Here is a 70533-nt window from a genome sequence, read left to right as displayed (position 1 = left end):
GACCGCCTGTGTGAAATCGAGGCGGATTGGAAAAAGGTCGGAAAACAAACGCACGTTCAAAGACACATTGAGGTGAAGTCGTGCGTTTGAATCCGAGATGAGTTCAGGTGCTTCAGCCGCTCCCAGTCTGGATGTCGGTGACCTTTTCACCTGCAAAATGACCCCCCTGTCGGCCTTGACCCGCGCCAGGCTCGGGGGGGGGCAGAGGCCTTTGGCTCGGACACCAGCCTTCCCCTTCCAGTGTCTCCAAGCCTCACCCTCTCCCTTTCCCCTTCATGCCTGTTAAACCTATAGGGCTTTTTTTTTGTTTTTTACCCTCCTGATCCACCGAGCGACACAATGCCCATTGAGAGGGAGAGGTCAGAGGCTCTTCTGCGCGGAGGCCGGCTTGTGTCCCATTCTCCACCCTCGCCAGGAAGACACACTCCTCTGCTCACCACTAAATCAGCTCCATAAAGGGGGGGGCGTGCGACAATGGAAGACGCGGCTAATCACCCGGCTGCTGTTTTCCACCTTTGTCTTCCCCTCCCACACGCTTGTGTTGTGGTGTGAACTGGGATGGATCACACTTACAGCCATATTAGCGGCGTAAACCAGCGCCAAGGGACCGGGGCTGACGCTGACAAATCTACTAATACAGCAACGGTGTCACACACACTTCCAGGCTATCTCCCTGTCACAGGGAGGTGAGGCTGCCTGATAACCTGGATATTACCCTCCTTCTGCCATGCGGCCTGGTGGTGTTGGTACAGGTCAGGGAGGGTAAGAGCAGCCACCCCAGAGTCCAGATGATGATTTACCTGGTCTAGACTGGAATGAACGCCCTCGAATAAGGCGTTGGCCTACCTAACTGTGAGCTAATTGAGACTTTCAACGCGTTTTATTCAAACCGGAGCACCAGCAGAGAGATGCTTGATTTCTTTTTTTTTTTGCCTTGTTTCTTTTCTTTGTGCCAGCCTAATTTCATAATAACATCAGTTTGAAGGAAAGCTAATTGGCGAGGGGGGTCAGGAGGAAGGGGCAGGTGCTATTTTCGGCATCGCTTTCCTGCGTGTGTTCTTTTCTAATTTCTTCATGAAGCAGCCCCGCTTCTTGAGTTTGGAAAACGCTTTGACAGCAAAAAGCAAAAAAAAACCACAAAAAAAAAACAAGAGCGTCTATCTCTAACTGAGAAATGATGATGGTCTATAAAGGAGCAGAACAGAACAGCTCCCCTCTTTTTATGCCAGTAATTAAAGCAGCAGTGGGTGGGAGTGTGGGAAACAGCCACAGCTGTGGTAGAGGGCTGGTTCACTCTGCCACCTAGTGGAGAAACAAGCAAAGTGCAGGAGGGGGGAAAAAAACCTCTGCAAGGTGCTTTGTTTTGGGGTTTTTGAATAGGATTGTGCATTAATATCACCCTTCAATGAGGTAAAACACTGTGCATGGTGACCACTTTGTCAAAAATCAAACTTTATTATTATTATAACCTTAATCGAACGCTACAAAGCTCCCTCTCCCCTCAGTTTGAGGAAGTGTAGACTGGCAGGATCTTCTGGATCTATCATCTCTTGTGCCACGAATGGCAAAAAAAAAAAAAAGTAAATACAAATTTGAATGGGGTGACCCACACTTGGCAGCCGAAGTGGAGGATGGATCCTGATCCCGCAATAAGTATAGGGCCCGATAAGCGCTTGCAGGAAGCCCCGGCTCAGCTCCGGCAGAAGAATGACTGGGTCAGATTAAGGTTGAGGAGTTTAATTATGAACAAGGAAATGAAGTTCTCCAAATCTCTGGCTCGTGGGATAAATTTAGCTGAGAGAGAAAGAGAGAGAGGGAGAGAGAGAGAGAGAGAGACGGCAGTGTGTGTGTGTGTCTCTCTCTCTCTGTACCGCTGAAGCATCTTCTACCACTTCACAATCAGAAGCCTCCAGTGGGATGGGGGTGGGTGGGGGGGGGGGGGAGGGATGCGGTGGTGGTGGTGGTGGGGGGGTGATGGTGGTAGAAGGAGGCAAGAATGAAGTGCCACTTAGGATATTGCTTCAAGGACTGCTCTCCTTGTTAAAACTCATTGCTGTGGGCATAAATATAGCCGGGCGTCAGATGATTTATTGACACGCGCTCCCTCTCCTCCTTCTTCCTGCTAACAAGCCTGTGGACAAATGAATTGTCGAACTGGAGGAATTTTTGCCTTGATTTAAGAGTCGGCTCCCAGTGGCCGTGGGAAATGGTGTAAGGGAAAGGAGCTTGGGCGTGTGTGTGTGTGTGTATGTGTGTGTGTAAGCGTGTGTAAGTGCGTTTGGATTTGTCAGAATGGGAAAGTGAGAGGCGATGGTAAACTTGGGATAAGAACAGAGAGACAGAAAATAGAAGTTGTTTTTTTTTGTTGTACACCAGGACCCAGATGCACAAAACCATAGGAGAAAAAATCTTAAGTATTGTTTTTATCTTAAGAGAAGAAGTTAAGAGAAGTTGGTATTCATCAAAATAGTTCTTAAGTATTTTCTTCTTCAATTTACGGATAATCTTAAAATTGTTGCAGCAAGAAGGCAAGCCTCTGAATTTATTCATTTAAACACACATATGAGACAATTAAGTAGTTATTTCAAAGTCTTAACTTGCTATACGCTCAACATTTTAATGTTAAGCTTAGCCTGGCACTGTATATTTTTGGTGTGTCTCATATATCATGAAAAGTCAGCAAGTGACAGTTTCACTTAAAGCCCCTGGCAAGGCAATTCCGTGATTTTCTTGCAAATATGTAATTTGTGGTCGTGAATGCATATAAAAACTGTATACAAAATATGAAAATTCAATTATACTCCGATTGTTCAAAAAATCGATTTGGCATTTTTCTGATACTTGACGTAAAGTGGGCGGAGTTATCTCAGGAGGCAGCCGACGTCGGCAATCTCCAACCAATCAGGAGAAAGCTGGCGTCATATACCGCGTTCCGCTTTGGCCTTCAGCCAAAATGACTCTTTTCCTATACTGAACTATTTTGAGTAAACCATAAATAAAGCCACTGTAAATAATTGTCCTATATTCTTTTCTAGATGGGTTGCAGGCAGCAGAGGGGAAAAATCCTCCTTTTATGTTTGTTTACATCAGGGTTGCCAGGTCAGCCCTATTCGAGAAGTTCATAAGAGATGAGACTAATCTCAAGCAAAATATTGGTGAATTGCACTTTAAATCCTTCTGAAGAACTTCCTCAACATGTCCTCTTAAGGAAACTTCTTAAGGGCTTTTGTGCATCCGGGTCCTGGAGGGTCTGGGCCCGCTCCGCGTCCCACTGGGCTGGAGGACTTTCACGCAAAATGAACTCTAGGAGCAGATGAGGAGAGATGACTGGCGGCTGCTCTTTGTCACGACGACGTGCTCCGGCAGTTGGAAATAATAATTGTACATCTCAGAGGCTGCCAGCGCCACGTGCTCGCATGTCTTTGTCTCTCTCTCTCTTTCTCTCTCTCTCTCTCTCCCTGATCCTCCCTTCATCACAGTGTCATCCCCCTACTACGGGTCGGAGGGCGACGCGTCAAGACTGATTCACTCTGACAATGAGCTACTCACACTAATTTACTCATTTATGCTAATATGATTGACATTTCATTTCGCCGCCGCTCCCCTCCTCCTGCCTCTGATAGGGTTGGTGGAGGCAGCCAGTAATCACTGACAGGCCCATTAAAGGGAGATTGCATACAATTATCTCGCTAATTCAGAGGGTTCTTTTAATTTGACAGCATAAAATTGTCAATCTTGGAAGTGTAATCGGCCTCATTCCCATTTGAGCCCGGGGACTAAAAATAAATAAGAGCGGGGTATGTTTCCTTTTTCCGCGGTGTAATGACAAAAGAGATGCACAGGAGACGAATGGGAGCGAGAGAAGCCCTCATCTGTTGTCCATTCACACTGATGGGATGGAGGTTGGAGTGGCAGCGCATGAATAGTCATGTTTTAACTATCACATCGCTCCCCTTGTCGTGAAGCTATCCGGCTAATAAGGCTTTCACTTATCTGGTTTTGCAGCGTATATGGAGCATCATAAAGTGGTCTTGATATACTGTGGCATAAGATCAGGTGAAACTTTAATGATGCCTGGGGGGGGGGGGGGGGGAATCGGGACACTGCAGCAGCAAATAGTAATAGGATACAGCAAAGAAATATAGAGTATCAAATACAATAGAGCAAGTGGGAGGTATAGAAACAGCCACAAGTGACAATTTCAACACTCAATCATGTTAAGTAGAAATGTTTGCATGAAAGGTATGAAAACAAGTGGAATGGAGAATATGCATGACATGAAAATATACCAAAAGATGGAATGTATGCAGTATGGCATAAGTGGCGAAACTATGAAAATATCAAGATATATGCAATATATACAGATGAGAGGGATATGGGGATATGAAGAAAGGCATATATACAGTGCAAAGTGCAAAAAAAAGTGTCATATTCACTGTGGCCAGTCTGCAGAAGGCCATACTTATGTATACAAAGTGTCTAGGTGTATACACATGCATGGTTTAAGACTATTCACTGTATCAATTCATTCAATTTACACTACTCCTTTCATGAAGTGCACTGATGAGGTGAATCCAGGTAAAAGCCATTATCCCTTATTGATTTCCCTTATTAAATCTAGACCAATCACAGAATAGGAGCTGTAGATAAAGCGAAGCAGGCGAGTTAGAGGAGGATTCTGAAGCTTGGAGTCAACTGAGATGTGGATTGCGCACAAGGGGCCGCAGCTCAATATCAGGCAGATGTAATATTTTGTACCGGGCGTACATCTCACCACCCGCCCCGCTGCTTTTTTTTTTTTTTTTTTTTTCGTCAAATCAACCCGAAGAGAAACCGCACAGCAACACGGTTCACCTGTCACTTCTCCCTCCTCCCCTGATTGTTCTCAGGGTTTCCTAAATGATGGAAGTGATTGGTCATTTCCCCGTAAGTGCGCGGGGCCCCCCGAACGCAGCCCCCCCCCCCCCCCCATTCACCAGCACATCAGCCAGCCCCGGGGAAGGAACGGGAAGAGTGGATGGGAACGGCGGAGAGAAGTGGACTCTACATGAATGAGAGAGCAAACCCTTGGCATTCAGCGCTCGGGAAAATGGCTTTTCATGCCACACTCTCAGAGAAGCCAATTGGCTGTAATGCGTGGCACGTCCCCCCTCTCTCCCTCACTGCGGGCGATTCAATTACCTCCCATGCAAATTGGCCGGGCTTTCATTTAGAGGAGGCAACCCCGGTAACTCATAAGGCATCTCATTGGTAATCTCGGCAATTAGGCCCGCTAATGCATCTGTTTGTCATGGTTTGGAGGGAGAAGGCAAAAGACTGGCAGAAATGAAAGTGGCCGACTCCGAAAAAAAGACTGAAAGAGGTCTAAACATGAATGCAAACCCGCTTATATAAATCCAATCGAGCTTGATTTTGTCTCTAAACTCAAGTCAGTCAAAATCTTAAACGCAGCTGCTGACATCAGAATTCAAATTGCATGTTTAGATATAGGGGATTTATGCATTTTCAACCAAATGAACGATTATACAACCGCCTAATGTGTTTGCTATTCTCACGCAGCCATTGTCCTGTGAGTGTTCATGTTTCGGCTTGAGAGTTTATTGTTTATCTAACCCCTCATGAATAAAACATCCTATAGTCATTTTCACCGCATGCCGTTGCATTAAATCAATCATTCACAAATCCCGCGCCTATAATTTGATTCCCCGGTGTAATATTCATGACAACAAAGCAGCCCCGGAAAAGTGAAACTGTGGAGACATATGCATTTTTTTTTTTTTTTGGTCGCCTCTCAATATGATTTGCGTGTTTATTCATCATCAATCTTGCGCGGGCTGTTGGATTGGTGGAAAAAAAATAAAATAAAATCAGCTTGTACATTGTTTGGGGTTCACATTCGGAGCAGATTCAATTATTGTATCCCCACATAATGCGCTGTAATATGGGAAGCTGATGCCTGAGAATACATGGCAACCCTATGAGGGGGCATAGTGGTATCTGTTCTGGCCACCAGAGGGTGACCATACATTATTTAAAGAGCAGGGAGTGCTGACTTGTGCAGAAAGGCAGAAATTCTCATAGATAGGCCAAAGCAAATTCCAAAAGAGCATAATATGACCTGTGTTATCTTATTTGACACTGCCTTTATTATAGATGCAGCTGAAACTTTGGGTTCTTTGTATACACACACACACACACACACACACACACACACCTCTGACAGATGTAGTGGAGTTCCTATCCAAGGCCCTTCATCTCCACCTCATTTGTACAGATGCTCTCTCCTCTCCGTCCTTTTCTGTCATAAACACCGGGGGGCAGTTCAGACAGGGATCACTGCGAGGATCAATGAAAGTGTCACCAAACCTTGAAAGAGTGTCAGCAGCTGTGTTTCCCCAGGAGTAGTGATGTCACACCCGCATCCAGAGCAGTTACAAGGCCTGGTTATCAATATTCATCAGCTGGCTCTTATGAATGACATCGTTTTTCCTATGCTGATGTCTACCTGCTGGGAATTCTGACATGTTTCTCCCAGCTTTTTAATTCTAAACAAACCAACCAAACCAAATGTGTGTATATGTAATATATATGGAGGATTTCATTCCAAATAGAGACAGCCACCATCTGAAAAATATGGCATCTCCTCTGACTAAATTGTTGCTTGCATCATAGTAAAAATCATTATTGAATATTGTTATATATTCAGATAGTTATCAGCTATATTGAGCAGTTTACGATACGATAAAATGGGTTATTGCGGCAGCAAATGTAGGGAAAAAGACTATTAGATCATAAGCACATAAACAGAACATAGGACTGTAAGTATAACAAAAACAAAACAAAGCAATAAAATAGATACCATTAGATAGATATAGACTATATAAACCATTGTGGGGTTATGTAAACATATGCTGCTGACAGTTTCAATTCAGGGAAAGAGTATGGATTAGTAGCATATTAGTTGCTTATAGTTATTTACAGATGTTACTAGCAGTCATGATTGCTTACTTATATATGGATTACTACATTTGAAATGTGTGCTATAAATAAATATAAGTATACAGTACTGTGCAAAAGGTTTAGGCACCCTAGACTTTTTATATAAATTTTGTCTTAGATGTTTATTTGTTTTCTGCATAAGTGTGTCAGTAGACTGCTTTTTATAGTCAGTTTTTGTTTTTGTTTTATTTAATTATTTTTGAAAGCATCTTCGCTTTATGGATTTTTTTTAACATGTGCTGAAGACTTTTATATATAAACAATGTTATACAAATGCGTATGTCTACAGTATGAAATACTTAAAATAGTAACATTTTACATGATGTATTCCTCTACCAGGATGTAATCAGGAGACATCCCCCCCCCCCCCAAAAAAAAAAAAAAAATCATATAAAGTGTTATGGAATGAGAGCCTGTGGCAGACATGGGGCATGTTGGATGAGTGTGTCCCGCGGTGGCTCTGCTGACAGCAGTTACTGGCCGAGCGGTGGAAATGATTACAGTGCAATACATCATCCTGGGAGGCCGCTGCCTCCGCTGTCACCTGGGACGAGGCAATCTCCAAAGCAAATAAACGGGGAGGCCTGCTGTGGACCGAACCTCCGGCCCTGTCCCGGCCTCGGTGGCTCCCCCCCGCAACAAAGGGGCAGACGGTGATTCCGACCTGGCTCTTTTGTCAGGAGGTCCGCATGGGGCCCCCGTGATTAAAACAGTTCAGCTCACTCGAGGGGGTCCGCCGGCCCTCCCCCTCTTTTCCCCCTCGACAGGAGCACAACCTCCAACGCCCCAGGAAACACAGGAGCCGCTGCAGAGGAGGCCTGTGGGTCTGTAACGTCCCGCACGGCCTGTCTGACAGGAGACATTCTCATGCCAACTCTCAATATCTCATCATGTCCAGATGAATACACCTCACCTCCAGTAATTCAGGTGTAATGAAATAAGGGTTTGGCTGATATGGGTTTTTGAGGACCTGTATCTTCAAATTTTTCCATTTTCATGTCAAAAAGTTACAAGTATTCAGTGTTTCCTCCAGTATTACATTCTTATCAGTGTGGAAAAGCCTCTGAAACAGCATTTAGACCATCATGAGACACTAGAACTCCCCACTGAAACCCAGGATAATGAAAGTCTTTTAGTGTTAGCAGCTCTTTAGGGCAGTTTGGGTGGGTGTAAGGGGTACATTCCGCCTTTAAAAGAAGAATTAATTTATAAAAACATAATTGAGCAATTTTTTTTGCAGGTTTTCCAGACTTTTTCTGTATCTGTGGTCAGGGAGGAACCTCCATCATATCAGAGGTGAAACGACACCGACGGGCCCATATCTGATATTTAATAAAAGGCCAATAGCATACATATATATCACTCTAACCTTAAAAGTGAACTAAGTGGGAGTGCGTGACCCTGTGATTTTGGAGGAGCAGCTCTTCCTCCAGGTGTCCCGCCCAGCGTGTGTGAGCTGTTTGCATGTGTCCACGCCGCTGCTGATGGGATTACAGAGGTGGGGAGGCTGTGGATCGTTCGCTCCGCATAGATTCATCCTGCTTTGTCGCTGCATCTCTCTCTCTCTCTCTCTCTCTCTCTCTCTCTCTCTCTCTCTCTCTCTCTCTCTCTCTCTCTTGTCACCTTGGGAAGTTCAAAGTGAGGCAGGGGAAGGGTGGAGGGGGTGGGGGGGTAGAGGTGGCTTCCTCTCTGGCCTTGTTGCTTCACTGTGTATTAGATGCAATCTTTTGACATGTTCCCACTTCATATTCTACTGCACTTTCTAGATGTGTAATTATTTTAAAATCTTATTTTGTTGTGTTAGTGTCTTATAACAGGCCAGTTCATGTAAATAGGATGCACATATTTGCATATCATATATTTGTCCTTCTCATTGTTATATATTGCATATATATTGAAATTGTTATCATTTTTACACTTATTTCACATGGTATATATTCCAAATTTTTTGTATATTGGACATATTCTGCACTCATTTCTTTCTTTGCCTCAATAAATTCTACTGCTGCTAATTTTCACACCTTCATAACATTATAATCCATACTTTTTCCTCATGCTTTTCACTCATACATTTCTACTTAACACTTAACACACAACGTATAAAGGACATAAATAAGAATAGAGCAAATGGGGCCTATATACACATACACAACACAATTTCAACACTAGAACATGTTAAGTAGAATGTGAATGAATTGTATGAGAAAAAGCATATGACTTGTTATGTGCAAAATAACAGCAGAAAATAACCTACTGGGACAAAGAAGAAATAAATGCAGAATATGTACAATATGAAAATGTGCCAAATATATGACATATATCCAGCATGAAATAAGTGGGAAATAAAATACCAATGTGTATACACTATATAACTTGTGAATATGTGAATTTTTAGCTTATTTCCATGAAGTGCATGCGCTGAATGACACTCCATTTTGTCTCTCAGTCACTTTTTATACATTTGGAGGTGACTCTGTACTCTGCACTGATCAGTGTGTCCTCTGTCTGAGGTCAGGTCAAAGGTCAGGAGAGTCTCAGGACCCTCCATATAGACACACTCTGTTGCTCTGACAGGCTTTGGTTTGGCTTTTGGGTATTTTTTAGAGTAGTGCAATACTGAAAATGGCATTATTGTAAGTAAGGGTGATTCATAAAGACTTGTTTCCAACTATTCAATCCTTTTCAACTTATGGTTATTGATGGGAAAAGTATCAAGGAAAGGAGGAAGGGAAGGAAAGGCTTATGGTATGATTTGTACACCTTAAAAAAATCAACATAGAAATATCAAATATTAGTATATGGAAGTATGGGAATTTCCCGTCCATGAAAGAGCGGCCAGTTTGCAGTATAGAGCCATCAGATAGAGAGAGAGAGGAGAAGGAAGGGGGGGTAAAAAAAAAAGAGGAGAGACGCTCCAAGATGAAGGGGCAACAGAAGAAAAGGGGCAATTACTGTTCCTTTCTTATGGAAATGGTAATGAAGTGGGACATGGGGCCCGGGACAATAGAGGGCCACAGGCAGGTTGAGCGTCACCGTGTAAACTGCTTCCTGTTAGGGAGCCATTTAGCCCTCACTTTTACTGACTAACAAGCCATCTCCACGCCAACTACAAAGAGGCTTCCCCATCAAAGCTGGAGGCTGCTGCTGTCTGCTGCGTCCAGATAGGCCTTTTTCCCAGGCCGCTCACATCTAACGGGCCTCCAGGGCTGCAGCTTTTAAAACTGTTTTTTTTTTTTTTTTTCTCCTTTTTGCAGGGATGAGTGATGACGTTTCACATCTTCTGACTAAGGCTGAGCCACTTGTGCAAGTTGTCCAAGACGTTCTCCCAGTGGTTCTGACGCTATTGCCCATGTTTTTATATGTGGAATAGAGTTTATGGATCTTTTTAGGCTGAAATGAATCTTTCAGAGACAATGTCATAGTTTATGTCATAGTAAGTAGCCTCAAACTGATGTATAGGAGGATATGGAAAAAGCAGAAATTCATGTTTTGATTTCTTTTCATATTAGAGGTTGTTTGCCTTATGCTGATCACTGACTGGACAGAAGGAAATTCTTATGATAACATTATCTATATGGCAAAGGGAAAAACCTTATGTATCATTACCATCAACTGCATATCTATCTGTTCCCTACCCTGACATCTGAGAGTGATACTCAAGGGATAACATATTCCATATAAGATAAATATTCTAATCTAGTCTAGTTTATTTCTATAGCCCTTTATCACAGTCAAGTCTCAAAGGGCTTTAAATACCATCATATACATTTCATATGCCATACTATATCATACATATACAAATATATACACCTTATACTAGGTAATATACATACATATACATATTTTACTACATCATATACATACTATACATCATATACTACATCATTCTACTAATAAGATAGACAGGCCAAAGCTCTACTGTCAGGTTATTTTATCCTTTATTTAATCAGTCTCAATCAGATAGAGAAATCTTTATGACAAGAGACTGGAGGACAAAATCATTCAGAAAATGGATAAACAAAAAAAGGCAAAAGGAAATACAGAATACAGTTCCCAGCAACATACAAGAACATGCATTATCAAAAGCTACAACACTGAAACATCATTGAAAATGTGAAACGTCAACGCTTTAAAATCACCGAGGACGAGGTGAGAACTTCTAATATCAAAGTGCAGGTGCAGGCTATGAGCAACGATAAACCACAGAAGAAGAAATAGTCGCACTCTCCTCCTTTACATTTGCTGTGACTTTTATTTACGTTTTCGTCGGGGGTGTCATTTCATTTTTTTATAGTTCATACAGATATTCTCCTGCCTTTTTTTTCTTCTTTTCCATAAAGGGGAATGGAAACCCACATCTGGGGCGTTTTAACCCCCTCCCTGCTCAACACAACTTGGGGAGAGCGTGGACAGAAGGGGGCAGTCTACCGGTACTTGGGGGGTTGAAGTGGAGCTGAGGGGGGCGGGGGGGGCTCTCTGCTGTGGTAAAAGCCCTGGATTAGGTGGGAGGGGGTGGGGGGTGGGGGGTCTGTATCTATTGTCTTTTAATGAGATCCTTTGATCTGGCCCCACTGTTTGCTGTTTGTACACCTGGGCCGCTGTGCCTGCCTTCAGATTGGCTGTCTGCTGCTGCAGCATATTCCAGGTAACACTTTTTTTTTTCTTTTTTTTTCAGTCGAGCTGCTGGTGCCTGGCGTGGGAAGGCAGTAAAAAAAAAAAAAAAGCAGCCCGGCCCCCTTTGTTTACCCCCCCCCCCTCCACGCAAGTTTACGGTGCACTCCCCCATCTCTACTCCTGCCTGGGCCCCTCCAGGACTCTCCAGGCCAGACGCTGGGCTGCATCTCCAGCCCCCCCCCCCCCATTAGCAGCAAAGCTGCCTGCCGAGGCTCAGAGGCAACGATACTTCCTTACAGTAGCGGCAGGAAAGGGCCAGGGCCAACACACATGAGAGCGAGAGAGAGAGAGAGAGAGGGAGAGAGAGAGAGAGAGGTCCAATATGAAAGCAAAGCCTGAATACAGCAGACATGAGCAACAGCAGGAGAGGGAGAGGAAGCCTGCGGCAGAACTGAGATCAGAGTTTCCCCTACTATTGGATCAGTGGGGTGGGTCACCGCTAACCCTAAAAGAATTTCATTATCCTGGGTTTCAGTGGAGAGTTTTAGCGTCCCATGATGGTCTAAATGTTGTTTTCAGAGGCTTTTCCACCCTCACAAGAATACAAATCCTGGGGAAACTGCTGTATAAGTACGAAGCAATCAGACTTGTTTCCAAAATTCATTAACCTTCCAGCACCTTCAGCACCTAAACTCCCAATTGAGTGTCTCTATTCTTTGTTTTTCTCTCCATTTTTGTGTTTTAAAGCGTGTTTTTTTTTTTTTACCGTGAACGCTGAATTTCCCTCACCGGGTCGCCCCCAGAGGCATAAAAACACTATTATTAGTTATTACGAGGGCGTCATCGGCCAGGTGATGAACGAGAAAACCCTAACGGCTCGTTTGGGCATGCGTGAGGAGGCGACGCCGAGCTGCATCTCATTTTAATTGTGCATTTATAGAGAGGGGAAGTGATGGAGGAGGAAGAGTCTGAAGTCACACGTCGCCCGACTCTGGGTAAATAATGTTCCTGGCTGCAGCTATCATTAATCCCCCTGGTTTTTAACACTTACTGTTTGTCAGTGGAAAGCCGCCCTCGCTCCTTTTGATCCCCCCCCCCCCCCACTTGCCCATTCGACCCTCCCACTAACTCACCCACCAGGTTACAAAAAGAGACCAGCAAGCCCAAATTAATGATTGATATCTGTTCATATTTGCTAGTGTCTTTCGCAGCGTCCCAGCACAGCCGAAAGTCCATCCTTCTTCATGTCAAAATATGAGGTAAACCCAAGTGTGATCCTCACTCCACAGGGTCTGCTGTTAGTGTGTGTGTGTGTGTGTGCGTGTGTGTGTGTGTGTGTGTGTGTGAGCGTGTGCACACAGCTGGGGGCGGGAGCGAGGAGATTTAACTGTGTTTTCTCACACACTAGTGTCTGCTGACCTCAGCTGCTCATATTTACATCAGGCAACACCGATCTGAGTGGAAAGAAAAAAAAAAAAGAAAAAAATAGGAAATGGGCAAAAACAAACCTGCAAAGAAGACAATCTGTGCAGGCTCAGGACATCAGCTGCTGTTCCACTGGACTAGAAAATCATGAATAAATGAAAATGTTTTTTTTTTGTATGTCTGTATCTAATATAGTATTGATGATAATCTGCATAAACCAAAGTGTATGAGCAGCGCTGAGCAGTTTCAGCATAGATATGTCTGTAAATACAACCTGGGATAAGACAGATATCATATTGCATTATTGAGAACCAGCGGAGAGGACAATAAAAAGCAAATCAAATTGAGGAAAACCTGCAGTGAAATATATTGCTGGCATTGGCTGTCAAGCTGTTTTTATCTATTTGAATGAAGTATCAATATAAATGGAGTGCCTTTCCTAAATGAGATATCATTTATCATACAAAAACTATTGAATAATGATAGAATATTACTGAAGTCATTAGTAATCGAACGCTTTTATCTGATTTTAGGATTATTTGTGTTTTCTTGAATGTAAATCAATGATCAGGGTGTTCCCCCCAAAATGGATATATATATTGTTTTGAAATAGAAGCCCTTCATATTACTCATAATATGGGTCAAAATGTTTCTGAAAAAGGGAATATTTCCACCAGGTGTTGGGCTTTTGAGTTAAAACACGTTGTAAATCAGCTGGGTGTCACTCTGGCTACCTGACCTGCTGCTGCTGACGCCTTCAGAGAAAGATAAGGGACAACCTGGGATCACAGTCATCCATCCCATAATAGCAAGTCAGTCTGATTTCAGCACAAACTGATTACGACAGTCGCCAAACAGATCATCGTCAAATCCACTCTGCATTTCCATCAAGAAATAGTAGGTGTCTGTTATTTTAAAAGAGAGCACACAGTCATATTATTCTATATTCTTGCAATACTTGTAATATCTTAAATCTGCTGTATATGGATATCTATTCTTATCTATATCCTGCTGCAAAAACCCTATTTTGCCCCTGGGGATCAGTAAAGTTTCATCTAATCTATTCTAATCTGGTCTAATCTAATCTAACGTATCCTAAATCCCCCCTACTTGTCTACTTTCTCTTTATTTAGACAGAGGGGAAGCCAAGAGGGTTACAGACATATAGAGGGATTGTAATAGGCAACATAAAGCACCATAAAGATGAGAATATTAGTTCATATACAGGCCTGATATTGACAGCACCACTTAATCTGACCTGTGTAGATCTTTTGATGAAGCCATTTTCATTCGAGTCAAATTGGCTCCTATTTATTATTCTTGTAGTCTTAAATTTCATATTTTTATTTATTTATTTCATCCGTTTTAAGGGTTTTGAAGTTGGTCTTGCAATCCTGCCATTTAAAAAATTCCTTTATAACCTTTATTTATCCAGATAAGGCCCTGCTTCAGATAATACAATCTCCAATAAAACATATTGATTCCGATGTAGCAAACTGTCCTGCCTCAGTAGTCCTCCCTCTCCAGGATTAGGTTGATCAGTCCCGAGTGTCAAAGCCGAGCCTCCTATCATTAGCATGCCAAAGGTCCCAAGGTCCACTGTAGGGCACCTAGATGAGGGCGGGGGACGGGACGGCGGGGGGGCCGGGGGGCAATTACTGTCCCCACTAATTCTTTTTATCCCTTTCAAAGGGACGGGTGATTAGAAGAGGAAAGTTTAGATTTCCTGAACTTGAAGTGGAAACGCAAAAGTGACAGACGAAGCTCAGGGCTCAATCCACATCAGAGCGAGGGGCTGGGGCTGAGAGTGTGTGTGTGTGTGTGTGTGTGTGTGTGGGGAGGGGGTTGTCTTTACTGGTAGGGTTACTATGGGATGCGGGGAAGTGGTGACTGGTGGCTGTTTCACTTGTCTTCCTATGCAACACCTCTACACGCACACAGAGCCGCAGTTACAGCCATAAAGTGACATTAAAATACAGTACAGGGACTGACTGCTTATTCTGTCCGTCCCTATTCACATGGGTGGACACAGACAGAGACACTGACAGCATGAAGGACATGCAGATGAGGAGTCTGTGGTCTGTCTTGCACTTGCAGTTACATTTTTACTCTTTTGGATGATGCTTTTATCCAGAGCAAATTACAACAAACATGCTTCAATTCCTACATCACCAACATTACAGAGGTCAAAGGTCAGAGCCATAACACCTTCATATTAGATGCAACTATAATGATCATATATGACAGAATAGTGTTAGGAATAAGAGCTGAGGGTTTATTTTTACCTCAAGGGAAAAGATTAAAAGTCACTCACATATATATACCATATGTAAATATACAGTAATATCCATATATAGACCATATTTAGCTTCTGCACACTATTCCAACATTTGCATTTCTCATATATCACATTTCTGATATCTGCTCCACCATCGACCTGAATTATCTTTCATATCAGACACATTATTAGACGTATTATATCACTTTATACCATACCAGATAACACTGATTCATCTACAACCTCTCCCAGATAGTGCAGGCTGATTAAAATTCATACTTTTTGCTCGTCAAGATTCATAAAATCAGAGCTTGAGTGATGAATTACTACTCTGTTTTGTCCGGTAACCAACTCAGGTCATAAGTCACAAACAAATGAATTGTCAAGGCCTTTGTGTGTGTGTGTTTCTGTGTGTGTGTGACTGTTTTTTCTTCCCAGGGCTGACTCATCCGCCTCGCTGTGTTTACTTATTTAGGCCAGCGCAGTCCTCTGGAAAATATGCATCGTTATAACTGTCCCTTTGTGAAGCACCAGACCTCTGCAATATTTCTCACCTAGGTGAGTGTGTGCCGATGCCAGAGGAGGACTGCATCGGTTAACCCTCACCTCACCGGGCTGCGGCGTGTGTGTGTGTGTGTGTGTGTGAGTGTGTGTCTGAAAACAGTGGGAAACCTCCGGTGGATTTTTCAAGCAAACTTCATATTTCGGAGCAGACGTTCGCTCACAGTGTGGGCCCGATCTGCTCCGCCTCTTCTCCCGGTATTAACTTCATCCGCAAGTCAAACTAGCTGAAGACATTGTGTGCTGTTTTGTGCTTTAATCGGTTCACACAAGAACCTGGCAACCGCAGCCACACACACACACACACACACACACACACACACACAACCGAGTTCCAGCCGAGAAACTGTTTTGATTCAGCCAGAGACACGATTACTGTATTAAATCTTAGCTTGGAAGTATGATCCAGCTTTCTGTATGTGTGTGTGTGTGTGTGTGTGTGTGTGTGTGAGTCTGTCTATCTCTAAGGGGGGAGGTTATTCAGAGGGGGGTACGTCCTGTCCTGTCCTGTCCTGTCCTGTATGTAGCCAGTTTAACACTCTCTCTCTCTCTCTCGCTCTCCTTCTCTCTCAGGCTCCAAAATAAAAAAAAAAAACACAAGGGGGAAAAGGAAGAGGCCGCTGAATGATACGGGATGGAAAGGTGTGAGAGAACCCCTTTACATTTATGGCCTCTGTAGAAGTGGAGGAAGTGGTGTAGTAAAGTGGAGTCGCGCTCCAAAGCCCTCACTCAATTCCAAGTACATCACAGACGCTGGAATAAGAGGCGACGGGAAAAAAAAAAAAAAAAAACACACAGAGGGCTCAGATCTAAAAACATAAAAAAAAAAAACAAGCTTTCCCCCCGGGATCAATGGGGCAATTTAACCGCTGAATACTGTAAAGCATGGGAGGATCTGATGGTAGAGAAGTTGGTTTTATATGGGCTTTACCCTCCGACAGTCAACAATCACCTCAATATGGAGGCCTATGTGTGGTGTTTATTTGCCATATCTTATCCTAAGTGTCATCCCAAGAGTCCACATCTGATCTTGTCGTTTTTTATTATTATAATGAACAGCAAACACCAAGGAAAAATGGACAGAAATGTATTTGGAAGCGAAAAAAAATCCCATCAAAGAGGAATTCAGGACCAATGTCCCCTCTAAGCTGATAGTTTGGTGCTCTAATAATTTATCACACTGACCAAATAATAGCATAGTGTCAGCCACCGGTCCTTGCTCCACTTTCTCCCCAGAAATTGAGGCTATAAATGGAAGCAGGGTTGGAAGTTCGGTGGTAAATGAGACTAGATGCAGGGACTTTGCCGTATGGAGTTTAGTGAATCGATGCCTCTATTTTAATGGTAGAAATATGCAGAGTGCCCGGCTGAAATATTTAATATGGGTGTTTGGCAGTGGAGTCACGCAGGCCCAGTACACAAACCCAGGCATCGCTCGTGGGCCGTCCACACTTCCCTTCCTAATGGCCCTGTCCCCAGTCAACACAAGGCCTCTCCCATGTGGATTTGAGACAACAAAAGATTAGCATTATTTGCAAATATACAACTGAGTTCAAAGGCGCTCCTCTCTCCCCTCTCTTCCCTTCTTTTGTTTCAACGCACCGCTTCCAATGTAAAAGGCATGGGCTGCTTTTCTGGAGCCATAGGCCGTAATAAATTTGCCCTATCAGATAACTTCTGTAAACTCCACACTTTATCCTAACAGCATCCTTTGATGTTTTCCGGATTTTCTGGAATGTATTAATCTGGGAGAAAACTTGCCAAGGACTTTTGAAAGAATTTGTTGTGAACCGTTCATGTTTAAGCAACCAAATTCCAACCTATAAGACCAGAGGAGTCTTAGCAAAAGCTGAGAAACTTTTGGAGGATCTGTTAAACTTGTAGAGAGAGAAGTCCAGCCTGGTATGGGGGGCGGGGTTTGGAGACCCGGTCGAAGGGGGCGTGGATTATGCGCACAAACCCCGCCCCCTTAGCCCCATGAGGTCCCTGGGGGCCCTTAAATGATAAGGCCTCGGGGTTTGGAAGCCGGTATCACTTGGGCCTTATCTCGCTGTCAGTGAAACCAGCACACAAGCGTCTTTTGGAAGGGATCTGGATCGCTACCCTGCTCGGAAATATGAGTTCTTCCAACCCCGACCAGCGCCTGGAGCATCTGCTCAGCGCCGTGGAGAGCGAGTTCCAGAAGGGCAGCGAGAAGGGAGACGCGTCCGAGAGGGATATTAAACTGGCACTGGAGGACGCAGAGCTATGGACCAAGTTCAAAGAGTTGACCAACGAGATGATTGTCACCAAAACTGGAAGGTAGGTGTTGATAACAGTACTGGAGGCCGCGGCGGTGTCCTTTGCGCACAGGCCTGCTGCCACTTACGCACTTTTTACGCACTGCTTTTTATCTAAAGACACAGTCTGGGGTTGTGCATTGGTTTCTTAAAATGTTCTAAACTTAAAAAATTGCAAAGCAAGTTTTAAGGGGATACCTGACTGGCTCCCAGTGTCAAAAGGGTAGACTTTTAAGGCCTTTAATGGGGTTTACAATGACTAAATAAATGAGAATAATGTTCTTCAGTGTTTAAAAATCCGCACAAATTGGGAAAGCGCAGCACCAACAGATCAACAAAACCTTCTAATTCGTCTGTTCTTTCCGTCTCCAGGAGGATGTTTCCAGTGCTGAGGGCCAGTGTCACCGGGTTGGACCCAAACGCCATGTACTCGGTGCTGCTGGATTTCGTGGCGGCGGACAACAACCGGTGGAAATACGTGAACGGGGAGTGGGTTCCCGGAGGCAAGCCGGAGCCCCAGAGCCCCAGCTGCGTCTACATCCACCCGGACTCCCCCAACTTCGGAGCGCACTGGATGAAAGCGCCCGTTTCCTTCAGCAAAGTCAAACTCTCCAATAAACTCAACGGGGGCGGACAGGTGAGGAGCCGGTCGCACTTCTCGTTTGCAATTTAAATAAGCGCGATTCATCTGCGGGAGAATATCAGTAATCATGGCAACGTGAAAATATCTTTGCTGACAGTTGATATATTCTTTCAGATTATTTATTGGAATTTGGACTGCAAAGAAATATCCATCTGAACAAGTCACTTTTATATTCAGTCTTAAAATCTTTATTTTTCTTTATACATTAAATATGCGCCAGTGGTGTGAGAAATTTCCACTTGTTTCCAATGCAGTTTCAACCACAATATTTCATGAATTTTATAGAAACAATTGGCAACATCTTGAAATAAGGCAGAATCAGACAGTTGACACTTGATTCAAGAGAATACTTGGATTGCATTGCATTGGAAACAAGTTAACACCATTGGCAGATATTTTCACTTGTTTTAAGGAGATAATAATTAATACTGGATTTAATGACTTGTCAAAATGGATATTTTGCTCAAAATGTGGCACCATCCATGGACATATTTCCATCTACTTAATAAAAACATGTATTCTATTGTTTTTGGAATGTTATTACAATTTGATGAATTAATATTCTATTTAATATGTCAATTCTCTATAGATCATGCTGAACTCCTTGCACAAATACGAGCCAAGGATACACATCGTGAAGGTGGGAGGGATCCAGAAAATGATCAGCAGCCAATCCTTCCCCGAGACACAGTTCATTGCTGTCACAGCCTACCAGAATGAAGAGGTCAGTTGTGCCACATACAGCATATCCTCCACACAAAGCCCTAATAACACCAACGTTACATTAATGGTTGATCAATGCTAACAACTGTCATATCTTCCTCTCTCACAGATCACTGCTCTGAAGATTAAGCACAATCCCTTCGCTAAAGCGTTCCTGGATGCCAAAGAAAGGTACGTGGCTAAATCTCAAACTATTGATACTCTTCATATGTTAAGAGTTACCAAGTTACTGCATTTCAAGGGCTAAATCATCTAATGTTAATTGTTTCTACTTGCAGGAGCGACCATAAAGATGTCCCTGACCACAGTGCAGACAGTCAGCAGTCTGGCTACTCTCAACGTGAGTACTGTGTTACCTTTCTGAACGACTTGATAGCAGCCTGGATGCGTCTTTTCAAATGTTAAGCATTCAAAAAAAGCGCTCCATAGAAGATTGAGAGCGCCTCTATTGGGTTTGGGTGCATGGGGACATTTGTTGTTTAGTGGAAAAGAAAGAATGTGTTTTAGGCCTTCAAGCATGCATGAAGAACAAAACAAATTCAAAAACAAAAAAGCTTTATGTACCACCATATAGAGAACAATTCAACAATTCCTAATTTGTATTCGTATGTTTCCACAGTTGGAGGTTGGTTCCTCCCAGGCCAGAGTCCCATCTGCCCCAGCAGCAGCCCTCCTCAGTTCAGCGGGACTGCAGGTCATTCCTCCGGCTCCTACTGCGAGCGATACTCCAGCCTGAGAAGCCACAGAGCGGCCCCGTACCCCAGCCACTACCCCCACCGCAGCTCCAGCACAAGTAAAGACCTACTCCTACCTTATACACATCAAGGGTCATTGTGTTCAAGATCCCCTAAAGCAATTCATTGGGAGAATGGTCATTAACGATCGCTCTGTATGTTCTTATTCTCAGACAACTACATGGACAACACTTCGGGCAGCCTGCCTACTCATGACAGCTGGTCCGCTCTTCAGATCCCCAACTCGACAGGCATGGGCACTCTGTCCCACACCACCAACTCCACATCCAACTCCAGGTGAGCCTCAAAAGCAAGGGTCTAATCTACAGTTAGGAACATTTTAACGAAATTCAAAGTAAGTCCGCGCAGCATTCTCGCTCCTTTCATCTTGATAGAGGCAAGCGACGTTTCAAGCAAGCGGGTCTTCGTCCGGTGGCGGAGCAAAGAACGTTGTGCGGACCTAATTTGGATTTTGTAGTTTAGCATCAGTCTAGCACCAGTGGAAAGGGGGGGTTGTGCATATTACAAGCCAGTGTAAAAGATGGTGGCCTCCTGGTTTGATGTCAGAACTTTTTCATACCCTACCCGGATGTCCCACATCACAAAGTGTCCAAAAGTCAACGTCTTCTCTTGCCAGCGTGGACAGAGACATTGTTGGGTACGCATTGCACTGTGGGATGGGCTGGGAGGACCAAACGTCGATCCAGGAGGTCGCCATCTTTGCGCACCCAGTTTTTAGCGGACCGCATTGAATATATCACAATGTTACAATGTACCAATCAAGTGGGATAATGTCTAAGTGCTGACGCCTCTCTTGTCTTTCTCGTCTACAGCCAGTACCCCAGCCTATGGTCAGTAGCTGGAACCACCCTCACCCCCTCGGGCTCGGCCTCAGGCTCCATAGCCGGGGGTTTGACCTCCCAGTTCCTGAGGGGCTCCTCCTACACGGGCCTGACCTCCTCGCTGCCCGTCTCCTCGCCCTCCTCCATGTACGATCCCAGCCTGACCGAGGTCGGCGTCGGGGAAGCCCAGTTCGAGAGCTCCATCGCCAGGCTGACTGCATCCTGGGCGCCTGTAGCTCAGAGCTACTGAGCAGCTTCCGAGCGCTGTGCTTCCTCTCAACCTCCCTCTCCTCCTCCTCCTCCTCTTGTGCCCCGACAGTCATCTCTGCAGCCTGGAGGCATTGGGAGCAGGAAAGCGACAAGACACATGAATCGATAGCCTGGGGATGACGTGGAAATGCCACAAGACTTGCAAGGATCCCCTTTGGCTTTTGTGTGTGAACAAGCTTAGATTATCCATTCCAGACTCTCTAAATCAAAAGTGCGTAAACTGTAAAGTTAGGCTGGTGTCATACATGGGGTATGCTGTACTGAAGGAAGTTGATTGCAATGTGCAAAGAGCGTGAAAGACAATCCAGAGGCTCTCTTGCTCCCCTTTCCAATGAACCATATTATATTGCCATAATAAACCTTAGAATAGCTGTACGGTAAACTGGTCCCTAAACAGTAAGATCTCCCACAGATACTTTGCTCTGAGTAATCCCCAACCTGCATAGATACATGTTTATTACACGTTTATAACACATTTATTACATGTTTATACCCGTATGGCTCCACACAACCAGACTGAAGTGAACAATCATGACATTTGACTTATTTGTTAGGACATTTTGTTATTATTCTAAAATATATAAGATGAAAGAATTGGTTGTGCTAACATATGAATGTGTATATGTGTGTATATAGAATAAATTAACGTCCATGTTCATTGTTTTCCATATAAATGTGCCTTTTTTTGATTGCAATACAAATGCGTGCCTTCCACGATCGGATTGAACGACACAAGTGCCTTTGAATCCTGGCAGGGCTGTCAGGCAGGAAGACACCCTCGCAAAACACATGTACATACCTATCTATTTGTATTTGAACTCATTGTGAGTTTTATTTATGTCATTTAATAATAAATTAAAATTTTCTTTGTTTTTCTCAAATTTTGTTTTGTATCCTTTGTCTCATTCACACTCCATAGCTGTTGATTTCAACTTCAGAAATGAACCATTTCTCAGCTTTATGTGATTCAACACGTACAATTTTTCATTGGGGGAGGTTAAAAAGTATGCAAATTCACGGGTAAAACACCATGTACGTTGACAATTAAATCCTTATAGGCTGAGGGGTCAAAGGGTAAGACATGAGTGACAGAGTATCATGGAGTGTCACTGGTTAAATCGCTAAAGAAACCATCTTGCATAAAACAGAGTTATGCAACAGACACCTGAAAGTCATATTTCATAGGGTTCCATTTTGAAACCCCTAGATCTGGTCTCTAGGTGTAATTCTCACTTTGCCCTTATGTACCAAACCTCAATCCAACTTTTGGCCCCGCAATATGAGCTTTCTTAAAATAACAATGTCAGCACACCTACGCTAAGTGAATCTGGCTTCTTTGACATGTAATTGAAATGACAAGTCGATGGAGAAATGTCCAGTTTAAGGAATCCATCTGAGTTCTTTCCATCGCTGGCACCCTTTTGTTACAATCTGCGTTATGGTGCGACGTACGGCTAACACATCCAGCACTCCAGGTCATGAAATTCAAAGGTATATGGACCCAAAATTCTGGTAACACCAGGGATTGAATTAAAATGGCTGAGGCCTCTATCCAACATATTCACTGACATCGCTGTTGTTGCCGCAGGGATAGGAGGGAGGATAACTTCCAAGCTTTCCATTTGCAGAATAGAGTTTACCACCTTTTAATTCAATTTGTTTATTTTATTTCTCCTTTATTTAACCAGGTGAGTCCCATTGAGATGTCTATCTCGTTTGCATGGACCTCTGGCCAAGAGAGCAACAAGCAGATATTACAACATATTATACAATGCAAAACCACAATACAGCAAATTACACATTATACATTCTCAAGTAAAACAGCTGCAAACTTCAGTATTTAAGGTCTGCATTTTTTAGGCTGACATAAATCTTAATGCATGAATTTACACCATAGTAAGCATAAATTACTGCTTTTTTCTGATTTTTGTTTGTAAAGTTGGGTGGTTGTTTGCCTTTTGATGATCACCGACTGGAAAGCATAGTTTACCATGTTCAGCTTTATAATTATTACTACATCATTGGTTAGAATATCATTTCTCCAAAGAAAACTACTAGTTTTATTTGGGGAAGAAAATATGTATATACAGTATAAATAAATATAAAAAATATATAAATACATATATATTTTTTATATATTTAGATACTAATGAAGCAGCAATATATATATTTATTATATATAATTATACTGGTTTGTTTTTAAATCATGAAAATATATCTACAATATATACTGTATATATGTATCTTTCTTTTCAAATAAACATAGTATAATATATATATATATATGTATGTAATATTGAAAAATACAAGTAATATTGGAAATTGACCAGCAGTTTTCATACATCAAAACTATGAGAGAATTTGGAGGCAAAGAAACTAGTTTAAAACACACTACAAAAACAGCACTTGCATTATCAAGACACACAGGGAGAGAGAAAAAAGAAAGAGATAAAAATAGATATATAATATAAATGAATTCTACGGTTGAGTCAGCTCCATCGCCAGCTCATGCTTCAGACCGGTGGGCTGGCTGTGCGCTCATGATGTCAGTGGTGTGATGTATCTGTCAGGTCCAGAGAGCGCTGGTCCCAGACCAGTGATGGACTGGTCCACACCGAGGTGCAAATGAAGGCTGGAGGGTCACGGGGCCACAGGCAAACAGTAATGAAGCAGCAATGTGACCTGCAGCTGGCAGGGCCGATGACAGCGGAGCAAAGGTTCCCTCATGAAACGGCCAGATCTCAGAAAACCTCCACTTTACTGCCTCTCCACATTTAGGAATTTATCTCAGTGAGGCTGAACTAAATACAGTAGCTGCCTTTGTTCAAACTGTCTCTACTGATGCCTTTGGGAAGAGATCACAGTAGCTAACCATGAAGCAGCTTAACTAAATTGTACAATGTTAGTGTCAGCTTTAGTGATATACAGTTCCACTTGAGACTATTCAGAACAAATTAATGCTGAGTATATATCGGTTTCTTCACACAAATAACATTGGTGTATCTACACATATAGTACAATAGTAGGGTATAGTTCTAAGATACTTTTTATTAGTCAAAATTCATTGAATTAGAGCTTGAGCTTTGAATTACGCCATTGTTTTCCACAGTAACCATTGCATTTTACACTGAAGGCATTTAGCTGACAACCTTAAAACCTCTGTTTATTCTTACCATTTCTATTCATATGGTTGAAAAAAACAAAACAAAAACACAACATAGACATGGAGATGGGGATAGTAGTAAGATATCTATTCTCAGTCTTGCACTTACACTTTTATCCAGAGCAACTTACAATGAATCAATTCCTAGATCACCAACATTACAGAGGTCAAAGGTCAGACCCACAGCATGCTATTAGATTTAACAAAATATTCATGTGATCCTATAATGATTATATATGACAGAATATTGGTTGGAAAGGAAATAAGAGCTGATTAGGATTTATTAAGGATTTATTTACTTCAGCAGAAGAGCATATTAAAGAAAGTAGAGGAAGATGATATGGGATATTTATTCTGATATTTACATAAAAGGTTAAAAGTTGCCCACATACAGTATTTATGTATATTAACATAAATACATTCATATAGAGAGACCACATTGAATTTCTGCACACTATTCCAACTTCTTTATGTTATTCGTCTTGTCATATATCACATTTCTGATATTTTACTCACCATCGACCTGAATGATCTTTCATATCAGACACATTATTAGATGTATTATATCACTTTACACCACACAAAATCTTTGTACAAATAACACCGATGCATCTACAACCTCTACCAGATAGTGCAGGCTGATTAAAATTCATACTTTTTGTTCGTCAAGATTCATACAATTAGAGCTTGAGTGTTGAATTACTGCCTTGTTTTGTTCAGTAACCAATTTAGTCACAGAAAATGAATTGTTAAGCCCCTTGTGTGTGTGTGTTTCATCTTGAGTGTGTGTGTGTAAGTGCCTGTTTATGGGCAGTTGTTCAGACTTGGAGGAGAGGATGTTTGCCGATAGACTTTGTTCAGTCTGGAGCGGTAAACAGGTCCTGCTGGGCCGGGGGCCATTTCTGCCCGGTCAGTTATGGGACGTGTGTGTGTGTGTGTGTGTGTGTGTGTGTGGATCTGAGGACTCTGAACTGACTGAAGCCTTTGTCTTCCAAGATGGCTGATCTGCTCTGTACACCCCGACCTGCAGCCTTCTGTTGGCCTTCACTAATTGACAATTGGAGACTGGCTTTGCACACTAGCCTCCTCTCCGCCCCTGGAAGTGTGTGTGTGTGTGTGTGTGTGTGTGTTCCAAATACGCTTTACAGAGTGTGCCCGGCACCCAGGTGTGGAGGCAGGACATTGAGGGCTTTAAACAACAGATGCAGATGACGTTTGGTTGGATCAGTGTTGTATTATGGGGACTGTGCTTTATAAATAGTTGTTCTAGCTAGTATTCATTAATACCAGGGATGTAGTGGAGGGTAAACCCACCTAAACTCAATTTACAGAATTAGAGTTTATCCACCTTTATAGGCTGACATGAAACTTTCTGATGTAAATTTATAGTAAGTAGTAGCAAACTCATGTCTTGCCTATCACCAAGGGGGTCCCACAAGGCTCCATCCTCGGCCCCCCACTATTTTCCATCTACATCAATAATAATACCTCTCACCAGGCTGTCACTGTAAATAAGAATTTATTCTTCACTGACTTGCCTGATTAAATAAAGGTTCAATTAAAAAAGTTATGTGGATAGGGTCTTTTTTATGTCAAGTATATGTTAAGGTACTTTTCGTGAAAGTACTGTACGCTGACAGAAAGACGTAAGACGCAGGCCCAGATGGAAATCAGAGTCATTTCATCCAATCAGGCACCGTGACTGTCTCAATCTGACAGATCAAGGAGAAGCACCCCCCCCCACACACACACACACACACACACACACCCACACACACTCCCATCCCATCTGTGTCCGGGTGTCCCCTCACGTATCCCTCCACTTCCAGGAATATGTTACCGAGCAGGCCTTATGGAAGAGGAGAGAAGGGCGAAGCGGCCTCTGCAAACACCGGGATTATGATGGTGAGTCACAGTGCGAGGGCTTCTGGGTGATTTACGAGGGGGGGGTGGGGATACCGCTGCCAAAAAACAAGTCGTCAAGTCTGGAACAGCAAGTCAGCGCAGCGGCGGGGCGGTGTGTTTGCAGACCGCCCCCTCGTCCGCCCAAAACCCCCCGAGCCCGTCCTCTGATGTCTGTGTGCCTTCGTTAATGAAGAAATTCTGGTACCTGGGTGAGACATTGCTCTCAGCTGAGCAGCCTCTGCCTCTTCCCTGCCCTCAACCTCTGCACAGTCATGCAGCCGCCCCACCCCGGTCCCACCCGCCCACCCACAAACACATCAGGCCTCCGGCTTGGCTTCTGCCCTCCTCGTTGAAGCAGTTCATGAAACTACTGGAACATCTAAGTTGGGCTGCTACAGGGGCGTCAACGCACTAAACCCCAAGCTATGGCAAAGTCCTTAGATTTCATATCATATGCAACTAAATATTTTTATTTTATATTTATAAAATTTATATTGATAAAGTGCAGCAGTGACTAATGATTGGTATTACCTGGTCAAAGTGATAAATGATCAGACATAGGTCAAACTATCAGCTTAGAGGGAACTTTGGTCCTGAATGTTCCCCTGATGTGAATTTATGTTAAAATTTGGCTTCCAAATAGATTTCTGGTGATGTTTGCTTGATCTGTGCTCTCCATTGTAATAATAAAAACTACCAGATCAAATTTGAACTCACTTAGTACTCACTTAAGTTATCTGCTTTACCCACTTGACACCAGTGGGCTATTAATTCAAGTATTGATCAGTACAGTCCAGCTCTCCTTTCCCCATTGTCAAAATATAAATCAAGCTGAGCCTGTCATGATTGCTACTGTAACAAAGGCTAACCAACTATTAAATAACAATTCACTGTCAGGCAGGCATCAGAGAAGCCTTCTCTAGCAGACTAATGTCCATGGCACACAATAAATGAAAGTTCAGCATGTTTATTGAAGCTATATGCCCCACAGTGTGGTCAGATACAACACGGCCTAAAAATCAATGGTAAAAAATGTCAACCTGCGCTCTGAAATCAGTGGATCAATCTAAGGAAAGCTGCCATTGTCTGGATGAGACAGATGTCGGCAGGGTGTTTTTGAACTACACGAGCAATTTCACACATTAGGAGGACTTGCTGGCCAGCATAAGCTAATGTATGTCGCCTACAGCCGCCACCGTGATGGTGACAGCCTCTCACCATCCTGACAGACCAGTCCAGCTAGCTGTGGACAGTCACACGAGCAGAGAAGACTTGTAAGCAAACTGATCCTCACTGAAGTAACATTTAGCAGAGATGCATGATATCCAGTGTGGACGGAGTGAGAAACCTTGTCTTTCGCTCATTGGTAATAGCATGCTGATTATCCCCAAGGTTCAGAATGACATGCTAATCACTGCATTCACTAGAGGAGGGATCATACTTTTTTAAATGGGTAAAAAAATGTATATATATGAATGTTGAATATGGCTTACTTTGGGGTGACCTTATTCTTGTTGAATAAGTAAAGGATTTGATCATTGAAAAAAACTTAAGAGGTCTCCCTCATAGACTAAAACTTAGTTATCACTCACTGATAGCTATCAAATAAGTGTAAAAAATGTTCTTTTAGGCAGTGCTCACACTATCTTTCTCTGGAAAAAGTACACAGTGTGGGTATTAATTGCATAAACCTCATTAGATACATGATGACTGTCCAAAACCACACCCAGCTGCTGACATTAGAAGTAAAACACTGCTCCCTTGTGGCTCAAAATCAAAAAACCATTTAAGCTCCTAATGTTTCATATTCAGAAGTTGGACCTTGTGAATACGTGTAAAAACATTAATGAGTGTTTCAGAGTGTATTCGGCAGCCTGTATATTCCACTGAATTTATTGGAATGTGTGCCATGAATAAACCTGGGTGATAAATGGATTGAATATCTTGTCTAAGCATTGACAATATAAAAAAACCCCAAAGAAGCTGAGATTATCTCTGAATATTTCATGTTTGGAATGGCACATGTCAAGCCTCTGAACACACTGAGATGTTTTAACCCAACACCATTTTAACCCAAAAGGCTTGGCTACTCTCAGGCATGTTTAACACCTACAAGAAGTTATAGAGAGATGATGACAGTGCATCTGACCCATCTACCGTGGCCAATGCAAATCAAAATCACTGACATTCAATGAGGCTTGCATATTATGCAATGAACCCACATGGTGACAACTCCAGGACGACTTCAGGAAAACATGTTCTCATTGTAAGCCAGTAGCCCTTGGATGTCATCCAAAAACAATACATGTCCGAGGTCAATGACTCTGAGTGCTGGTAAAATGGCTAATCTTGGCCTTCACCTCTATAAGGTTGCGAACTTTCAAATTCATAGTCAGTAAAAATATAAAAGCGAGCGGGTAAAAGCTTTGAATTGACACTTTACCGCTCACAACCTTTTTTCCCTTACATTTCCCTATTGGCGGGTGTTCGGGTTCGGGTGTTTCTTCTTACGTTCGGCTGACAGCGCGGTAATTATTTTTCCTCCGGAGGGTTACACAGTCACGCATCACACCGCCGGCTTTGAATTCAAGCTTGTTTATTAAAAAAATCCAGACATATCTTTAAATATTTAGAACACATGCAAAGGGAAAAATGTGGGCATTACAGTCATCAAAACTTATGACTAAAACGAAAAAAATGAAGACTTGAGACGTGAAGTCAACAAAACCATTTCCTAGACGGAGAGTAGAGATGCAGGGAGAGGGTGGTGGAGGAGGGGGGGGGGGGCGATTCAGCAGTGGGCTCAGTGCCTGAGGCTGGTTCCGATCGGGATTCACATGAATCACAGGCAACGTGGATGTCGACGCTCTAGGCTGGGTTGATGGCAGGAACTCTCAGCTGAATTTGGCTTTGGAGAAATCCATTTCTGGGTGCTGAGCCATGAACCTGCAGACACAGCAGACACAACAGTTGGAAACGAGGCGACAGTACAAAATCTCATATCTCAGACATGACTGGCTTGATGGAACTTTTCAGAAGGATACGTCTTGTCAAAGTGTTTCTGCACTGTCAATAGTTCAACTTTTGTCAAAATCAGACTAGTAGTGTTTTGAGATGTCACCTGAGTCTGAGAGCCAATATCTGCACTACCATCGTCACAGTAGTATTGTTTAACCCTTATAAAAGTATACAAGATCTTTAGAGGCTGCTTTAACAAGCTTAGAGAGGAAGTGGAGGTCAACATAGCAGCAGACACATGCTGTAAGGCCGGGTTGAACAGGAGTAACCCGCCTTTGGCCTCCAGGAGGGGAAAGAGGGGTCATTAACCGGTGACGGTGATAAGAGACTGTCCTCCGCATCTGTCTCCGACAGCTCCGACGTTATCCCACATCCAGGCCTTATCTCGGTCTAACAACTGCTCCCTGTAATCCCAGCTGATACGTCATATAGGGATCACCGACTCCACGGAGGGGAAGGGGCGCTGTTCCTGGATGTACTCACTCCACAAATTATACCTCACTATTTGAATGTTATAATACATCAACCACTTTAAACCTTATAATAATCCCTTTTGAAAACAAATTTCAAAACAAGAGGCTGCCTAGAGCTGCCTCATGTCCCACCATAATCACCATGAGATATTAAACATAAGCAGTTATGCTAAAGAGGTCATTAATGAAGCTGATTAATTGGTGACTTCGCAAATATTTCTATGCAAACTTGCTTCTCTTCACATGGCACATGGGTGCTATTAATATGAACTCTGTATCTTAAATCATTGCGTTATAGTAGTGGCAATAAAATCAGTTTTTCCTCATTAATATGCAAAGTTACGCAGCAAGGTGCTCTAAAAACTAAATCATCTCCTCTATAGATGATCTGATTAGTGTGGTGGACAGTAACGAAATGCCGTTGAGGGGAGGATTTAGTAGACCTAATATCTAATCATATCCATGTGTAATGTGTCTGGATGTATGTGATTCTGGATGAGGTCACCGTCGGTGCTTGGGGGAAGCTGGTACAAACGTCCTGCTATCTTTTTATTACCGTCATTACAGCGAGCAGCCTGGCCTTGAGCGGATATAGGCAACACTGAAGGCAGGCTAGACAGTCAAGCTTTCAAATTCACCATTCTTATAAAACCTTTATACGCCATAAAGCCTCTGTTAAACTAACAGCAATATACAGTAGCTTCTGTGTGAGTTGAGACAATAAAAAGCAGAAGATGCCATTTGTTGCACTTAAAAAAGAAAAGAGTATAAAAAGACCTTGTAAGTTTCAAGGTGACAAGAAAACTGCACGGGTCCTTTCAACATAAAAATATATTTCCTCAAGCGTTTCAGTGATGTTCCATGAGGGAGTAATATAACGTCAGGGACCTACTTTTTGAGAATGTCTTGTTTCTTCTGCTCTTCGGAGGTGGGCAGGCCCATCGATTTCTGCCTTTGGTCGTACATCATCTTCTCCACCATGCCACGCGTCTCTCCGTCCAGGTCCGAGAGCTGCTCGGCAGGAAAGAGAAGGTGGAGGGAACAGAGAGAGTGAGAGAAATATATTTTTGATAACCTTTGTGACTTCTGAAACTTCAAAGAGTACTCCACAGTTTTATAGAAAGTAGAAAGCTTTACCTTTGAGTTCTCTGGGCAGATTTTCTTGGTGTTGATTTCTGGATCTGTGGTAACCATCTTGTTCCACCACTCCATTTTGTTAATCTGACATGATAGAATGAGATTAGGTTACACTGGCCAGCAGTTCTTTCATTAACTGCAAATACAGATGTAGCCAGGAGATGTGTCTTATGTTCTAACCAGTATCATTACAAAAGAGACGCAGGGCTACAGCTATAAATGTACCTACAGTATTCCATAGGCTTAAGACAAACTTTTCTCATACCTTTTCCAAGTGGACGGTGACAATCTTTCCGTCCTCGATGAGCCAGGAGCTTTCTTCTACCTTCACCTCGTTGTAGAGCTGGCCTTCGATGACAGGCGGGTGCCCCTTCAGGCCGACCTTCAGGGTGCGCCGCTGGATGTCCACCACCACGTCTTTGCCCTTTATGCGGAACTTCACGTCAAAAGGCACCACCAGCTGTGGAGAGAGGTTACAATTGTTAGTGCGTATTACATTCTGGCAAACTCCTTAGGCTTTTTGTTCATGGCCATTGTCATAAAGAGCAAAAGAAGATGTGGTGGTTGGAATCACCAGGAGTTGCTGGTTGGCTACTTTGTTGAGCTCAGTAAACTGGATAATCTAAGGGTGCGATCACACTTACAATTCACTTTTGTTGGTCCAATCTATAGTTGAAAATTTTACTTTGTTGCATTTTTGTATTTGGTTGGGTTAGGTTCACACTGGCCAATAACAAGTGAACAAGGGCTTGTAAACAAAAGCTGGATGGACTCACAAGTAGTTTGTTTATTGGACAGAGTTTGGTAACCTGCAGTCCCTTCACATTAGAGCATTTGGTGAGGGTGGGGGGTTATATTACTAAACATATCTTATAAGATAGTACATACATACATGGACGCACCGCCTATACAACAATGTTTATTTATTATAAACTGCCAATGAATTAATGAGTATGTGCTGTGTAATGATTAGAACATGATTGATATATCTCCATACATCACTGTGTGGCAGCAGTCCATGTAAACTAACAATATAGATGAAGAACCCAGAAAATTTTTTTCTACTGTCGTGCAACGTCGTCTAAATGAATTTGCATACAAGAAGGGGATTATGGGAGGTGTAAAAAATTGCAGCTAAGATGTGAAGATGTGCTAAGATGTGAAGATTCACAGATTCACACGCTAAATTTTCACATTAATGGAATATTTACTTCCGTTAATTAATCAGATAGTTCTCAGAACAGGAATAATATGCACAAAATAATTTTTACCACATTGTGATGTTTGACAGTGTATAAATATAGAGGAGTGAAGTATCTCACCCAGACTGAAAGACATGAATTTGGCCCTTGAAAACCAAGGTGGCATGGTAAAAAAGAACACTTTTCTCTGTTGCAGTTACATATTCAATTAAGTGCTTTTTATGTGTAAATAAAATGTAAAGAGTCGTTCTGAAATCTTACAATGTAAAATGATCTCTATAACAGCAGGCACACTCATTGGTCTGACTACTCAGCAAAACACAGGTCCAAAATGCCAACGCATCTTTCAGAAGTTATACCTCAAAGCATTATTCTGAAGCCAAAAAAGCAAAGGCACTCACATCAAGTTCAGACAGGCTCTGTGTCCACTTATAGTTGGGAAGGTCGGCTCCGTTGCCTGCGTTAGGCTTCAGCTTATCTTTGTCCTTCTCATCCTCCTCTCCCTCCGACTCAGACTGAGGAAATAAAGACATTTGGGAAAATAACTCAACTGGCCCAGATTCTACTACATCTACTTCAGTCATCAACACCAACTTCTTTTACCAACCATATAGCGTGCTTGACAAAATACTTCAAAATTTACTTCAGAATCGTCCACACTCTCACCCCCTTCTCTCCTTTCTCTGCCTTGTCTGGTGGGTTTTCTGCATTTGTCGTCACAGCCTCCTTTTTCTCCTCTTGTTTCTTTTTCTAAAATGCATAGTACACACCAGTATCAATACATGCAATGCAATGATTAGTGATTCACATGTGACAGAACATCAAAGCATCCAGATTTCACCTGGTCAATTTCAGACTGAAGTTTCTCTGCTTCTTCATCAGTCAGTTCCCGGATTTGTGGCCCGTTTTCATTTTTGTTCTTCTTCTCTTCCTCTGCCAGCTTGGCGGCTCTTTGGGCCTTCTCTTTCTGCTCCTTCTCCTGTCTGATCTGCTTTTCTCTGTGGACCTTCAGCGCTTGCTCACTGTGGTGGGCGAAGGACTCCTTCACTAGCTGAAAGAAAGAGATGGTGAGAATTGGTGGAAAAGCAGAGGGGGTTCTGTCACTGCTTAGTATATAGACTGCGGTGTATCAAATGTCACAGGAGCTGCAGACTGCACTGCCGGTCTGGGGAGCTCACCTTCTCTGGGGCACCTGGTTCTCCACCAGTGAAGAAGTCGGTTTTGCGGCGGAGGAAGCTGAAAAATGTGTTCACTAACTGTTGGGAGAAGAAAATAGGTTATCACAAAATCAGACTCATTGGTTATGACTGACTTATATTTGAGCATTGTTGTCATAATTGGACTGAGGTGTAATGCTGTAAGGACACTGAGTGAATAGGCCAGCCTCACACACACTTACACCTCTTAATGCCAATGTCTAGCTACTTAACCATTTGCCAATACAAGTTATTCAATACAATTCCTGTTATTCTCATTTTTATTGCTTAAACTGTTTGCAAAGTCCCTGCACAAAACGTGGTAAAGCACACTAATAACTTGTATAATCTACATCCTTGTCACCAACTCAACAGCCTCAGCCTCACCCATCAAATTGGTTGTTTCTCAATCAACCGAGCTAAAGTTTAACTGAATGACGGCGGGTATGGAGGGACTGCACGGTAATCAGAAAGGCCGGTTTCAGTGTTGACGTTTGTGTTTCTCACTAGCTTGACGGCTAGCTGTCTAGCTTACGCTAGTTGGCTAGTTTGGTCCATGCGCAGTGTCATTCTCTCTCCTCTGGAGAGAACATCATGCTAGCCAGACTCCATTCAGAAATCTGACAGTTGGTTTAATGTTTCCTTGGTTATCGGCAAAGGAACATACCTGGTAGAAAATTTCTGTCGCTTTAGGAATATTTAGATTCCACTAGTCAATTCGGCATGTATCCAGTACCCCATGCAGCACTTCTTTACACAAAATTTCAATTTGTATAATTGGTTCCCCTGTAATTCTCACCATATTCTTCCACCAAAACGAACCACCGAGGGCGGTAGTGAACAGTGTGAACCAATACTTAAGTTAGATTTTATTGAAATAAAGTGCTACTCGATGGATTATATGTGTACCGAATTTACCAGAATGCACTTACAAATACGAAAACATCTTAGGGTGTGTTCTACAGGGATGTAAATTTACCGATATCAAGGCAACATTAAATTGCCATAATTTTGAGTGGACTTTTCGTACAAGAGAGAACGGCACGAATGGGTTCCAGTTTAGTCCATGCATCTGTCTCTATTGCAACTGGAAATGTCGGCTAAATGTAATGTTAATTTGGCTGTACCATGACCCGTTTCCATTACATTAACTCGTTTTTGGATGTGAATGCTGACTGGCAAGGTGCGCCTGGTAGCTAACAGGCTAACTCAACGTTAGCACGCAAGCTAAAGTAAGCTAGCCACACATCTATTTACCTCTTGCACCCCTCCTTCATGTTGTTGCGCCATGACAAGCAACATCCCGTCATACTTTTCTTCATCATCACCCATATTGGTAGAATAAGCAATGGTTGAAGAAAATATCAAATGTTCAAATGACTGTGCAAAAACTTGGGTTAGCAACAATGTGAGGCCAGTCACGCTAATGCACACACTTCCTGGAAACAAGCTCCGCCCGCCTACATTTTGAATGACAGCCAAATAAGTCAATAAAATGAAAGCATTGGTCTGGGGGCTGGTGACTGCAGGAGACAGAATTTTCTAGAGAGTAGAAAAAAAAATCAACAACGGAATGTTTTCATAGAGGAAATATGATTTATTTAAACCAGAGTATATATCATTACTTTATTCATTTATATTCGGCCACGTGATATGTAGTTAATTCTTCTCAATAATAATTGTAATAATAATAATAATAATAACAATAATAATAATAATATAAAATATTGATTACACTTTCACAAGAATTAAATGAAACGAAATAAAAAGACGTTGGATCTTGAGAAGATACATGAAATTTCATGAAACATTTGTTCTCCCACAAGTCACACTTTATTAGCATAGTTAGAACACTAGCCTCATCATTTATACCAGAACATAACAAAAAAATATTGCAGAAATTCTTTAACACACTAACCCCATTTGCCAACAGGTGACTGTCAAAGTGGAACAGTGGGAAAAGCCTTATATCTAAAATAAAAACATTGGTGTAGGAATAGCAGTCAAACCAGTACACTACCACATCATATTACAAAATATACACAAATGTACAAAATGAGCTCATCTATTAAATTCATTGTGATTGTTAAAGGACAAGGTAGATGATTAAAGACATGTTCAGATTTTGACTTTTCAGACAGACTTGAGATGGTGCCAAAGGAAGAGCAACTAAGAATTTGGAAGATGATCTTAATATTTTTTTTTCCAGTTAGTGTACAGCAATTAAAAACCATGCTTCATTCACTCTGTCATCAACAATAATTAGCTAAAAGTGTCATCATTTCGGATTATTTACTAGCTTGTAGAACATGCACACAATTTTATGGCATGGAATTTCAAAAATAATGATACTGTTCTGTACAAGTTTGCCACTTGTCCCACTTTAGCAGTATTCAACCTGAGTTGAAAATGGCAAGCACCATGACACCTGGCCTTCAGAAGTTGGTCAAACATGCCATTTGTGAAATATTTCCAAATACTGAAGATAACTGGACAAAGCCTTAATACACCACATATGGAGATAACAGGTCAAAAGAGGAAGTAGGTCAAGTTCCTGGAAAGCTTTGTTCTATATTTTATGAGGTAAACCAAACAACCACAAAGGCACCTCATACCCTTTTAAACTTTGGTTGGTCCCACCTAGTACTCCTGATACAATTTTCAAATACCTAAGTTATTAAAAAGAATTTAAAGACCTTACTCTTATCCATTTGCTAAGAGTCAAGCATTAGCAAAACAAGACAACTACCCACCCATTACAAGATTTTTTGTCTAGCTTAAGTCTCTTTGAAAATTCTGAATTCTGTTACACATTAAAATACTATTTTTTTTTTTTTTTTATTATTTCTGATTAATTTAGTGCTACTTCAGACCGCCTATTGTCACACTGATATGATTAGGAAGTGATATCCATGATAGGTGCCAATGACCGAGAGCACACAGCTCTCTGTGGACCAGATAACATATCTGTAGGTGCTTAATTGAAGAGTGGTTACTGTGTTAAGTGGAAGGCTAAGCTGAATTACTATTACATATTCAGGCTTACTGTGTGTTTCAATACAAAAGCAATCTCTTGCTTGTGTCTTTGAGTTTCAGTTTCCCGAAGTCTGTCATTTTCAGTCAGGTAATCCTAGTGAAGATGGAGTTTGTGGTGAGAAATGAAAAGAGCTTCAAGTCAAGTAATTTAGAAACTAGTATAGGAGGTGTAATTCTTAATACTCATACAAACTGATTCTGACTTTAAATGTGGGTCCAAAGTAACACATAAGGTGCAACTGGAGGACAGGTCAGGTAGCAGCCTGTGCGTTGACCCTATCAGTCCTTGGTAGACTGGTACAGGCTGAGTTAATGACTGAGGTAAACATGATAAATGTCATTCACCCTGCCAGCTCCCGTATTCCCTTTCCCCGCACAGCTGTTGAGCTGAATGTGCCTTATCGCCTCCACGTGGAGGGAACCTACACTCACCGAGCACTTTATTAGGGACACCTGTACACCATGCAGATACAGGTCAGCAGTTCAGTTAATGTTCATATCAAACATCAGAATGGGGAAAAAATGTGATCTCAGTGACTTTGACCGTGGCATGGTTGTTGGTGCCAGACGGGCTGGTTTGAGTATTTCTGAAACTGCTGATCTCCTGGGATTTTCACACACAACAGTCTCTAGAGTTTACACAGAATGGTGCAAAAAAAGAAAAACATCCACTGAGTGGCAGTTCTGTGGACGGAAATGTCTTGTTGATGAGAGAGGTCAGAGGAAAATGGCCAGACTGGTTCGAGCTGACAGAAAGGCTTCAGTAACTCAGATAACCATTCTTTAAAACTGTGGTGAGCAGAAAAGCTTCTCAGAATGCACAACACATCCAACCTGGAGGCAGATGTCACTTTGCTAGCTGATACCTACCCAGTATTAGTACCGAGCACTTTGTTCCTAATGAGACCTACATTTATTAGGAACACTGTGTTGCTAATAAAGTGCTCAGTGAGTGTAGATCCGTCTGCATGAGCAGTCCAGGGTCACTGTGTTTTCCTGAATGCAGTAGGCTGAGTCTAGAGAGGGAGGGTCAAGGCTGACTCGTCATGCACAGGTGATATCCTGTATAAATAGGGCCTGGGCGTCTGGACTGGTGTGTAGAAAGTGAGAGACGCTGTTCATACTGGCTGGATCTGAGCTTACTGAGCAGATTTTTCTTTGTAAAAGCAATCTCACTGAGGATACCTCCTCTACTATGTTTCCTCTGGAAGAGAAGATCACAAACTGCACTTGCGCAGGCTACCGACAACAGCATCCTCACACCATCCTCTACAACATCTTGAGCTGGAGGGACAGCAACTACCTCGACAACAACAAACTGAACCACAATGCCTCAGCGCACAACTGTCACTGCGAGCAGAGGAGGGCCGTTTGCCTGAAGAACCCGAAGGCTACCTGCCAGGTCGCTTCCAGTGTGCTGGTCAAAACCGTTCGCTTTATGAGAAGCGTACCATCTTTCGGTCAACTTCCATCCGGGGATCAGTTCTCCTTGTTGAGAGACTGCTGGGTTCCGCTCTTTGTTCTGGGGCTCGCTCAAGAAAAGATGGTCTTCGAGGTGACAGACGTGCCGGATTCGAGCATGCTGCGGCAGATCCTGCTCGGACAGGGACGGACCGAGAAGGAAGCCCAAGAGAGAAGGTCGCAGCCAACTCTCGCCCGAGTCCACAGACTCAAAACTTGCTTGCACCAACTGTGGAATCTGGATCTCAGTCCGAAGGAATACGCGTACCTGAAGGGTGCTGTGCTGTTTAACCCAGGTAAAGCACTTGCCTCTAAAATAATGTTGCACAGTGATTGACTGGATACAAGCATTAACAAAAAGTTCTCTTCCTCTGTACAGATGTTCAAGGCTTGAGTGCTTTGCTGTTCATTGAAGGCCTTCAGCGGGAGGCCCAGAGAGCTCTCCAAGAGGTCGTCCTGCTCCTGCACCCAGAGGACACCGCTCGCTTCAGCCGCATCCTCCTAGCAGCCTCCGCCGTTCAGACCATCAGCCAACACTTGGTCACGGAGCTGTTCTTCAAGCCGGTTATTGGCGACGCCGATCTGTTCGATTTATTAAGAGAGATGTTATTTGTCCAACAAGATTACAGATGAAAGCTCCGGCGAGAAAGACTTTTACGAATGACTGTGTGCGAGTGAGCGTTTTGTATTATGGAATTTTATACGGTGAAAAATATGTTGACATGTGCATGAAATACACATTTACATACGTTTTTCTGCTTGACAGTTTCATTAGTTTGAGGGATTATTTGAGCAAATCAACAATACCCGTGAAAAATTGAGTAGGTCTGTTATGCCAAGGGAGGGAATTGTGAGAGAGCAATTCTGTCTGAGCTCATACTTTTGCATGCTTTGACTCCCTCATGTGGCGGTATATGGCAAACAACAAGCAAACAATAACCTGTGTCTTTTTTAAAAACTTTATTTTATTGTTTTTTTACAAAGAAAGAGTAAGAGGCGCAGGCAATAGCTGTTAACAGATGGGATTATGTTGCATGTTTCAATACAAGCACCTGCCAATACAATCTTTGCTCAAAATGGAAAGTACCATAAATTACCCTTGGTGGCCCAAGCATCATACTCATTCCTAAAAATGAAAATATAGTGAATGAATGAAAAAAGGCTCTGCTTGAGCGAACAATTCAACCAGCTCAATGAAAAAGAGAAGTACCACATGTTAGACTGGTTATGGTTAGGCTATTCCATGACACAAACACATTCACCACTTCCTAATTACTAAAACAGATTCAGTTTCCTACTCTTTGGTCACAACCAGAATAACCAGTTTCACACTGTTTTATTATAACCTGCCTGGTGTTACAAGTCACACTAAAAGGGAGAGAAATTGCTCAGTAGTGTTTAATCAGTTAAAAAGTACCTTTGATTCATATTATTAGACTAATAAGTAGTTCATTCTCACTGGAGGTGGAACACAATGCACAAGAGGAGGCATCTCAGAGAGCAGAATCTGAAATAAATATCCTTGGGTCAATACTAGAATACTAGAATTAGCAGCCTAATAACTGAACTCACTACAATGGGGTCCATGACCAACACTAACCGTAAGCTAATGCTGATAAGGAAGGAACAAAGTAGAATAAATTCCACTGACTCAGCTGGCAAAATTCCCATCAGGGCCCAGGAGCAAACATAACAAGCATGTCAAAATAAAAACAGAGTCTGCCTAGGATATTCTCACTTAAAGGTCAATTCAATACAGTATTCTTATATTGTAGCAAATTGCTACAATAGATGTCACTGCAGGCAAAGATCAAGCCAGCTCCAGTGTGTAGAAATAAAGTGTCAGACCTCCCAGAGTTTTTTTTCCCTGTGTGGTCTTTCCTCAGTCTACTGGTCTATATCCCCAGTCTGAAAAGTCTAGCTGCATCTGAACATCTGTAGTTACAGCCAAATTTGAGACCGAGTTATACACAAAATGGCCACATACAGTATTGGGAATTATTTTTCACATTGTTTGCTAATTATCCATGTCATCCTATGCACTTATTTAACTACACATACTAAAAAATGTGTAAGATATTGTTTTTATTTTTTAGGGTTAAACCTGCAGTCCCTGGGGTTTATATCAAAACCCCATTACTTTTCTTCATGGAAAACAGTGGTTACTTCATGGCGTACCACTAGAGATCATAAAAATTCCAACCTATAAAACCATTACAGATTGTTGAACAATCCCCCAGCGCCCCTCCCATCATATAAAACTGCCTTTCTCTCCTTAACGGATACTGCTATCCCATCGCTTTACACCGTTGTCCACCTTTGAACAGTTATGTCCCGCCCCCACATCCTGTTTCAACCGGAAATACGTCAAATTACGGAAGCAAGATGCTCTCAAAATGCCATTTCATTGCGACTTCAAATTCACAATCACTGAGGTATACACAGATCATCGTCATTAGTATAAAATGGCCTTTCCCAGGACAATTAGATATTTAGTCATTTAAAACGGGAATACATATAGGTGAGGGGTTGACAGAATCAGAAAACATTAAATATTTTTTGCTCACTAATCTGGAACCACTAACTGTAAATACATATGATAGATAAATAAAGGCAGGTGTAAAACACAGCATTGAATACCAATCTACAATCACACCGAATTATTCATGATCAAAGATATAAGATGTGCCAATCATTACGATTCTCTGTGTTTTCAGAGTGCATGCCAGAGCCAAACCCAGCTGTCCTTTGCATATAATACAGCACAGAAATCTGACTGATAAAAAAGTACTCCAGCAAAAATGAGAGTCAGATTTCATGAGCTCAAGTCAGCTCTCCTTCAAGGACAAAGGGACGGTTAATCTTGATTCACTATTAATGGTAGTCATCGACAGGCTAGAAGCTGGGAGCAACACGTGAGTCAGACTATCCTTCAAACATAGACATAATATTTATCAACCATAAATACATACACACAGAGCCCTGAGTACACTTAAGTCCTTCAAATTCAGACAATGTGATGTGATGTCACATTTTTTTTTTCCAAAGCAAAGCCGTGGTCTCTGTTAAGAGCTTGGCTAAGCCAGAGACTCCTGTGCAATCTGTATCCCCTTCCAACGTCCCATATGTGACCTTGTGGACGCAGCATGAGAAATTCAAGCATAGATCACCCGTGTGGAGGAGGAATCATGTTCCCACGTAAGTGCGAATGAGTGGGACACCTGAAGAATTTGTCTCCGTGTGCGATGGTGAGTAGGCGGTTGGAGAACCGGAGGTGTGACCTATAGGAACAAAAAAACAAAGATAATCAGTCACCAAAAATAAAAGATCCATACTACTTGTAGGCAAGAAGACTATAAGCAAATCATTAGTGCATTGCGACTAGAAATCATTTTACAGCTGGAATGTTTTGGTTGGCAAACTGCAAAATGACAGTAAGTGGATGTGGATGATGAATAGCTGCAGGGTAACTTTGAATCGCATCTCAACTGCACCTCTATGTTTATTTGACAGGGAAGTATTGAACGGTGGAAAGCTTTGATGCCAAATTCATGCTCATTCAACCAATTTTCTACCTTCATCTATTCAACACAAGTCTGATTCCAGTCCCTGTAACTTTAGCTAAGCATGAGTCAATCATGCTTAGCTTGGCTGTAATTTACCATCTCTGGTCTTCCTACCAGGTAAGAACAATAGCTGAATATGAGTATTGTCCAGACTGCAGTTTGCTCTCGCTTCATTTTGTTATGCGAGGCTCTCCAAGCATGAGAAACTACTGGCTATCAGATGTCAACATCCGTCTCCCTACCCATAAACCCTTGCGTTTTGAGGATGTTTCCTGTAGTTGGTATGGATTACCGTCTCACTCCTTTTTTTTTTTTTTGTCCATGTGTATACATATCCATACCCCCACATACATACATATATACATGCCCGTATACACTCATACACATATATACACCTCTGCGGATACATACACACAACTACGTGCTACATGCCCACATTCACCTTCTCACTCCTAACAAACTGCACTGTAGTTCATATAGGAGAGGATCGAGACTCGCATTTGCAGGGATTACTGTGGTGCCACCTGAGATCAAATGAGTTCAAATAAACTAGTCTAAACATGCTTAGTGTGCACGCGCCCTTAGTTTTTTAAAAGTTAAAGTAGATTTTCATGTTTCCATTATTTTCCATCCCCTATAGCTGCATTAGAAAGTGTTGTGTAGTATAAAATGTGGCTTGTGTTTCTACTTGAGTGAGTGAACTTTCATCAATAGCTGTATTTGTGCAAAATGGAAAATACCACCATTCACCAATGATCAAACACTTTACCCATACTATGAAAACAGTAAGGTGATTTTACTCCAACATCTGGACAAACAATAGTGATCTCAATGTCACCAAAATCCACACTTTCTGTCTCGTCAGAAGTGATATAATGTTAAAAGTTGGAGATAACAGGTGTTACATCTAAGGAAAGTCTGGAGTCTATTATACTATCAGTGCTATGTGGGCAGGAGGCAGTGAAACTAGTCTGCCTCTGCCACAAACACATGCCAGACTTGATACCCATGTCATGTCAAATGGTCATGTTATTCGAAGTCACTGGCCTAACTATTGGAGAGAAAAAAACGCAATATTCAAAAATTGTACATCATTTTCAATAAAAACTGAACCAGAAAGGAATGTACAGCATCAATATACTGTATATTCATACATACAATCATAACATTACATCACACATTCATACATTCAATAACATACAAAAGTGGATTGAGCCAGATTTCTTACCTCCGTTGTTCCTCCACAATTCCCTGGCACACTTGTCAGAAGGGCTCAGCTCTGATATTTGGATGTTTGGATTTGATTTGTAGTCATCTTGAAGAAACAGTGAAACAAAAGAGAGTGAATCAGTTGTTGACAGAAAAGCCTAAGGTGTTTCTCCTGAAGCGACAGCAGTTTCTGACATTGCACAACTGCAGGTGCACACTCTAACAAAGCATCAGCATTGCTCTTGAGTACTTCATAATCATTTGCTGGTTAATAACAGCTTGGCATGATTCCCCCGGGAAGGGTGTGAGGTAGGGTTTGACTGATTTGGGTTTAATGTGGGTTTTTGAAGGCCAATACTAAGATTTTTGGATTTAACCTGTTGATATCTGATATTTTCTGCTGATATGCAATATTTTTAATTTGACTAATACGAGTGTTCAGTATTTCCCCAGATTTGTATTCTCGTCAGGGTGGAAAAGCCTCTGAAACAACATTTAGACCACTGGACACTAAAACTCTGCATTGAAACCCAGCCTAATAATAGCATTAATAATAAAACCATATTCATCCATACTTGTGGAATCTGATCAAAATGTCTCATTTGAATCAATTCAGGTTAAGGGCTTCCCATAGACAACCAGTGTCGTATTGATCAGTTATACAATAAATATGTAATCAAACAAACTGCATCATATCCATCATATTGGAGGTGGACGACATTGACATCAGATTTTTAATAAAAGACCAATATATCTGTCTGACAGTAGTGTGAGGCCAAACTTACTGTTGTTGCTGAATGAAAAGGAATCGCTGTCCCTCATGGTGTCGTTGCCGCTGTCCGACAGCGTCCTCTCAGTCCTGGAGTTGGGGACCCTCCTCTTGGTGCTCTTTCGCGTGCTGATGCGGATGATGCCGCGCACCAGCCGACACTCGGCTTCCTGCTCGTCCAGCTTGTGCTCTTCCGCCAGCGAATTGATGAGCTGGTTGATCTCCTTGCTCTTCCTCAGAAACACAGAGTCCGAGGTGCACCTGGCCAACTCTTCGATCTGGTATTCAGAGTAGAGCTCCAGCAGCTTCTTCGCGATCAGGGAGTCCACGTCCCCGTTGCCGTCTTCCCAGTCGTAATACCCCATAGAGTCATGGAAGGACGGGTGGCTGGGCTGTTTCTGACCTCCAGGCGGAGCTGCATAGGATGGAGCTGTGGTTACGGCGTTCAGGTACTCTCTCTGACTGTCCACTTTGACTCCGCCGATGTGGACGTCCTCTAGCCAGTCGGCGCCGTCCTCCTCCTTGTTGTCTCCCGGGTTCACGTCCCGGAGGCTGATCTCCTCCGGTTCGTCTGGGGAGCTCTCGCCGGGCGCCAGGCACGGAGCGAGGACGGAGCGCTGGCAGACCCTGTACAGGCCGCAGGTCAGCACGCTGCACACGAAGGTCCTGCAGCTACCTGGAGAGGCGCAGGGACTGCAGGTTTGAGCCCCGGAGGCCGGGTCAGCCGAGCCAGGAATGAAGCCGATGGTCTCAGACTCCTTTCCATTGACGTCTTTCAGGTGGGGTTTGTGGACGGTCTTTGTCTCTGTGCTCTGGGTCCAGTCTTCCACTGGGTCAACACAGCGCTCCTCATAAGAAGACTTCTGGCTGCTACCCTGGCTGGGTCCATGACTGTACCCGCCGGGCCCTGAGCTGCGTCTCAGACTCCCAGTGCTGCTGGCAGACATCTCTTACTGGCTCCAAGGTCTGGACAGGTATAAGAGAAATTGTCTGTTGAAATGTCAGTGTTAAGATACAGTGTTGCAATGAAATCACAAAACAACATGCTTGGGCTATTAAAAATCAGTTGTAGCCACCTCAGGCTATTGCTCTTTCAAACTAAAATGAAACCATTATCCCCAGGTGCCAGGCAAAGTCACCCAACTGGTTCTCTTGAAGATGTCTTCACAAAGTTAAAGACGTTTAACCACTCAAATATCAAACTCACTGTTTGTGTCATAGATATTTGTAACATTGAACTGCAATGTTCAATTGCAAGACACGTTATCACCGTCTGATGAAGAAAAACAGCCTCTATGTCGAAAGGAACAAAATGATCCCATTCATGCACAACCACACAGCGATCAGCTGCATGCAAACAAGGCCCGTCACCTGTGTTTACATTGGCCCCGATACGTGCCGCTGTCCTACCAAGTGAAGGCTACGCCAAACACTATTCAAGAAAATTGGAATTTAATGTTCCCTTATTCATCGGAAAAGGGACATATTAAATAACATAATGTATTACTTTTTTACCAATCTATAAGAACCAATTTTCAATTCGGCATACACCTGACCAACCAAACAGTACTTTGTTAAAATAAAATGTCCACTTTTAAAATTGGTTCACTCTACTCGCTACCGCTCATTGCGGTGTATTTTGGTGGGTGACATTTGTGGGAATAACTGACAAACCAGTTCTAAAAGGTGAATTTTTATTTAAGTAAGTGCTGCTTACTGTATCAGGTGCATGCCGAATTGAAGAGGACATCCTATCAATTTAGAAACTGTATTAAATTATATTCTACCAGATATGTGTCTTTGTCGATAGTCAAGGGAGCATTAAATTGCCATATTGTTTAATGGCGTTTGGAGTTTTTTGCCTTGACGGCTCGTATCGGAGCTAGTGTTTACAATAGCCATACCATATACTGGACAGAGCAGAACATGTTGGAAAAACCCATTTGTCACTTTTTTCCCACATTCAAACTATTACGTTGACCCCGCTTTAACTTTAGACAGACATTAGCCTAAGTTACATTCCCTTTCGTGCATCAAATTATTTTCACTCTCATGGCGCCCTGCTCTTTACTCTTTCCTCCATTAGAGATGACTAACGAATTTCTTAGTTACTCACGGCATACAGTGGTCACGGTTCGTCCCCAAACTATCTTCTGGATTAACGTAATCTTCCCCGCACGAGAGTAAACATTTTTAATCCAGTGTGCATGTTCAGAGTGTCAACGCCACTCCAAATTGCAAAAAAGTTTCAGCGGAGTTTTTTCGCCCAAATCTTCTACCTGAGTGTCAAGGTGGAGGAAGCGCACCAGCTTCGAGGGCTGTGTTCGGCCATCTGAAATAAGAATAAGACTTCCGGTCCAACTTTTTTCAGAATAAGAGCGCAATTTCTAGAAATCCACACAGTGTCCAATTTAGTCAGAAAGTGTCACAGTTTTACAGTATGGCTGACTTTGAGGGCCTGTCATGACTTTTCTTAAACAGTACGGGCCTGAATGTTAGTCTGTAGTGAAAGTACAGGTCCGCGGGAGTGTTTTGACATATAACTTGTGCTGTTACAATGAAATGTGACCTGTGTAGTGTTTAATCTGTGTAGCCTATGTAGTCCAAAAATGGTAAATCTCTGTTTAAATGTAGAGGGGAACATTCAACCTTCAACGATTCCAGCAATTCTTATCATGGAAAAACATTGTACATATTGTATAGTTGCATTTTGTTGCTTAATTATTTTTTTTTTTTTGTGCAAAAAGACGTTTTTTTAGTCAACATTTGAGTGTTGTGGATTTCTAGTAATGACGCTCTTATTCTGAAAAAATCGGACCGGAAGTCTTATTCGTATTTCATATTCTTATTTTTAGATTAACTCAAACGCGTTTAGATTAAGCTGCTCAACTGACAGAAGAAATGCCTACAAGCCAAAGTCTGAGGACGTTCGTCAACGAGCGACTAACTGCGGCTGCTGAGGAAATATTAGGAGTGTTTGAAAAAACTATAGAAGTGTACGAGGAAGAGATCGACCGTCAGCGCAGGCTGCTGGACATCGTTTGGAAGCCTGAGATAAGGCTACACAGAACAGGTTTGTCAAGTCACAAGGCTCTTTGTACGGCATTCTTCTTGCTGAAACTATTACGGGGATCTACCACTCATTATATAGCTATTATAATGGTTCCACATAAGCAGACCGATTTGAATCAATTGAGGTATTGATTATTCTCAAGTCTTTGCTAGTAATTGAGTCGGGATTGGCTCATGTGTCACATTACTTCTGACTGTGCTGGCTCATTTCATTTACCCAAACAGATGTACATAATCCTTCACTTGTCTCCTTTCACCGCGCTACATCTCCTTTGCACAAATTAATTGTAAAACGTAGTTAAAAACAAGTACACCCCAAATCTCCATTGTAACGAAACCAAAGATGGCAGCCGGTGTTTCGCGCAGGACTGCCCCGACGTACGCCAGTGTCCCTCGTGTAATACAAGCATTTCTCCACTAGATGGCGGTTGTACTCCACAGCTGAATCTGTGCCTTCCTTTACTTTAGCAAACCTGAGTCTGCTAAGCGCTCAGTAGTGTCTGAACTGGTCTGACAGCTCGGTACGGCGAACAAAGGCGTATCTTGCAAATGTAATGAAGATTCATATGTTGTCTTGTTCACATGAATGTATTTAATCTTTGTTTGGTTTTGTTTTTGTTTGTTTTTTTACCTCATGTAAATACATTAACTGGGCAGTTAACAGACCACAGTTGGGCTACAGGAATTATCACTTTCAACTGACAAGCAAAACACATGTATTGCTTCTTGATATACTATCAGCTTACCATATCAACTATGAAAAAAAGTTATTTCTCTTTTCTGCATATCTGTATCCCCAGACATGACATCCAAAGGTTAGTGCCAGATAAATTGATTTGATATTATATGAACTAACTCAGTTAAATTTGAAAATGTTGCATGTTACTCTTGAGTGTAAAAATAGTTTAATCGCCTTTTCCTGTTGCATTTTCTCTCCTTGCCTCTCACATGCAATACATTACAAGACAAGTTCATCATGATCACTGTGGTAACTCGAACGGTTATAGGCCATTTCATATAGGCCTACCCAATGGTACAATCTAGTCTAACTGGATAGGACAGGTTTGAGGTTGTAGTTAAGGTTTGGTTCATTTGTTGATGGCATTTCTCCAGTTCTTTGGGTACAAAAAGTCTGCATGTAGACTTAAATGTGGGCTAAAAGTATGCATTATGAACTGTGGAATCTATATAAGGGGATTCACCCTCTGTGATTATGCCTTTCTTTCTCGGTTTGTATGGGAATCCAGTGCAAAAATGTCATGACTGAACCCAAGTTGGTGGTTAGTTTGTACAATGCAATCCTGGCTGATTTATCATTACTTGTGTATCAGAGCTAAGGCACAGAATCATTCACATGGGAAGGCCTATATACGAGCCTTTGAGTATTTTCGATGTGTGATAGGCCTACCACTCATTCACAAATGTACAAAAGTAATGACCTCAAACTTTACACAATGACAAAACTCACTGGAACATAACCATCAGATAATATGGATGTTGTCTTGTACCTTCCGGTGTAGTTTGGTGAAAATCAAGGGATCTCAGTTTGCTGAAGGGTTCAATTCCAATGTACTTTTCCCCTCAATCTTCCTCTCTGCTGTTTTTTTTTATCTCCTGAATGGAGAGTGAATTGAACCCAAGTCATAAAATGGTTGCTGTTATGCCTTATCATTCAGTTTAGACAGACATTTTCATGTCCAGAGGTAGGGGCAGTCTGCCTGTCTTTGGGTCTAGATGCAGGTCTACCCCTGCTGGTCTGGGCTTCAGTCCCACCAGAACCTTCTCTGATGTTTTCCCCTACTCCGTACCCCTCTCAGCTTTCCTATCGTCTCAAGAATTTAAATAACTAAGGGGAGTGGACTGGCCACTCTAAGTGTGCATCCAGTGAGTCCAGTCAGTCCAGTGAATGCTGCCCAATAAAGTCAATGTCTTAAATATGTTCTTCACAAAAATTGATCAAGGCCATAGACCAAGTTTTGCTCAATGAAGTAGTCAGATAGCGTGTATATATAGGCCCTTTATATTTGTAAAGTCATGAATTGTTTTGATTTTTTTTTTTATTACTAATAAACATGAACCCATTTTTACAATCCGTCTTATATTTAGGACAATCTATAGAATGTTGTTTTTGAACTGCAATTCAGAACCTAAATATACTTGTGGACCTCTTTCCCTTTAAATTGCGTGTACAGAAAATACTATGAGGTATAAGATAAGATAAGATATATATATATAAGAAAATATAAGACAACTGAAGGATTACGGACATCTGTTTGCGTAAGTGAAATCGACATAGTTTTTTCGTTGTGGGTCTCTCCGACCTCTGTAAGGAGAATTTTTAATGGAGTTCACACAGCCCTTCAGAATAAAAGTCCCATGGCAATATACCAAAACGTGAGAGAGGAGTACGCACGATACTTCGTGGGTTAAGAAACAAGTAAAATATAAACTTTACTGTCATTCAGAACTCGCTTCTTACTCCGCAGAGTATTGTGCACATCCCTTCTCTCTCTCTCGCAAGTTTTGCCAAGGGACTTTTAAACTTTCAGAAATGAAGGGCTTGTTAGGTTGTTTTGTACAGAAGTCTTTGGGAGAATGCATCTAGCATCCCCTAACATCTCCAGGACTATTGGAGCAGCACAGGACCTTTTAGGAGAGACAATAACCGATACTTTTACCGACAATACCGAGGCTTTTATTTGTTTGATCAAGTGTCCCTTCCTTTCTCCTCCTCCCCCCTTCAGACCCCCCGCAGCCATCTGTCGTTAAGGAGGAGGTTCCCCTTGACCAGCAGCACTGTAACCAGCAGGGGAACTTCAGTCCGGGTCAAGAGGACCCAGAGCCTCCACAGATCAAAGAGGAACAGGAGGAACTCTGCACCAGTCAGGAGGGAGAGCGGCCTTTACTGCAGGAGGAGGAGGAGGAGGCTGATATCTGTAAGTCGACTCCTGCTTGTGAGGCAGTATCAGAAGCAGACAGTGACCGCCAGCTCCTCTCTCACGGCGGCCATGTCGCCGAGAGCCAAGGTCCCAAAACATCCAGCTGCGGGAAGGCAGGATCACCGAGGACTACTGAGCCCAAACCAAACAAGAAACCGCACAAGTGCGACAGTTGCGGTAAAGCGTTTCCTAACTTGATGAATTTAAAAGCTCACATGAGAACGCACACTGGGAAAAAGCCGCTCAGATGCAGAGTCTGCGGAAAGGGCTTCACCTGCCAGTCGAGACACAACCAGCATTTTATAACCCACACGGGCGAGAGGCCGCATGCTTGCGCCAGCTGCGGGAAAAGGTTCAGCCGCCGTCCGGACTTAAGAAACCACATGAGACTCCACACCGGCGACAGACCCTACAGGTGCGTCGACTGCGGGAAGAGGTTCGTGTACAGCTCCAACCTGGCGAAGCATCGGCGGGTGCACACGGGGGAGAAACCGTACGAGTGTCTCTCCTGCGGGAAGAGGTTCGCCGTCAACTCGGTCTTGACGAAGCACACCAGGGTCCACACGGGGGAGAGGCCGTTCAAGTGCGGCGTCTGCGGGAAAGCGTTCGCGGAAAAGGCGTCCCTGAAGATCCACACGAGGACGCACACGGGGGAGAGGCCGTACATATGCAGCTTCTGTGGACAAGGGTTCGCCAACAGCTCGAACCTGAAGAGGCACATGGCCGTCCATGCGAGAGCCGCACAGAGCACCAGTGCTTAAAGCGTCACAGTTCTTCATATGAGAAATATTAACTATTTAAGTTATCATTTGTCATTTTATCCTTGTTTTCTCTGTTGAATTGTCACTGTTTTACTACTGTTGGGTTGTTTTATTATTCTTATATTGTGTAAAGCACTTTGAAACTTCTGTTTTGAAAACTGCTATAAAAATAAATTATTATTATTATTAAAATGTGTTATTACTATTAGGTCTTCTTTGCTCCCCCCCAAGCAAATATCGGCTAACTGACAAGGAAGCAATATCCTCTATTTTATGTTATGTTCTTATTTTTGAAAGGCCCAGTGCAATGAGAATTGCATTTCTCAATTTCATGGTATAATTTAACAAAGGAGCTGTTCATGTCAAGTTATCCAAATTAGTTCAACCATCAACATTGTTGAAATTTGACAAACGGCCTAATGATGTCACCTACACCCAGGTTTAAATGAACACTGATTGGTCGACAGTATAGTTAATGTGGTGTCCCATAGTCTGTCAGACAATAGCCAGCCAGTTACTTGCAAACTACATTGATCTCTCCTTTGCCCCCATGGCCGACTAGATTCCGATAATTATTAATTAAAGTTAGTTTGCAGTGCGTTTTCTAGACTCCATACAGGCAGATTAGTGGCCAGCAGTGCCTTCAAGGCTGGACTGATTCCTGAACTGCTGATGTGATTCGCTTTTCTCCTAACTTTGTTCCGGACTGGTTTGTCAGATAGCCCCAAAGGCCAGTATGAAACAATACATACTGTGCTAGTTCACATTGCATCCTCCTTCCAGGCTGGTTTGTCAGCCTCAGAGGCAGATACTGTATGAAATGACAGTATTTACCAGGCTGGATTATGCTGAAGCCTGGAAGATGCAATGTGAAGCAGCATGATAAGTAGCATAATTTAATATCAACCTCTGAGGCTATCTGACAAACCAGTCTGGAAGGAGGACGCTATGGTAGGACTGAAAACCTGCGTAGTCTTGGCCCTCCATGACAGCTGGTTTGACCCCTGTTCTAGACTCCCTCTATAATATACATAAGAAGACAGAGCGAGGCTAGCGGCCCCGGGACCCTCCCACTGACCAATGCTGGGGGTCCTAACCCTCACCTTTCATATCCACCAACACTGTGGAAAGGAACCCTCTCCCTAACACAACCCAGTCTCTCTCATTTCCAACAAATATACTACATATATAAATATACAAATATACTCCACTGTTTAACAAAGTTGCAGCAGTTTGTTGTGCCATTGATTTGTCTCGACAATTTTCTTACATCTCCAATTGAGAACGGATGTATTTACATACAGTTCTTCAAGACTTTAACTTATCTATGGAAAATAAACTCACTTTGCCTCTATTTTATTGTGTACTTCGAAGGTAAACAAAAATGAACTACACTTTACAGTTCACACACACTTGTGACAGCTAAAAGCCTCCACTGCACTGATGCAGTCACACTGAAACTTCAACCACAAGTCAAAGCACAATCAACGGGTAGGCCTGACCTGACGTCCATCCTCTCTCTCTCTCTCTCACACACACACATAAAAAAAGCAACCATTAACTGTAATACCTGACACAAACACAAAGTGATGCTAAAGTTCCACTGCAAAACAACCCTGGAAACCAATTTATTTAATTGATGAGTGTATGTTTGAAATGAGAGTAAAACCTCTAGTGACTCTGACCCAAGTATGGACATTGTGAGCATTCTGAAATCATTTTGATATTTGTAATCATGGATGAGGGCCACAAGAAAAAAAAAACAAATCCACAATAATTGTGCCAAATGGTTATTTCACGTGTAACGCTGCAACACTGTCGATAGTCTCATGTTTTGTTAACCTCACATTTATACCTCAAACTACAATAAATTCAGATTCATCATGCTTAATTATTTTGTCCAAACCTGTTCACCTGCATAGCAAGAAAACAAGGGGCTGTAGCTCATCTGTTTTCAATCATGTGCCTGCTCATCAAACATAAAAAAACAAACAATGATTGATTGATTTGATTTACCAGTCATAAGTGTATTCAAACTTTTTAACAAATTTGCATTTCAATAATGCAATAATTTAGTACCCTGTCTCTTATGAAGAACTGTGACACTTTTTAAGCACTGGTACTCTGTACAACTCCAGTATGGACAGTCATGTGCTTCCTCAAGTTTGAGCTGTTGGTGAATCCTTCTCCACAGACACTGCAGCTGTGTGGTGTCTCCCCTGTGTGAGTCCTCGTGTGTATTTTCAAAGTGGAGCTGACAGCAAAACTTTTCCCGCACAAAGGACATTTCTAAGGTTTCTACGCACTCGGAGATGCTTTGTTAGAGCCGAGCTGTCTGCAAACTCCTTCCCACAGTGGACACATCTGGAAGGTTTCTCACCTGGGTGAACTCTCCTGTGCTTTTTCAAATCCTCACCACGGCTGAATCTTTTGCAACCTACTTACACTGTGGTCACTTCCATGACAAGCAGGAGCCGACTTAAAGATATCGGCCTCCTCCTGCAGTAAAGGCCACTCTCCCTCCTGACTGGTGCAGAGTTCCTCCTGTTCCTCTTTGATCTGTGGAGGCTCTGGGTCCTTTTGACCCGGACTGAAGTTCCTCTGCCGGTTACAGTGCTGCTGGTCAAGGAGAACCTCCTCCTAATGGCAGATGGCTGTGGGGGGTCTGAAGGGGGGAGGAGGAGAAAGGAAGGGACACTTGATCAAACAAATACAAGCTGTTGTGGCTCCTGCGATCAGAAGTAGAATCAAAGCCCTATACCCTGCTATAAAAAGGTGGGGTCGAAGCCCACGGAGAACAAATGGCCCTGCAGCAGGACTTATCCTTTAACTAACTCCTTTAACTTAAGAGGATAAGTTTCCATGTTTTTTTAAAAAGCCTAATGTAAAGTACAGAAGGAAAATTAAAGAATGCATTTAAAGAGGAATCTGCAGTAACTGAAAAGAAAATTGCTGTTTATTTTTTCAAAATGTACTCTTCACAGTATATAGGCTAGTAGCCTACCATAGGCCTGTGTAAGATGCCACATATAAGCTAGATAGGCTTTAATAAAGCAAAACATAAAGTTTCATAAAATACAGACAGAACATTTTCAGTTATCATCTCAAATTATGTATTTCTTGTGATGGATTATCCAATCAAAATAAATAAATTATCTATCCGGCAAACTGAATGAATGAATGACTACTACTACTAATAATAACAATAGTTACTGTAGCTTTTAAAATTGAGCTTATAAGATGTCATAAAAGTGTACTTAAGTTAACAAATCAACTGCACATGAGAAAATCAAATGCGCACAAACAAATTCAACCACATGTTTGGTTTTCCGCAGTTTGGGTTGGAGTGTTTAATGAGGTTCTTGCTCTAATCTGGGCTGTTGCATTGGGCTGTGGATGGGGATTCCCACAGTCTGGTCAGTCTGGGTTGGGATATTGTATGCAATGCGAATGAGTTTGCCACTCAGTGGTGTTATTTGTACAATCTCAGCATCTCAGTTGTTACACTGGCCAATCCAGACTCATCCAAATGAGCATCTTTTGCCCATTTGTTTTAATTTACTATTTAATGAGATACACCCAAATAGACTGGGGTGATTAGAGCAGCCCACCTCTCAAATTGGGCAAGCTCAGGTTTTTTGGGGTTTTTTTTTACAATGTGATTGGTCAAGTAATGCTGTAAAGTCTAGACAATAAGGGAAACGGACTTAGGGGAAGATGAAATAATATCAAATAAGTGTTTAAATGTGTTTATGTTGTCATCATGTTGGCCGGTCTGCAGCATGACACACAGGTCACTATCACACAAATCCTAACTCCTAATGGAGGGCTTCTGTCATAAAGGTCAGGTTCAGTCTCCAAGTAGAAAGTTCCATTCCAAACTCTCATTTTGCACTTGAACTTGCACTGGAAAACCGCGCTGTTTAAGCAATGGCTAGTAACGCAAAAAGAGAGAACTATCTGCTGACTTTGGAGCTGCAGTTTGAGCCAAAGCACTGGGACCACTGCTACGCTGCAGGTAGTGTGGGCGCATGCTCAGTAGTTTATCACTGTAGAGGTTAGCGGCACGAGCAGAGGCCAGCTGTCGCAAACTGCAACGGCCGCAGGAGGCTGCTTCAAGCTAGATGAAATCTTTGCAGCATGAAAAACGCGTTGTTGGACCACAAAAATAACACACACTTAAACGAGAGCTGCCTTGTGAGAAACTGGTATTAATACAACCATTTTAAACTTTGGGTTTAGCTTAAAAAACGACTCAACAGCTGGTTCGTTTTTACCCGCGGCAAATGACAACGTAGGTCAAAATTTAGCTAGCTAAGTTACTATTCCTAAAAACTTTGAAAATATTTAAATATCAAACCAGAATTAATGTCAAAGTTCACTGTCAATTGTGAGTGTGTGTCCCACCTTTCGTGGATGTTACTGTCCAATAATATTTTAGCCAAAGCAGGGGATATTCCACTGATATTGTTAGCCGGCCAGCTGTGTGTTGCCATGTTGAGTTTATCAAGAAACTTGCAGCAATACATTTGTCTGACATAGTTAATTCTAGCTTGATAATCAGTAAAAACAGGCTATTCAGACTAGAAGTCATTTACTGTTATCAACAGCATCAAATGTTTTCTGTGTTACCTAATTGCGCCCCTTTACAGTTGAAATAGAGGCTTAATCTTTGAGCCAACAAATGTCTGACCACAGACCTTTTCTAATTTTTTCTCAAATTACTAATGATAATGATTGATACCGAACAATGTGTTTCTGTGTTGTTTTGTCAACTGTAGTCACATACATGCAGCGAAGGGCGATCAGCATGCGGGTGACCAACCTGAGGAACCGTCCGCTGAACAATGGGAACCTCACCGCCCTCAGTCAGTCCCTGCTTGGACTTCACTGCCGCCTCACCGGAGAGTCCGGCCAGTTCCCCCAGCTTCGTCCCTACGGACTCCTCCAGACGGACCGCCTGGCTTCGCCCTTCACCTATCCCCCACAGGACCACAGTGAGAACATGCCGAGTTGCTCTCTGATGGATGCACCGGCGGCGGTGATGGTGTCCGCAGCGGGCTCCGGGTCCCTGGTGACCCCCGGCCACCCCGACAGGGTGGAGCCGGCAGCGCTGAGGGTAGACCCCAGGAACCAAGTGTGCCCCATGGAGTGGGGGGGCAGGCGCTTCGACAGGGTCATCTCCCCAGTGTGGCGCTCCGAAGGAGGGGAGCTGGAGGGCCGGTGCAGGGTGACAGACTACACTCCAGAGGGAGACATGATACTGTCTGTCCTCTGCAGCTTCCCCGGGACCGGACAGGAGAGGAGGGACACTGAGAAGCCTCAGAGGAAGAGGAAGGCCGGCTGGGAGGAGAGCAGCAGCAGCAGCAGCCTCCCTCCAGCCAAGAGACGCCTCAGACTCTGATTGGACTGTCTATTGTGAATAAAAGACTTTAGACAGAAATCAGTTATACAGTATTTAAAGTATTTATTTATTTAGTCATTCATACAACACACCTATCATAGACACTCCAAACAGTGTTGAATTGTCTCATGTAAAGAGTACACTTAATTGAATGAAACCATCTACAGTGTGCTAAAGGTGACAATACAAGACACCTCAGACTGTGATTGTACATCTAGTGTAAATAACAGTGTAAATAGCACTGATGAGCTTTTATACTTTTTTAAACATTAAAAACATTCCAATATGAAATAACATGAATGTATTTTTCGTATAATGAAGGAAGCTATTTAACCAAGAGATACTCCACCCATACATCAAGAGATGCCTTCAACTGTAAATTATACATTCTGCAAATTGTACTGCAAAGCTGTACTGAAAAGAAGGAATATGTGCAGTGCATTATGGTCATTGTAGTTCACTGACTTTTCCTCATTGTGTTTCCTTTGGAATAAGAGCTTGATGTGTGATTGATAGATAATATGTAATACGCTGTCAGCATTTTGTGGTTGGTCTTCCATTGCACTTTATTAAATACAGCAAATATAAAATCATACATATGTGTTTTACATCCACAGTGTATATGGTAATATCTTCATGTCTTCAGACACTTCAAGGAAAAACAATAAATCCTAAGCAAGGAGTTTGGATAATCCAGCACCTTTTGATAAAACATTGTGGGGTCTGGAGCTTTTTTAAGCCTCCAATTACTCAATTGTTAATATTCTGTTAGTAAGTGATAACAGCCAGAAACATGACCATTCAGTCAGGAATGAGAACTTTTAGTATAACTCTTCTAGACAGATGACTACTGTTTTGCTTATTTTGCAGTATATTATGAGGCATAGGAAGGAATACTGCACAATCAAAGCTCTATTTGAGTTTATTCACCAACACTACTTGCAATGTTGCTTGCTTGATGAATAAAAAACCCCACAAATAGAGCTTTGAGTGTGCAGTATTCTTTCCTATGTACGCTGCAGAGGAAATGAACATAATCTTCAAATGAAGTCAGATCACATTGTGTACCTATACTATTATTATGAATATGTTATCAAAAACAGATTGGAAGCATCAGTTATTTTTGGAAAGTGAGATTAGCTATATCAATGAACAAATTAGGTATTTGGTCTCTTTGATCAAGGTTAAACTGAGGGCCTCCAATTCACTAGAAATGGGAATGTTAGTGTGCAAACTGGTGACATCTAGTGTTACCAGTGGGTTTAGTCAGTGAGCCTATAACAGCAGCTGTAGCTCTCCCAGGTGCATTGGTTAGGAACAGCACTTTGGGTAGGATATAGTGAACTGGATTTGTAGGATAGTTTTGGTTAAATATTCTGTTTCAGTTGCTTTAATTAGTCCTGCATCAGCAGCATCACTAAGGAACCTACCAATCTCAGATTTGAATCAGTATGTGGGATCAAATTGCATTTTTTTTTTTATAAATGGCCTCATCTCCAGGCTATGCAGAAAATTGCACTGCCAATGTCATCTCATAACTGTTTAATCACAACTGATTGTTCTGCAAATACAACCTCTGAGACAGATCTACTGTACTGGCAGGACATGTTCTCAGTTTGGTTTTCAAGTGACTTGAAAAATGCTGTCATGTTTTCAAAGTAGACATACGGTGTGATACGACAGAGTCTGAGTGTGGATTGAAATATATTAAAACTATTTTTTTGATTAGTTAAACTTGATTTTTAATTATCACCCATGCCAGATGTGAATTCCTTATATGTGAAAAAACGATTTCCAATAACCTACAGAAAAGGGGAGCACTCTGGTGGACAACAGAGGTACTACATAACCCACACACAAATCACAGACAGCACAGTTCAGACTGTGAACCACTTTGATTCATTAGTTTGGCAGCAATTAATATGAAACAGCTACAGACAAGTCTGTAACCTTCACCCAGAGACATTAACTTATAGTTTGAAAGAAAGACATCAGTTAAAGGCCTGCATGATATGGTATGCATTCTATTCACTTTGATGTAGTTTAGTCCTATATCTAGTTCATACTTGCACACAATGTAACTAACACACACACAGGTAACATAACTGTTACATCTGTTTGCATAGCCATCCTAGTCCAAGACAAATTTTCCGGTGATAAACAAAAACAAGAAAAGAGGAAATTAAGAAATAACAGATACAGCATTATACAGCTTGATACAAGTCACCAGAGTTCAGTCAAATAACTCACATATTGAATATGATTTTTTTTTTGAGTGAAAACATTTATTGAGAAAAATAAAATTCAAATTTAATTTTGGCATCAAGGCTGTTTTTCATATTGGAAATTACACAATGCATAATTCAAAGCCAGACAAAAGTGAGCAGGAAGATATCAATTGCAACCCCCCCATGGGGAACCGCAAAGAAAACAGCCCACAGGTGGATGCTGGAGTGCTGGTGGGGTGGGAGATTCATAAGTAGTAACAACAGTGGCAGCAGGGTGAGCAACAGCAAAGAATAAGCAGGTGAATCTGACATTGGGTATAGACGGCCCAATTGGTGATGCAATATGCAAGCTCAGCTGACACATCAGGTTATCTGCTGAACTTCCAACCGCCGACTTTGAATGGAACGCAGCATAATATTCTCCAACTTCGGCTAGCTGTTGAGAGATGAGAACATAGACACCAAAATCATCCATGTGTCCCCGGTAGATTGTTGGCACTGGTGCTCCATGCTAACACTTTAGCATACACTATTGGGGAAAAAAGCTGCTGGTGGCCTTCTACCGCTCCTCCATTGAAAGTGCACTGGCGTACTGTATCTCAGTGTGGTACGCCGGCTGCTCAGCAGCACACAGGAGAGTTCTTCAGAGGGTCATCAACACCACACAGAAAATCATCGGCTGCCCTCTGCCCTCCCTGGAAGACATCTCCAGCTCCCACTGCCTCTGCAGAGCCAAAAACATTCAAAAGGACTCTTCTCATCCTGGACACCACCTGTTTTACCTGTTGCCCTCTGGCAGGCGCTACAGGACCATCAAAGCACGGACCTCCAGATTTAAGAACAGTTTCTCTCATAAGCACACTTAACTCCAACAAGCATTGAATGACCCCTGACGTGCAATATGATGAACTGTCTTTCTAGGGCATCCTATTGGATCTAGTGCAAAAATTACATTTATTCTAGTGCAATAATTACATTTATTCTAGTGCAATAATTACATTTATTCTAGTGCAAAATTACATTGTATTGGGGCACCCTGATGGCTCACCAAGTAGGGCGCGTACCATAAGGCTCAGTCCTTCCCGCAGCGACCCGCGCTCGAATCCGGCCCGTGGTCCCTTGCTGCATGTCCTCCCCTCGCTCTCTCTCCCATACCCTCCTGTCTCTCTCTCACTATATCTCTCAAATAAAGCATAAAAATGCCAAAAATAAATCTTTAAAAAAAATTACATTGTATTTATTTATTTATTTTTACTTATTTTAGAATCTGTGTTGTTGGCTGTGGATGTTTGTTTGCTGAGGTTGTTTTGTTTTGTTCTGTTTTGTTCCCTGTGTCTTTTAATTGCACTGATCAGGAGTAGTCCTCCTAATTTTGTTGTATTCTGTAGCATACACTATGTTGAGTGATAGTAGGCTCCATGCTAACACTTTAGCATACACTATGTTGAGTGATAGTAGCTCCATGCTCACGTTAGCATACACTATGTTGTGTGATAGTCAACCTGATCTCACACAAATAAAGTGAAATGAACACGACTTGTTAACACCAACCATCCTTTATGGAGTAAGGCAACTTCATCAGGGAAGAGAAAAATGGTTGTAGATCAAATATCTTTACAGGAGGAGGTTATAGGAGGCTGTAGATTAATGGCGGTATAGCCTGATGTTCTCTATGGTACTTATTTTCATGGTAGTCATTCTGTTCAGTCAACTCTGAACTGGGCCTCTATATGAATTAGAAGTGGGATCTTCACAAGGAAGCTAAAAGACAGAACACCTGAGAGACTTCTGATTATTCGCAGATGTGTATGAATACAGGGATATTAGAACGCGGGATACTAAATATGCATGTGAGCAGAGTATCCCGAATAAAACCTTGAACAGGATATCCGTTAGTATCCAGGATACTGTGTGCATGTAAACACAGTCAGTGTTTTCATCACTTAACAGGTAAGTTGACCAATGGGTCAATCTCTCAAAAAACTGTTAAAGGCAGGTGAGGCAGGTTTCATTGCATTGTTTTACAGACTGACATGCCTGAAGCTGTTAAGTAAAATCCCAATATATCAGCAAACCCACATACTGGGCTAACCCTTGTGATGACACTGGTGATTGACAGCTGACAGAGGAAGAGAACCCCTAATGCAGGGGTCGGCAAGTACGTTTGGCCTCGGGCCAAATTTTTTCCAAGCAACTGAATGGTGGGCCAAAACATAATATCTTGGACAGAACCTTTTTTTCTACCAAACAAAACTTTTTTTTCCTAATCTATACTATTATATATTGTACAAAAGAGTAATTTAAGAAAGATATTTGTTTAAAATAAAGTAACTTGAATTTGCTACAGACTGTTATTAGTGTGTTATTACTGCTTTGTCTCCTGCTCCACTCTGTGGCTGCGTTATAAAACAGCTTATAATAGTAACCTGCTGATAATGTGATAATGTGCTGTCTTTAATCACCGACAGACTGTCTTTTAAGACATGAATGTGTGTAAATCTCATATTTCCCCTCTCCACACAGTTAATAATAAATGTGTATCATTTCCATTTTGAAAATGACTACTTCTTTGAGCCTAACTAACGTATTGTAATAATTATTTTATGGACTCAGGATTGGATATCCGACGTACGTTACTCTCGCGTTACATCGTTACCCGCGTTATTGTGCGGGAGGTTACATTGTGTGCACAGAGACATTAGCAAAACATTGATAGCTAGCAAGACAAAATGTCACTGTCAAAAGCAATGAAAAGAAAAGTTGACAGCGAAGGTAGGACATACAAAGAAGAATGGAAAGAAAAGTATGCATTCATCTTACCTGATTTTATTAACGCCAAACCAGTCTGTCTAATCTGCAACGAAGTTGTTGCAGTTTGCAAGGAATACAATATACGACGGCACCACGACACAAAGCATGGCAAGATCAGAGATTTTCAGTGTCATCTGGCGGGCCAGATACTATTACAGGCGGGCCAGTTTTGGCCCGCGGGCCGCTAGTTGCCGACCACTGCCCTAATGGTTGCACCAGTGAATCACTGGTCCCTGTCAGGTTTGTAGATGGACAAGGTTTGAGCTGACGGGTCAGTGGCACTGATCCAGCGTGGCATCCAGTAGTGGGGGAGCCACTCGGCCCGGCCTGGGTAGTGCTTCTCAAACACCTGCCTGAAGTAGTAGGCCTCTTTGGTTGGTGGAGGGTTGTGAGGGAACGTCTTCTGAGCCTGCTCCAGCTGGAAGTCATTCACCTAAGAGAACCATGGAACCCAAGAGAAGCAGTTCAGCAGGCACAGTCAGCGCTCAGGTGTAGGGATAAAGGGACATAAAGATATTGTAGAGCAGGTGCAACAAGGGTAGGGTACCTTAGGCTCAGCATAAGGCAATGTATATGGAGTAGGGCAATTCCATCATGGAAAAGAAAGGTAGTTGTGGAGCGAATACATAAGCAGGAGGAAGCAACAATTTGTGCTAAGGCTGTCTCTCAAGCAAAGCAGGATCAGTGGATGAATTGGGAAAGTGTACAGAGACAGAAACTTGGCTGGAAGGAGTTGCGGGGCATGGAGACAAACTGAATTATACTGAACAAAAATATAAACCCTACACTACACTGACTGGTTTTCAAAAAATCCATATCTGTAGCCCTAGTCATGTGAGATCCATAGTTCAGTGCCTAATAAATGTCTTTTTTCAAGATAAAACTGCACATTTTAGAGTGGTCTTTTATTGTGACCAGCCCAAGGCACACCTGTGCAATAATCATGCTGTTTAATCAGCATCTTGATATGCCACACCTGTCAGGTGGATGGATTATCTTGGCAAAGGAGAAGTGCTCACTAACACGGATTTAAACAAATTTGTGAACAAACTTTGAGAGAAATAAGCCTTTTGTGTGCATAGAAAAAGTCTTAGATCTTTTATTTCAACTCATGAAAAATGGGAGCAAAACCAAAAGTGTTGTGTTTATATTTTTGTTCAGTGTACATTTATTATAGGTACAGTCTTTGATGTGCTACCATCTCTCTAAAATATTGGGTAGGTGAGAACCCTTCCTGCCCCTTATGTTCAGGCATAGGTAGCTACACATTTTATGCAAAATGAATCAATACGATACATAATACACCTGGTAAGGTAACCAAGTGCTGACGTGTGTAGCAGCAGCAATTGAGAACAAATAATTTATCAGCTTATGGGAAGGAAAATATTACAGTTGGTTTTGTCCATGAGGGAGAAAAGACTAGAAGGGTTCTGGCTTTGTTTAAATCAGGCTACCTGATATATTGTTAATAGTATGGTTGCTCTGGCTGAAAAGAACGGATATCAGCTGAGGTACAAAATATGAAAATCTATCTTATGACTATGACAAGTTAAATATCCTATGATAGTATATGGTTGCCAGAGTGAGTAGTCATGCACTGTTCTTAGCTCTTGGTATAATTATTTCTTGATGTAATTCAGTTTCTGAATTGCTGAGCAAGCCATTTCAAGCAAGCAGTGTCAACCGTCGCTTCAGCCTATTGTTGTTGAGACCAATAGCGAGTGTAGAAATGACTGAATAATGTAAAAGGATAAGCCTAGGTGTATGTACAGGGCAGTGTGAGTGACTATAGCTGTGTTTGGTGTTTAGCTGGTGTGGTGGGGAGTGTGTTGAGCCTGTTGAGTTTTTTTTTTTTTATGTGAAAATGGTGAAATGTAAAGATATTGAATATCGGCACTAAATATCAGCAATTGGCAGCTTCAATCCAAAAATATCAGTATAGGCCTTCAAAAACCCATTTCGGTGGAACCCTACATCATACCACATGCTTCAGGTGCTCCTGCAGACTGGTATACCAGAACTTGTTTTGCGACACCAGGCCATCACCGAAGGGTTCTTTCCGCCTCCAGAGGATCTCATCAGGGATCAGGTTCAGACCTTTGAAGGAGTCCCTCAGAAGATGCTTCTCCACTCCATGCTGGTTACGAAGGACATAAAACACTATTACAAAACAACATTTATTTCACTTCTAGAGCTATGCCACCAAAGAGCAGTTCCATGCCAATGAGAGAGTGGGGTTAGCTTAACTTTTGTACAACATTGGCCATCTGTAGTGATGTGGTTGCTGGTTTGAGTGCAAAGTCTACAGCCAAACTATGGGCATACGACACAACTCACCTTAGGAATCCTCATCTCCACAGGCAAGGAAAGGTAGTATGCTGTGAACCTGTGGTCCAGGAAAGGCACTCTGAGCTCCAGGCTAAAAGAAAAGAAAAAAAAGACACCTAGTGGAATGAAACGGGAGTGCGCAATTTCATGTCATGAAATGTTCGGCATTGCTGAATGAATACAGAGGAAACAGTGGATGAGGTGAATGGCACTACCCATGTGCAGCAGTGGTGCGATCAGCACGGAGAACGTCAAACAAGTAGAGTTCCTTCATTAGCCGAACACTGTCCTCTGCAGCCGCCTTAGGACTCGGAGCCTGGATGAAGAGCACAGTTCTGTCAGTGACACTTGGGCATTTTCACTGAGAGGTGGCAACAGTGACTACAATTAGGCCTATATATCAGTTTGTCCTCAGACAAGTGTGTCATTAGCATGTACATGTGTCAGTAACTGTCATTGATCGAACCCTAATAGTGACTCCTCTAGAGGACTTGCCTTGTGGAAGTAACTATATCCCTGGGTTAGCTCATCTGAGCCCTCTCCAGAGAAGATCACCACACTGTCCGTCTTCTCCCGGATGTACTTGGAGACCAAGTACATGCCTACAATGGAAGGAACAAATATAGGATCAAGGAAGAAAAAGGCAGGGTATAGGTCCTGCTCAATAGAACACGCTGTGATGCTTTTCCTCTGTTGCTCAGTCACAGACCTCGTAGGATAAAAGTGAGGTATTATTATGAGGTAATATTATGAAAATTGTGTATATTCTTTGCTGTATTCCAGTATTTGCTGCTGTAAAGACCTAAATTCCCCATGGGGATCATTAAAGTTTCATCTAATCTTATTTTACTATAAATTCAAAGAAGTCTGAGATTACCATCCTAGACAGGACATTGTTTATTTCCTAAAAAAATATATATATCAGTACGTTACCCCCAACTCACCAACAGAGGCATGTATGTTGCTAATGTCATAGGTTTCCAGGTGGAAGATGACTTCCTCCAGGGCTCGGATACCTTCCTCAGTGGTGAAGTTCACCTCATGGTGTTCGCTGCCGATGTGGGCCGCCACCTGACAAACACAAAAAATCTGACTGAAAACACAGATGCAATTCCTCACCATTTCCTAGGCACTAACAACAACTTCATATAGCCTTTTCTCCTTGAGACTCAATCGAGAGATTTCAGGTGACGTAATGTGCCCACTGGCAGCCATGTTGAAGGTCCACAGCAATTCATCAAGGGTTGAAAGAAAAGCCATTTACTGAATATAGACACTGTTTTTGGAGAGGTAGCTGAAGTGTCCTCATCTTTAAAACAGGTTGGTGAGGGCATGGATTTGTAGTTTTAACCAGAATCCCTTATTTGGGAAATACTCTTACTAGCAAAAACAACAACAACAAAAAAATAAAGCATCTGACAAACAATTTCACTTACAGTGTTAAGTTACAAATGTACAATGTGCAAATGTGCATTCCTAACCATAATCTTAACCAAAGTTGTTTTACTTGCCTAAACATAACCATTAGCCAACCTGGTAGGTGAAAATTCCTTGTCCAATTTGTGTTATTGTCACAGAATCCAATTTGTGGTGGAGGAACGTAATCTTCACATAATTTGTGTCCACAGCACGTAATCTGCGTTTCAGATTTTGTGCTCATTTCACAAAATTTTATGAGCTGACGTTTTGTGAGTGTTATTGTGTTGAAAGGATGTGTTTTAATCCCTTTTGGGTTTAAATGTTGGAGGTTACCGCTTTGGCCCTGTATTTGTGTATTGGACAGCAGCACTCACGACGACCTGGAGAAGTAAAGCTCTACAGTGAAGTAAGTGATGAAATTTTGAACACAATCAATCATCATGATGGCAAAAACTAGGCAAATAAGGCCCAGGTTGAAAATAATCAGAATTATCCTTTAAGTTTGCCCAATGCTGCAAAACAGCATAGCACTCGCTCACCTCATATTCAGTTATGCTTGCTCGTCAAGTGTTTGTATCACAATGTGTGTTTGTAACTGCGATGGCTAATCAGTGTGTCACAAAATATATTTTTGCTAACAAATATTTTAGTTACTAGATTGATCTAGCAAAGCAGTTTTGCCTTACAGGTGTGGAGTTTGGGCAGCTAATGAAACATTTTGGCTAAGAGGTTACTTTGATACTAAAAGACAGCTAACATAGAGTGGATCTATTCTTCTATAGAAATTTACCTTGCGAGCAGCGATGATGTCTGGGCTGTCCTCTGCCCCTATTGTAAATGTCTGGATAGGGTACTGCAGCTTCTCCTCCTTGGCTAGTTTCACCAGTGTAGCAGCAACCAAGCTGGAGTCCAGACCACCTGGTAAACAGGCAACATGAATGAGGATCATTAAGGATCATTAACTTAATTCTGAGTGGAATAACCCTCACCCTAACCTACATTAACCCAAACCCTAACCAAAGTTGTTTTAGTTGCCTAAACTTTACCATAACCCTAACCCTAACCTTAACCACAGTTGCCTTACTTGCCTAAACTATTAGCCAACCTTTAGCTGAAAATGCCATGTCCAATTCATTGCCACAGAATCCAATTTGTGTTATTGTCACAGAATCCAATTCATGTTACATTGTCACAGAATACAATTTGTGGTGGAGGAACGGATTTTTCACGTAATTCGTGTCCACAGCACATAAATCTGCGCTTGAGAATTTGTGCTCATTTCGCAACTTTTTATGAGACCACGTTGGATAAACTGACAGGGCCATTTGTTTCCAGGCATGCTTACTGCTCCCCCACTGTTGTGTAGTGGTTATTCTAAAGCCTCTGATACCAGACCAAATGGTCTACCAAAAGTGGTGCTACCCTGTCCATCCCATTTATCTTCTTTAAAGAGCAAGGTTAATTACAATATCAGTGCACCTCTAATTTACCTGACAGAAGACAACCAATTCTCCTGTGGGCCATAAGGCGTTTCCTTACAGCATTCTCAAACAGGGTTCTGATGTTGCTTTTCACTGTTTCTTCATCAAAACCTAAGGTGGAGACATCAAATTTCAGTCATTGCTCACCAATGGCTTACAAACTGACCAAATAAAAGGTGTAATAAACAGACTAGTTCTGTACCTGAAGGGAGTCTAGCAACAGTGTTGTAGATGGCATGAGGAGGCTCTTGTGTGCAGCAGTGGAACTGATCCATTTGAATAGACTCCACTTTACCGTTGTGCTTCAAATTAAAGACCTCAAAGTGCCCAGGGAGAAAGGGAACGATGTTGGCAGAGGTGGACATGGAGTGGGTAATGTCAGTAAGGCCTATGGACAGAAAAAAAACAACTTAACTAATGGAATACCATAGAAAAGCATAACACTTTTCACCTTGAACTCTGTAGGGGTCATAAATGACCCCATTACCTTTGGCTTCTGAGCAGACTGCAAGGATTCCATCGTCCGTAAGGAGTTTGAACAAAGGCCGGACACCATACGTATCCCTTCCCAGAAAGACTTTTCTGTTGGCAGTGTCCAGGAGGACAAAGGCAAAGACGCCATCCAGGAGAGAGGCCATCTTCTGGATGCCAAAACGGTCATACAGATGGAGCAAAATCTCACCATCCACTTTGGTCTGATAATCAAACTGAAACTGCATCTTCAGCTGAGTTTAAGGATTGGATAAATTGAAGAGGCAGGATTAATTCATTGGTTGTAAACAAAGGTTTTTTTGGGGTTTTTTTGCAAAAAAACAAAACAACCTTATTAGGAAAACACTGAATCTAAGAAAACATACCCTATGTGTACATGGCAATGTGTGGCACTCTCCATCCATTAGCCTGAATCCAAATTTTAATCTTGTAGTTTTCATCATTATAATGGAGAGATCGAGTTAAAATGGCCAAAAATCTATTTGGAAGCCATATCTAAAAAAATAGCACCAGGGGAGCATTTAGGATGTTCCCTCTGCTGATAGTTTGGTGACTCACATTGACCAATTAATAATAATATCTTGTCTGTCATTGGTCATTGCTCCACTTTGTCCCCAGAAATCTAGTAGATATAAGTGCATTTGAAAGGTTTGGAGGCCAATGCAGGGACTTTGCTGTACCTTAGCGTTATTAGTGAATTGACGCCCCTGTATGTGAATATTCTTTCAATGGCCAAACTCTTTGGGAAAAGTCTTTGCGCCACCTTTCAAAGGATCTTACATGTGCTACAATAATTTGGGGAGTGTAATCTCTATTGCATGGCTTGCCTACAAATAGATATTATGTGGGCAAAATACAAGATTTATGTATAAGTTGACCATAACAGGAGCAAAGAGGCTTTACTTTTTTGACCAGCGCTGTTAGGCAGCTTTCTACGGAAGCCGAGAACGGCTGTGCTTGCAATTATTTTTTTTAATGCCGTTATCTCAAGATCACAAGTTAATTATCTCGTTATCTGGAGAAAACAAGCTTTGTTATCGAGATAACGAGATAATCAACCCGTTATCACAAGAAAACAAAATGTCGTTTCATCTTATTACTTATGTTTATCAGAGATCAGGAGTGCCATGCCAGCATGCATAGATGGCGTCTTGACAACTGTAGCAACTGATTTAAGATGAAAATGTCAGATTATTGATCAATGCATCAGACTGTACTTCAATCAAGGTCTAACACAGGCAGAAATTGCACTGTGTCTTTCTGTTAGAGATAACATTCTGATCAGTCCTCGTCATTTACGGAGAAGACTAGCAGTTATGAATCCTCCCCGACATTCATGACAGTGATCTTGAAGGCTGAAATCAGGCGTAATCAAATGAACCAGACACTCATTTTCGAGTTCTCCATATTTATCCCGTGATCTCGAGAAAACAAAAGTCGTTTTCTCATGATAAATTATCTCGTTATCTCGAGAAATCGGCATTTTGTATTCTCGAGATAATGAGATAAATTAACCCGTTATCTCGAGAAAACAAGCTTTGTTATCTCGAGATCATGACATTACAGCATTAAAAAAATAACTGCAAGCACGGCCATTCTCGGCTTCCGTAGCTTTCCACTCATTTTGCAAGGGTAATGAATAGAATGGCTGTCTAATTTAATCATTTTTGTGATATAGTGTGCGCATGGAAAGAGATACCAAACAGTGGCCCTGTCCTACTCTTCACTTAACCAACCACAAGCCATATGGCACTGTGCCTTGCTCATCTCCTGAACCAATGATCAAGCCTTTTACCGTGCATTCAAGTGGTGTCGGATTTACTGTCTGAATGAGTTTCCGACCAGGAAGTGCTACATGAACACCTTATTATGTTGGATGCTAAAGTCAAAGAAATCAGAATTGTAGATGCAGTTGTGGCGTAATTGCTCTTTCCAACATGGCTGAACATAATTTGTTTGCAAACAATAAACACGAAAATTAACCACAAGTATAAATTTAAAAAATCCTTGATAACTATAGCGCTACAGCATTTAATTCCCTGTGGTATTTACATTCATAATCCCCTAAAATAGCCAAAGATTGCTTGCTAGCTAGGCTATCGCTAGTTCGATTGCTAACGTTAGCCCAGAAGACTGGCAATGTGTGTAAACAGTTCTCTGAGACTCTGAGAAAAGTACGACACACATTTTAGCTATCAAATTGATATGATGTTCACTAACAGTTTTGCAACTCTTTTGCTTGTGGTTGGCTAAGTGATAGGAAGGCGGGTGTGGGCAGGGCCACTGTTGGCAACCTTGGAGGAGGCATTTTAAATGGGAAAACTGAAATTGAAATTAACGTTAAAAGTCAAATTCAATCATAATCATATTCGGTTTGTGCTTTACAAGTTCCATTTTTTAATTATGGCATGTAAAGTCCTTTCAGACTTGACTGTGATACAAGGCTATAGAAATAGACTAATTTTTAAATTCAATGGTTCAATATAAGCATGACAAATTCAAAGTTATGCAATTCAAATACAATTTCTGCTTTCACTGATCTCTTCCAATATATGCGCACTTCACCATGCAAACCTTCAGTGAATCTGGCCTGAGTCTTTAGGCCCTCCATAGAGATGTGCATGTCAGCTTAAGTTGTTCATCAGGGAATTTCTCAACAACCAGTAAGAAATGATCCCAGAGCAGCAGCCTGCCGGCCTTACCGTGTGGTGGTTGTAAATCTCTCCGTTGTAGCAGAGCCACAAGAAGGGGAACCTTCTAATGCGCAGCGGCTGCATGCCATACAGCTGGTCCACAATGGCCAGCCAGTGGAAGCCGAAACAGCAGTTGGTGAAGCCATTGACATTCTCAAAGCGAAAGGCATCAGGGCCTCTATGAGCTATCTTCATGGCACTGGTGCACTTATCTGACAGGCACTCATCACTGCCGAATAAAGCCCATATGCCACACATTTCAGAGCTGTGGAAGTAGAAAATTAACCCTTGAATATCAGCTGTATAATCTAGAGATTAAAATATGGTATCTCAGACAGCAGGCTATATGTAAGGCTATTTTAACCCTATCCTTTGTTTTGTTTTTTTCTTTTGGTGTGGGGGAATTTAAGATTTTCATATTTCTTGCAGTGGATCAAATTTTCCCATTGCTGAAACAATGTAACATGTAAAGGGATACTGAGAAGTTTATGAATGCTGTAAATCACCAGAGAAATATCAAGGTATGTGTCACAAGAAAATGTGAAACTGGTTAGAAATTTTAGTTATCATTGATCTGGTCAAATATATCTTTATGCTAACTGTATAAAGAGATTCATATTAAATCAGTCTAAGAAGGAGATATTCACAACTCTAGTGTGCATGGCCTGATTGGATAATTAAAAAACTTGTTAAACACACAAACATATATATATACACACACACGTACCTGGTACAGTGATCTTTAGTAGAGTTCAGAAGGAGTCAAACCAATGCAGTGTGTCTTCTCAGCAGCTCTGATGCAACTGAACCAATCTCAAGCTATGGACACAAAATATAAGGTGATCCTGCCTTCAAAATAAAAGCGTAACATTTGTCACTCATGAAAAAGGACTTAAGTATTGGGCTGCACAGAATAATAAAATAATGTATCAAAATGCTCACTGGAATCACTACAATAAATATGGACTGAAACTGCTAACTAGCTGTCACATAGATACTAAGACAAATATTTTGTATGGTTAGGGATTTAGTGGAGGGTGTAACTGGTGACCACCAATAAAAAAAACAGTAAGCTGCGGGAGGCTAAGCACGGGAGAAAACTGATGACGCGCACACCAAAAGATTCACGTCCACTTCTGAGGTTCTGTTTACCACTCTTTATTTCCATATCACAACGCTGCACAACCGATTCCACCTAACAGCTGCTTACATGCGCCAGTGCAAAGAAAAAAGAGGCCAAGACACAGGTAAAACTCAAAATACGCAATCCAGTGCCTTAATGCGGTCAACAGAAAATTTCACTCCCGATGCTCACCCTACCCCATGCCCAAAACCAGCCAAGGTGAACAGGTGAGTGCAATTACTAGTAACCACCGAGTACACACCCATAGTGACACTCCCA

General features: G+C 42.1%; 6 protein-coding genes across 7 annotated transcripts; 3 read left to right on the top strand and 3 right to left on the bottom strand.

Moving 5' to 3' along the window:
* The first annotated feature begins 17993 nt into the window (after positions 1 to 17993).
* tbxta (T-box transcription factor Ta) lies at positions 17994 to 21348 on the top strand. The gene is made up of 8 exons (XM_071537469.1): positions 17994 to 18178; positions 18529 to 18793; positions 19389 to 19523; positions 19632 to 19693; positions 19801 to 19862; positions 20142 to 20315; positions 20430 to 20553; positions 21090 to 21348. Exons 1-8 carry the CDS (start codon positions 17994 to 17996, stop codon positions 21346 to 21348), a joined length of 1266 nt encoding a protein of 421 aa, XP_071393570.1.
* A 7654-nt stretch (positions 21349 to 29002) lies between these two features.
* On the bottom strand, positions 29003 to 34893 carry nudc (nudC nuclear distribution protein). The gene is made up of 9 exons (XM_071537578.1): positions 34720 to 34893; positions 33445 to 33522; positions 33108 to 33317; positions 32933 to 33016; positions 32668 to 32781; positions 31330 to 31524; positions 31065 to 31148; positions 30820 to 30938; positions 29003 to 29382 (listed from the first exon to the last, which is right to left on the bottom strand). The coding sequence occupies exons 1-9, from the start codon at positions 34792 to 34794 to the stop codon at positions 29331 to 29333; spliced, it is 1011 nt and encodes a 336-aa protein (XP_071393679.1). The 5' UTR covers positions 34795 to 34893; the 3' UTR covers positions 29003 to 29330.
* A 2800-nt stretch (positions 34894 to 37693) lies between these two features.
* Positions 37694 to 39890, top strand: LOC139658904 (nuclear receptor subfamily 0 group B member 2-like). The gene is made up of 3 exons (XM_071537126.1): positions 37694 to 38255; positions 38339 to 38571; positions 39846 to 39890. The coding sequence occupies exons 1-3, from the start codon at positions 37694 to 37696 to the stop codon at positions 39888 to 39890; spliced, it is 840 nt and encodes a 279-aa protein (XP_071393227.1).
* kdf1b (keratinocyte differentiation factor 1b) lies at positions 38924 to 45781 on the bottom strand. 2 transcript variants are annotated; one of them, XM_071537887.1, is made up of 4 exons: positions 45620 to 45781; positions 43520 to 44469; positions 42754 to 42840; positions 38924 to 41240 (listed from the first exon to the last, which is right to left on the bottom strand). In XM_071537887.1, the coding sequence occupies exons 2-4, from the start codon at positions 44448 to 44450 to the stop codon at positions 41146 to 41148; spliced, it is 1113 nt and encodes a 370-aa protein (XP_071393988.1). In that variant the 5' UTR covers positions 44451 to 44469; positions 45620 to 45781; the 3' UTR covers positions 38924 to 41145. The 2 variants fall into 2 exon arrangements, with proteins under 2 accessions (XP_071393988.1, XP_071394019.1); XM_071537918.1 differs by having other exon boundaries at positions 45627 to 45781.
* A 592-nt stretch (positions 45782 to 46373) lies between these two features.
* Positions 46374 to 50432, top strand: LOC139660618 (zinc finger protein 239-like). Its single transcript, XM_071538849.1, has 2 exons — positions 46374 to 46576; positions 49320 to 50432. The coding sequence occupies exons 1-2, from the start codon at positions 46405 to 46407 to the stop codon at positions 50273 to 50275; spliced, it is 1128 nt and encodes a 375-aa protein (XP_071394950.1). The 5' UTR covers positions 46374 to 46404; the 3' UTR covers positions 50276 to 50432.
* A 10509-nt stretch (positions 50433 to 60941) lies between these two features.
* On the bottom strand, positions 60942 to 69389 carry LOC139660804 (asparagine synthetase [glutamine-hydrolyzing]-like). Its single transcript, XM_071539082.1, has 11 exons — positions 69141 to 69389; positions 66434 to 66671; positions 66149 to 66334; positions 65956 to 66057; positions 65256 to 65383; positions 63991 to 64117; positions 63542 to 63648; positions 63262 to 63362; positions 63056 to 63137; positions 62700 to 62855; positions 60942 to 61151 (listed from the first exon to the last, which is right to left on the bottom strand). The coding sequence occupies exons 1-11, from the start codon at positions 69387 to 69389 to the stop codon at positions 60942 to 60944; spliced, it is 1686 nt and encodes a 561-aa protein (XP_071395183.1).
* Positions 69390 to 70533: the final 1144 nt, after the last annotated feature.

This window comes from Centroberyx affinis, unplaced genomic scaffold (genome assembly GCF_046629955.1).
Source record: "Centroberyx affinis isolate AG114_WGS23_722 - 3 ecotype Tasmania unplaced genomic scaffold, CSIRO-AGI_Caff_v1 ptg000018l_1, whole genome shotgun sequence".
Lineage (NCBI taxonomy): Eukaryota > Metazoa > Chordata > Actinopteri > Beryciformes > Berycidae > Centroberyx > Centroberyx affinis.
This window is presented reverse-complemented; position numbering and strand designations above follow the sequence as displayed.

Excerpts from the sequence above, each read along its gene's own strand:
- tbxta (XM_071537469.1), top strand. The coding sequence starts at position 17,994 with ATGAGTTCTTCCAACCCCGACCAGCGCCTGGAGCATCTGCTCAGCGCC. Across the intron at positions 19,694-19,800 it reads TTCCTGGATGCCAAAGAAAG|GAGCGACCATAAAGATGTCC; the intron begins GTACGTGGCTAA and ends TTCTACTTGCAG. Across the intron at positions 20,316-20,429 it reads CCACCGCAGCTCCAGCACAA|ACAACTACATGGACAACACT; the intron begins GTAAAGACCTAC and ends TCTTATTCTCAG.
- nudc (XM_071537578.1), bottom strand. The coding sequence starts at position 34,794 with ATGGGTGATGATGAAGAAAAGTATGACGGGATGTTGCTTGTCATGGCG. Across the intron at positions 32,782-32,932 it reads CAGAGAAAGGAGAGAAGGGG|TCTGAGTCGGAGGGAGAGGA; the intron begins GTGAGAGTGTGG and ends TTATTTCCTCAG. Across the intron at positions 30,939-31,064 it reads TCTGCCCAGAGAACTCAAAG|CTCTCGGACCTGGACGGAGA; the intron begins GTAAAGCTTTCT and ends CCTGCCGAGCAG.
- LOC139658904 (XM_071537126.1), top strand. The coding sequence starts at position 37,694 with ATGTTTCCTCTGGAAGAGAAGATCACAAACTGCACTTGCGCAGGCTAC. Across the intron at positions 38,256-38,338 it reads TGCTGTGCTGTTTAACCCAG|ATGTTCAAGGCTTGAGTGCT; the intron begins GTAAAGCACTTG and ends TCCTCTGTACAG. Across the intron at positions 38,572-39,845 it reads TATTAAGAGAGATGTTATTT|TCTACTGGTCTATATCCCCA; the intron begins GTCCAACAAGAT and ends GTCTTTCCTCAG.
- kdf1b (XM_071537887.1), bottom strand. The coding sequence starts at position 44,450 with ATGTCTGCCAGCAGCACTGGGAGTCTGAGACGCAGCTCAGGGCCCGGC. Across the intron at positions 42,841-43,519 it reads CTTTTCATTCAGCAACAACA|ATGACTACAAATCAAATCCA; the intron begins GTAAGTTTGGCC and ends TGTTTCTTCAAG. Across the intron at positions 41,241-42,753 it reads ATTGTGGAGGAACAACGGAG|GTCACACCTCCGGTTCTCCA; the intron begins GTAAGAAATCTG and ends TTGTTCCTATAG.
- LOC139660618 (XM_071538849.1), top strand. The coding sequence starts at position 46,405 with ATGCCTACAAGCCAAAGTCTGAGGACGTTCGTCAACGAGCGACTAACT. Across the intron at positions 46,577-49,319 it reads GATAAGGCTACACAGAACAG|ACCCCCCGCAGCCATCTGTC; the intron begins GTTTGTCAAGTC and ends TCCCCCCTTCAG.
- LOC139660804 (XM_071539082.1), bottom strand. The coding sequence starts at position 69,389 with ATGTGTGGCATATGGGCTTTATTCGGCAGTGATGAGTGCCTGTCAGAT. Across the intron at positions 66,335-66,433 it reads AGTCTGCTCAGAAGCCAAAG|GCCTTACTGACATTACCCAC; the intron begins GTAATGGGGTCA and ends TTCTGTCCATAG. Across the intron at positions 63,649-63,990 it reads CAACATACATGCCTCTGTTG|GCATGTACTTGGTCTCCAAG; the intron begins GTGAGTTGGGGG and ends CTTCCATTGTAG.